The sequence below is a fragment of the Pezoporus flaviventris genome, unplaced genomic scaffold (assembly GCF_033815535.1).
Source record: "Pezoporus flaviventris isolate CSIRO_AGI_PZ_B2104156 unplaced genomic scaffold, CSIRO_AGI_Pfla_v1 ptg000143l, whole genome shotgun sequence".
Lineage (NCBI taxonomy): Eukaryota > Metazoa > Chordata > Aves > Psittaciformes > Psittacidae > Pezoporus > Pezoporus flaviventris.
In genome coordinates, this window is record NW_026892691.1 from 2,234,130 (window position 1) to 2,306,218 (window position 72,089).

Here is a 72,089-nt window from a genome sequence, read left to right on the forward strand (position 1 = left end):
TGTCCGTCTCCCCCCCCCCCTGCACCGGGGCTCTCCCCTTCCCCGCTCCCGGAGGAACGGGGAGGAGGATCGAGAGAGTGCAACTCCTACGGGTTGAGACAAGAACAGTCCAGCAACAAATCACCACCGCTACTATCAGCTAAAACAATGATAAGGGAAAATAACAAGGGAACAGAATACGATACCACCGGCCAAGAAAGCGAGTTCCACCTGGAAGCCCCTGTCCTTCCGGGTAACTCCCAGTTACCCCCCCACCCCGGGCATGACGTGCTGTGGTATGGAATACCTCCCCGGCTAGCCCGGGTCAGGCGCCCCGTCCCTGCTTCCTCACAGCTTCCCCTCCTCCCTGGCAGAGCATGAGCCTCACAGAGTCCTTGGTCAGGGTAAACATCACTTAGCAACAACCAAAAACATCGGCTTCACCAACACTGTTCTCAAGCTAGAAGTCAAAACACAGCACTGAACCAGTTAACACAAAGGAAAAACATGACTGCTACTGCTGAACCCAGGACATTAAGAGGCCAGCATTAAATTAGATATCTTAGCAAAGTATCCCTCTGGGAGTAATGATAACCCCAGGTATGTTTATATACAGCCTCCAATCTTGAAAAGACATCTGCATGCATTTTGGGAATAAGGTGCACAATTGTAGCTTCTGCATCTGGCCTCTGGCATGCAGTTGTGTTAAAATGCAAGTTTGTTAAGCAGCCTTGGAAGTTTTCCAGTGAGATTAACATTGAAATGAAGTCATTGGTCTCCACTGGAAAAACCCCAATAAGGTTCCCCATTAACTCAGTAGCTTGCGATCTGTCTGCATCCTCTGGATTTTTCCATACATATTCCTCAATGCTAAATGAAATGCATAAAATCTATAAATTTTACGTGAACAACAGACTGATCTGCTCAAAATTTGCACAGTTTGTTTGGTGACATTTAATTCCATAGAATTGGAAATGATTTGCAGTGCTGCTATTTTTGTATTTCAGTCCCCATTTATTTTTTGTCTTGTAGTATCTGTTTCTATACTTTCTTTGAGCTTGACTGAAAGCTGTTTTTCTTAATATTGCAACATTCAGTTGAAGCTAGAAATTGTTTCACAGTGTATGCTAAAGATATAAATAGGAAGTAAAAAATGCTTAAGTATGTGTTATTTGTATTTTAGATTCTGTTACACAGGGCATGTATAAACTGCCAACAGTGGTCAGGCAGCAGGCTCAATCACTGGATCCCTGATCATCCACACAGTTCCTTGTTTTACTTTGGATCATTCCAGTGATGGAATTGGAGTGCTTCCAAAAAACAGGATGATTCAAATCAGTGCATCAAATTTAGCTTCCTCTACCTACGCAGTCTTTTAAAAATCTACCTCAGAATGTTTAGTGCCCTCAAATGCACCCTCATGCCATGCTTAGGTCCTTCTTGTCACCTCAGTTGTGTGCCATAAAATCAATCTCTCTGGTTGGCTGCCAGGAAGCATTGCTGTATTACAGATTCTTTGAAGTTCTAAAAGTGTACAATAATGATCACATATGAAGGCAACAGAGGGCCATATGGGGATGGGAAGACAGTGAGATCCAAAGGCCAGGTAGCCTGGATCTGGACAATCTACCACAATCGAGGCTACCCTTAAGTAGCGTAGATAGTAATTGATCCGCTCTACTTGGTGTTGGAGTTGCTTAGGTATTTGAAATGGGTAGTGTCGAGCATGTGAGAAAAAACATTCAAGGTTGGGTTTCTGCTCTACCTCAATGATATTGCATGGGAGGAAGTAGTTTAAATTAGAAATTTTGGTTTGGTCTCATTCCTAGTTAAAAAGTTTTAATTTTTCTTAGAAAAAGAAGAAAAATGTAATAACCTAAAGCTCTTTGCAAGAAGGGGTTTTTGTATAAGAAAAAGTGTAGTAGGACCCACTCATGTCATCTTTGTACCAGGCCAATCAAATGAAAGGTAGTGTTGCAATAAGATAGCATGAATGTTTTTCTTTTCACGATTTAAAACGTATATGTGATGTGTCATTCCTGATGATATTAACTTTAAGAAAAATATGTAATTGCAGATTTTCAAGGGAAAAATAGAATATTTGTTGGCTTATCTCGATTTTATTTCTTCACTTCAAACAACACAAGAAGTCAAATGTAAAAGCTTAAATCAGTCCTTCTTGCACTGAGTTGGCAATGTCTCCTGAGCTGTAGAAGGTGATGTTGTTAAATTTTGTTGTTATTAAATTTTCACAGAATCTTGTTCTCTATGCAATTTTTACCTCTGAATGGATCTTGGCTTTGAGATGTTATAGTAGGGAATTATGGGCTCAGCAATGAGGTAACTGGTGGCTTGTAGGAAAAACATATTCATGCCAAATTAATGGGTATTTTTCATGGGTAAAATGAAATTCTTCAGAGGCTTGGCTGTAAACTCAAATGTCCTGATATATAGTGAAACAGTTTTCTTCTGTCATTTCTAGTAATATGTGACTAGTAATAGTAATATATATATATAAAAGTAATATATGATTATGAGAAATTCTAGTATCTTGCCTCTATCACTGATGCTGTATGTTGGATATATTGGAACCTATCTTCATTTCTGTACCCAACCTCAACTATCACTTCCATTCATACTAACTCTTGTGAACAGCAATCTTCCCATCAGACTCAAAGGAAGGGACCTCATCACCTTAAACAGCTGCTATGCTATTTAAGATGCTGTGGGCTTTAAATTGTAAAGGATATTAATAGAGAATACATGTCAATCAATCTGCAAAGACTGGATAATGAAAAAGATGGAAATAAACAGTAAGGTGGCATCAGCAGTGCTTGGCTCTACTACGTATGAATAATGTTTGAGGGAGAAAGCTTGAGAAGGAGCCAAATTTGAGGAACTTACTAGCACATCTGTAAAATTGTTTCCTTGGATGTTAGCCTGTCCTTGGTCTTCAGGTTTTAAGAACCTTCAATTTGTGAGTTCTACAGTAAAAAGTCATAATAACTTTTTTTTACAAAGCACAACAATGTAAGCTTTCCAGAAGACAAACTAGGACATTTTAGTCTGGCAAATAACGCAACACAACCTAGATTTTTCCTATTTACACTCAAGTAAAACGTATTTCCTTTCAAAATAAATTCAGTGAGTAAGCTGGAATCCTTACTCTAAGTCAAACAATTAGATGAATACAGTAGCCAAGGGGGCGGTGAAAGGTCTTGCAGCTCACACCTTTGTGCTGAGGCATGATCCATCAACCTTTATTTGTACAGTTGATGTTTAAATGTACTTAAAATCCACTATTTTTGTCACTGGGAAGCTTCTGTAGGGCCTCATGACGGGACCACAGTATTTATCCATTGTTTTGTCCTAGGATAATGTATGTGTTTCCAAGCAGAAGACTTAACTATCTTCATTATATAATGCCAACTATTCAGACAACAGAAGCTAAGCCTGTTGTCAAATTGCATTTCCAATTGACATTCTGTGAGACATTAGAAGTTACTACATATATCTTTAGTGCATGTGGGAGTCATGACATTAAAAATGACATAAAACTTATTATGCAGACAGAAAATAAACATTTTCTTCCCTTAAAGAATTTAAGATTGATAGATAATTACTTTGCTTGCCAAGAAGAGACTTCCATAATCAGTATAAATCATAAGGTCATTAAATTGGTAGGGCAATGAGAGATAAATCAATGCCCTGAAGATGACTTGTAATTGCTTGTTGGAGGATACATGGCTGAATGATATTTTGTAAAGACCATACTGCGCATCTATCTAATTGGGTTGGATGTGTTAGAGAGTCTATAACAGAGCTAACTGAATAAGTCAAAGACCACCCACATATGAACCAAATGACTTACGTGTCTGTGGGACACTCAGGAAAATCTGTACTTATTGCTCTGTCTCAACTCTATCAGGAAATTCCTGGGCTGTCTTAAAAAAGGATAGAAAAAGAAAAAAAGGTTGATGCAATTCATTTTGTATAATGCGTCTAAACCCAATGATATGGAGACAAAAGTGACATGCAGTCATAGCGACAGCGATGCTATTTTGGAATGTTCTGCATGTACATATTTCATAATTGGATTCAAATGACCAGAAAGTGACACTTCTCCCACAAACAGCCAGCTCTTCCTTGTAGGCAAATCTAATAAACAGTTCAGAATCAAAATTGCAAGAAATTAAGACTTTGCAGTTCATGACCTTTTTAGGACGGTGGGTTTCTAAATAATATATTCATCAAAAGCAACTTAATTAACATGTGCATCTGCAGAAAGGCAGTAAATAACTGTTCTGAAATTGAAGTAAACTGTGATAAAGGATTATCAGCGGGCTTCACATTCTAGGGAATTGCCTCAAGTCTGTCTTGCAGCCTGGGCAAAATAATTGTGCATATATAAACCCCATTTATTCCATTGTTTTCCCTGTGGATTCTGGACTACTTTGTTCTCAGTTAACATCTGTATCAGTCTGTTTGAACTCCACTAAAAATAATAGGATCATTCCAGATTTATATCAGTGTCATTTTGTTTTTACATGCCTGTTACTAGTGAAGGAAAAGGCAGGGATTTATTAAACATCGTTACTCATTCAACATGCCTGCTTACAAGCAAATGTGTTTGTTTAGTGTGGATGATAATGATAAAGTAGTTATATGAGATTAAGGTTTAATCAGTCTCTAATTCCTCATGTGCTGGGAGCTGTACAAATATAAAGATACCTTCCTTACCTCCAGACATCTTAAGATTACAATTGCAAATAAAAGGCTTGGCAACGTGATGCATTGTGCAAACGAATGGAAAAAGTTCAGTCAACGTAGTTTTGTTTATGTATCGTAGCTGGGTTGTAGGTTTTGTCTGTTTGGTTTTTATCTAGAAGACATAATGGAAAGAGGAGACAGTAGGAATAGCCAGATTAGTTATAGCAAAGTTATTGGAAAAGTTATTGAAAGGCATAAGATTCATGTTTAATCTGAATTCCTCAGTTTTATTGTTTGTTAACTGAGAATAGGCAGACACAAGTGTTAGAGACTCTTCAAAGTGCTTATTAAAGCACCTATTAAAGTGGTTCACCGCACAGTGCCATGGCTACTATCCAAGCATGTAATTCAAAGAGCAGTGAATGTCATAATTCAAAATTCCAAACATTATTCTAGATTTAAAATGTGTCTATTGTCCCAGTCTGTATAAGAAGCCAAAGCAAAAACTGCATCAGAGCTCCAAAGCATACAGGCTGATTCATCCTTCTGAATGTAGCTGGTCAATATCTTTCTAAAAACAAACTAGACAAGTAAAGTAAAATTTTATTTTACACTTTTCTAATGAAATCCATATTTAAAGTAAATTGTTTTTATATTTAATGTTAAAGCTTTGATGGCAAATTACTAAGACAGCAGCAATAGAGCTTCCAGTCTGTCAAGTTACAGATAAATCTATTCAGTACGTTTAGAATGAAGTATTCAGCTGCCTTGAGGATTTCATGGCTATCTCTACTTGCCTGAATTATCTTGAATTAGCCTTTAGAAGAAAATCCAAAAGCTTTGAATCAGGTGGTAACATGAGCAATTAGAAAATACATTACAGTGTTAACCATGATCAGTTTTAACATGGATACTTTGCTTCAGTAGTCACGGCCTTCTAGTAAAATGAGTTTGCCAAACATAAAGGGATAATGATATTCCTTTCATTGTTTGATTAAATTCTACTTTAACTTTCATCCTGCCTTAAAACTTTTCTGAATTGTGACAATTTATTTTTTCTGGTGAGAGTTAAACAGTTATCCTTTTCTTATGTTATTCATGAGTAACAATGAAATAAAAAGTTCATGCTTTCCTGACAGATTGTTGTTTCTGCCCTGTTTTCTTAGACATTGGGCCGTGCTTTCAAGTGCAGTAGTTGAGTCCTGTTCCATCCGATCTGATTCTTTTTATCTAACCAAACAGGCATTCAGGAGGACAGTGCATGGGAGAGGTAAACAGAGGAGACACTGAACCACAGGGCATTGAATTGCACAGGTTGCACTTGTACTTAATCATTATGATTGTGTGGTCTGTGCTTCACATGTTAGGTGGAAGCACTGGTCCTTGTGTTAGGCTTGTGAACTTGGATGCTTACATGTAAAGGGTGCAGAAGATGAGAAAACATTTTTGAGTCTCCATGACTAAATGTCTTTGAGGACAAATCAGACATTTAGGCAGGGAAATAGTCTAAAAGATCTTTTCTACCTCTGTTTTCCACAGGTCTGTGATAGCCCCATGCCATTGTTTTTCGCTTTCTATATACTTGCATACTGACCTCATAAAAGAATTGCAAACATGGCAGATGAAATTTCAATATTACCTGGAAAAGCAGATAGAAAGAGGGAAGCCAAAACCATTTCTTATTTTGGTGCTTAAAGTTGAGGATAAGAGGTGTTTTCCCTTGGCCAGGGGAAGGAAGGATATGCCAGCTGCTGTGTTACTCACGAAAGCAAGATCCCACTAATTCTATGTTCTCCACCTACATACAGAGAATAATCATCTCCTAAAAATATTTATACATCCATACTGATTTCAAATAGAACACGTTTCCAAAAATGTAATAAAGAGATGTTCCAATAATGAAGGTTATAAAATATTTAAATACTTCCTCCGCTTCTTTCAAGAGGAAATGCCAAATAGCAAAGAGGAAGGCGATTCCAACTTCTCTTGTTTTTAGTGTGAGGTTCTTATTCCCCTTTGCTTTATCACTCTCTTCTCCCAGAATAAAAACCTATTACTATTTTGTGATGCATATCCTGATCCAAACTTCATACATATGTATTGCCATATGTTTCACACATCATATGCTTTCCTTAGTTTCATTTCAGGTTCAACATCAACACGCTTTACCCATCACTCTTATATACACATACTTTGTTCATTTCACACATCTTCCTATGTTTGCAGAGTGAAACAGAGAAAGTTGAATTGTCTGTACATCTTATGGGGAAGAAAAGACTCCAGCCTATGTCTAGGCCCTTCTATGTCATCCTTACTCACTGCTTACTCTTGAAAAGAGTAACATGAGATATTCACTGACTATATGAATCCAATCTAAATTCCCTTGCTTGTGCAGGGATAGAATTTCAGTGAAATTAAGAAAAAAACAATTCTTTTATGTAAAGCATTAAGAGGAGATATCACAGTAAGATTTGGGTATCTCTAGGCAGCATTAAAAAATCAAATTTTAGATTCTCTGTCACTTAGTGGAATCCCTTGTTTCCGGTATGCCCAGGTTTTCCTGGGGACAGGAGTAGGGATTCTCAGAAGCCAACTGCCTTGCACACATAGAGCGTAGATGTAGCTCCTTGCCTGCAGGCTGCAGGGAGAGCCCTGCTGCAGCTCAGGATGCTCAAGAGACCCAGAGATATGTTGTAGACTCCAAAGGTGGTAGCCTGGCTGTCCAGACAATGAAGTCCCAGCAGTATAGAAGTAATCCTGCTTCTAATGAGTGAATGGCAAAGAAAATAGGACATAAAGGAATGGCTTGAGGTGGCTGTTCCCAGCCCTAAATCTCCTAAGGAACTGCTTATGGAGGACTTCTCACATTCAGAGCATTCTTTGAGGATATTGAAATAGATAGGTGAAGTGACTGCTACACAGGAGAGATGTGCCCCCCTGAAAATTTACATGTTGGTTTTTTTTTTACTGGAATTAATTATAACAAATTCTTCCCCTACCCCCAGTGGAAATGAGATGATACAGCAGTCCTTTTACTAAACTCTGCTTTCTTTTAAGACCATAATTATAACAGTCTGTTAATGTCTTTGAAACAGGTGTTGTAAAATAGCATTTCTTATCATGTTTAAATTTTACAGTCTGCACTTACAGTATATAAGAGAATTAGTACTTGGAATTGTAAAACTCAACACTTCCAGATTTATAATAGTGCTAGGCATTCCACCAATGTATTTAGTATCTTACATGGGAATACTGCACAGTATGCGTTTCTGTACAGGGATCCTTTTGATTTGTTTTCTAATTAGCATTTTAGTTATGGCTATGGATAGGAAGCATTTATGTTGTGCGTCCTTACAAATTAAGACTTCTTAACTAAGAGTTCTAAATTAAGAGTCCTTTTATGCTTTAGAGAAAGAGTTTGCTTGGTTTGCTGACCTGTTTACTGATGTGCTGGTTCCCAGGCTGAGAGATCTAGTGCTGTTTGGTGTTACTCATGGACAAACTGACTTTTGAACCTATTCAGATATCGAAGAACAAGTTTTCAGGTTGTTTTTTCTTGAGATCCTTATAGTTATCAATGTAGCAATTTTATACTACTCATAATGCAGTCAATATTCTTACATAAGGGGTGGCTAACCAAAAATTTACTTAGGTAGTAATTCTGTTCTGCTGATACCTGAGAAAAAGCAGATGGGTTTCACAAGTCATAGATTTTAAGGTTCTTAGTCTGAGGGGCATACAGAGTCTGGACATTTTCATTTATATCTCCACAGTCCCTATTTAAATATACTTAATTTTAAATTATGTTTTGTAGTTCTATATCAGCAAGTGTGAAAATGAGATATCATATAAATTAACTAATAGTTTAGTGACTTGAGTGCTCACCTGGAAAGTGGAATACCTGAGTTCATCTTCCTTCTCCAAATCATGTAACGTAGAAGCAGCATTTTGGGAAGAAGATAGGGATTTGGTGGTGTGCCAGTTAAGGGTACAGTTGCCTCAGAAGGATCCTGTTACAAAGTCACTAACTTGACCTGCTCAGAGGAACAAACCCCAGAGTACAGGTGTGAGTTATTGCTTTAGAATTCTGCAGTATCCCAGTTCATCATGTCCATTAACTTTTGTCAAGGGAGGCACTTCACTTGACCTTTACCCTTTTAGAACCCTAAATATCAGAGGAAACAACCATTTTATATTTGATATTTATACAGATAAAAATACAGCTTTATTCTCATTTGACATTTATATACAGTTACATTATGGTTTTTCAGATAAATGTCAAATGAAAGGTTTCCAAATCTGACATTTTTTAATAGTATGCCTAAAAATGTTGCGGTCAGATGAAGGGCTGTGATTCATGTGGCACTTAGAATGGTCTACCTGGCTTCTGCACGCAACTTGAAGGCTAATTCCAGCTAAACAGAGATCTGTATGGTAGCACCTGACCAAAAAGGAGGAGAGTTCTCTGTGGAATTAATCAAGTTGAAGTAAACCCCTTCTTCTTCAGTGACACTCTGAGTCTTACTGTCAAAGAGCTGAATGACCATTTTAATTCTGTCAGACTCTAATTCTCTCTAACCAGGTTCTTATAGATATTTCACACATGGAGTGTTTAATGTTTAATACCAGATTTATTCATTTGTAAATACTTGATATTATATAGGATTTTGATTCAGCAGAGTGATACCACAAGGTACTAAAATCACAACACATGTGCAAATGGCACTTCACAGAATACAGGAATTGCACTATACAGTAACCACAGTACAAGTGTGGGTTTTATTACTGTCTTTATAATATGCTCACTGTCAAGATTATGGGCATCCCCAGTTGCCAGGAAGGTATACATGGCTTGAAACTAGCTCAAGCCTATTGCTTTCTTCAGAGTTGATGCTGTTGTTTTTCCAGCTTTTATACTCTATTATTGGAGCCATATAACCACTCCCCTCATTTTTGTCTGCCTAGCTCGGGAAGACATTCATACTCAATTGATGAACTTACTTAGGCAGAAACATTTTCACAACCAGGTCATCCACTCAGCTGATCTACAGCCACCCTCTGGTCCCTTTTATGTTCAGCTAAACTCAGTTTCCTTTGTACAGCTATGGGCAGTCTCTCTCTCTATTCTTCCCTGAGTTTTATGAGCATATTACCCATCACCCCTATGCTGTGAATCTTCTCCCAGTGTAGAGGATTATTGATTGGCCACAAACTTGTAAGACAAGTCCAGTTCTTTCCAGAAACTGATAGGATGAGCATTACATCAGAAAAAAAGGATAATGGCAAATCAAAACCAGAGTGATTCTTAATATATGCAAGCCAACTGTCATCTTTCAGGGATTTTTATCTATCTGCCTAATACAGTAAATTAAATTTTCTCTTCCAAAAATATGCAAAGTTCACTTGTGATCAAAGAGAGTTGTTCTTGAGTTGGCCCAGCAAAGTAATATTCTATTCCATCGAGATTACTTCAGAACAGTTTACTAAAGGCACATGGGATTTCTTGCAGCATTTCTGCAATGCTGTTGACCTCAACTGTTGATACTATATTCTGTGTGTAAGACCTTGAAATGATGTGACTAAATACTGACAAGTTTTCAGATTTGTCAATAAGTGACTTTGCAATCTATTTTACAGTGGTAGAAGCCCTTTTGGAAAAAGTTTCAATTATACTCTTTTATTGCCTTACAGGATTTTATTTTGCTCTCCTACAGGAGAAAGGGACCGAGCCCCACAGCAGTTCATAAATGTACATTTATTGGCACACACAGAATTTATGGCCTAATGATTAATAGATCTTCTAGGAAGGCTCTGTTTTATAGACACAGTTACCTCTAGTATCACTAAAAGTTACTGGCCAACAAGATGTTACCACTGGCTTTTTGATTGGTATCAACCTCTAATAGCAACCATTAATAAAAAAATGTATTAATCATATATTAACAACTTATATTTTATGTATACGCTGCAGTGAATTATGCTCAAGAAAATCAGAGAGCTCTAGTACATTTTAGTCTCATACAGAAGAATGAAAGCGGCAATCTTGCCCTCTCGAAAGATACAATTGATATTGTGGGCTCTAGACCTATCTTTTCAACAGGAACATGCATTTCCTTGTGAGGTACTGGATCTCTGCTTTTTTCCTATATTTCTGTGAAATCAAGTATATGAACTTACTTCAGCTGTTCATGGAGCATGTTATTCAATAATACCACCTTATCCTAGCAGCATGCCAGAAGTATGATTCAGTGTCATTCATTACTGCTGTGGAACAAGACAGTGAAGAAAGTTCAGAGCGAGACAGTTTTCATTTTCACCCAGTCTTCAGGTTTTCTGGTTTGAAAATAAATTATTATGAATTATAAAAAGATATTTCTTTTCCTTTAAGTGATAAGTTTGATGATGAATCAGAGAATGTCTTGACATAAACAAAGATCCTATTACTGACATCCATATTTTGATCATGAAAAGGAGTTTCTCCCATCAAGAATCTATAATTATATTGGTTGACCACATCACCACTGCAGATGTGAGCAAGCATAATACTTAAAGGCAGAAAGAAAATCTGTATAGAGAGGACTCTTTTCAGCATTTTGGTGTATGCGCAGATAAGTAATGACAAGATAGAAGGGAGAGAACTAGAAAAATGCTGGAAAGTAGAATTATGAAACTGAGTAACGCCGTGTTTACGCACTGGTTATCTCCTGGATATTTTTTCTTGGACTCGGGGATGGTGAGGGAGGCAAAGAAACCTTTAACCCATTCTTTCATGTTATTGGCTTTGAAATACACGAAAATGTGTCTTACCATTGCAGACTGATCACCAGGAGACAGATCTGTAATTGCCATACAAAACATTCCCAGCATGGCACTGCAAAAAAGAAAACAAAACCAGGTACAGAGTCTTGGGTGACATGGTTTAGTGTGTGGTGTCCCTACCCATGGCAGGGGGGTTGGAACTTGACTATCTTAAGGACCCTAATTATTTTATGATTCTATGTCAAAATTCCATTTTTGTCATCTTCAGATAGAAAGCTCTGAACAAGATAGAAGGGTTTGTCTGAAGTTTGTTAGACATGGGAAGCCTATGGAAAAGATACAAAAGCAGATCCAGATCAGTCTGTTGCTTTTGATTTCCAGAGCATTCATAGGACATCGCTGAGGACATGATTATAAAATTGAAACCTCACTAAAAATATTAGGCCTGATTTTCTTAAAGGTGACTTTAACTGTCCAAGATGACACATATATGTTAAGGAACAAGAAATTTAACTCCTTGTCCTTAAATGCATGCAAGTTTTATGCCTCTTCTTTCATTCATGTCACAGGAAAAAAAAATAAAATTGCCCAGTTTTCTCTCCAGGTTTGAATTTTCTGTATCATCACTGTTGGCTAAAAGACCTATTATAGGGAATGGACATAGTCAAACTTTAAGAAAGCCATTTGAATTTTACCAAGAATAACAAATATAATAATTCTTTTTGTCATACGATTAAATAAACACCTGAATTAGAAATACTTGTTTGGTGCTAATCACACATGGTATCTGCTTTGCTATTCTTCCTTTAAGACAGCAAATACTCCCATGGAAGATGCTGCACGTGGATGACTTTACATTGCCCAAATCAGCAGCTAGATAGCCCTGGCCAATTTTTCAGGACTTCAGAGAGAGGTCTTTCAATTTCTGAACACCATAAAAGTAATTAAGCTTTTTTCTTCTCCACAAACTAATTGTAATGAAAATTTGCTTCACCAAAATGACACAGATGCCAAATATGAAATTGACAACTTTCATACATGATTTAGATTCAGATTTAGCATAGAATCATAGAATCCCAGACTGGTTTGGGTTGGAAGGGACCTTAAAGCTCATCCAGTTCCAGACCCCTGCCATGGGCAGGGACACCTTCCACTAGAGCAGGTTGCTCCAAGCCCCATCCAACCTGGCCTTGAACACTGCCAGGGATGTGGCAGATACAGCTTCTCTGGGAAACCTGTGCCACCGCCTCACCACCCTCACAGGGAAGAATTTCTTCCTAATGTCAAATCTAAATCTCTCCTTTGTCGGGTTAAAGCCATCCCCTCTTAGCCATAAAGAAGTAGTTTAGTGTTAGTGCAATTAAGATGACTAATGGGTTAAGTCTCTGTTTTTACTCTATCTTTTTATTCTTATCTAAACTGCTATCATAGATTAACACATAAAGTAACTTGGAAAACAGAAATAAAATATTGTTTATTCTATGTTCAGAAAAAAACATGACACAAAACAATGAGATATTGAAAATGAGTTCTACTTTACCTGAACTGTTCAAAGATTAAATTCCCATTTTTTGTCATATATCATCAACTAAAGTACTTCTTCTAAATTTTATTAATTACCTATCCCTATATAAAGAAGCATCTTAACACGGATTGAAACAAATTAGACTATGCTTCTTCAAAAATGTGTACTTTAAATTTAAAAGAGAATGTAAAAAACCCCAAAACACAATATGCCTTTTAAAAATCAGATGGACCAGTTAGAAAAGAATGGTCATTGCTACACTTAGAGTTGTGTTTCAGTGTCTGCGCCAGGTTTGCTTTTTCACCATAAAAAATTCACAGATCTAAATTTTTTTTAGTAATTTATAATCCCAACCACTGAAATTAGAAACAGATGCCACTTAAATGAAAAGGCAGTGTAGAAAAATTACACAATGTGTTTTCCATAAGATGGGGGAAGTGTAAGAAATAGGAGAAAAAGATTGTGTCAAGTCACACAGTCAGAGGAACAAGGACACTCCTTCCCCCCCCCCCCCCCCCCAATTATCATTAATATAAGATAGAATGTTTAGCATGATTTCATCCTTACATGTTAATATCTGAAAGAACTTGCACAGTCAACATCATCACTACTTATCTATCATTTATATCTATATCAGAGAACCTGAGGTAAGAAAGTTCATTACAGGTTTCTAGTCCGGTCTGGGTTTGAATTTGGGGTTTTGTTTTATTTTGGTTCCTCTCCCTCACCCCCCACTGAGAGATACGTTCTACTATACCAAACAATATTGTCAGCAAATAAGCAAACTATCAAACTAAAGAACATCTACAAAGAGAATTAAAAGGCAGACAGCACTAAAATTTTAGAATAGACAAACGGATGTACGAGAAGGGAGGACCAGATTTGACATGGTACAAGTGTAGCTGTTTGCACAGGAGTTACGGAATATTTTATTGGCTAGAATTTGTTGGCAGGAGGTTATTAAAATAATAACAATAAAAGAAAACATACATGAGATGACATCATTTAAAAAAGGCTGTATCAGCAATACAGTGTTTTCAGATAAAGTTCCTTACACTAATTAGGCTCCTAAAGGACAGGTTGGGTAGGAGACAGTCCATGTAGCATGTCATTCATTTTAAGGCTATGCTGGAACAATAAAACCTGATTTTTCTTGCTAGGAAAAAGCTGAGTTTATAGCCAGCATGTTAGGGGAAATGATCCTGTCAGAGCAGAGAAAACAACTAACAGAGCACTTGATAGCTAGTTTGCTTTCCAGTGCCTCCTTTGCATTCACAGAGCTTGAAAGTCACCATCTGTCAAATTGCTTCAAAACTACAGGAATAATTTTGTGAAATCCCAAAGTATGAACAAGATGTTTCATCTTTCCTTTCTCTCAAGGTTTTCTATTGAGATTATAGAATGCAAGACTTTAAATTTAGGGGTATAAGAGAAGTCACAACATAAAACTAAATATAAGAAAACAGATTTTAAAACCTTTGAAAAGTATAAGGTCATGAAATACTATTGCTTTTTAATTATGATGATGTACATCTTGAGAAAATGTGAGAATTAAAGTCATAGTTCTCTTTAATCTGAGAGAAATCAGAATCAAGTCATTTTTGACTTTGTCTCCCAAGCTCTTAAGGTTGCCTGATTTTATAAGAAAAAGTGATGAATTTACCACATTGAAACTGCATTTAGTGGAAATGGAGATTGACTCCTAATAATTGTCCTGTGAATACGAGAAATTAAAACAAAACTTCTTTTGCATACTTTAAATACTGTATTTATATATTACATTTATTACCATTAATTAAAAAAATCAGATGGAAGAAGACTATATTTGTTTTTTCATACTATTTTTAAATGGTATTATATTATTAATAAAAGTGAGAGTTCCTGATTTGTGTCCAAGAATGTTAAAATCCATACTGTTAGAACTAAATGAAGAAACAATTAAAATAGTATTACCAAAGAATCTCTTAGCTCAATTAATCTAAACTTGAAAGAATACTGAATTATCCTTTCTGTATGAACAGTTTTGAGTAGTTAAGAACTTTGCAGTCAAAAAAGTTTTAATACAATATTAATAAGTTTGAAATTAAACAGTGCTGATTTTAATTTTTAGCCAAACCAAGGAAAACTTTGGTTTCATCAGGCAAGTTGAAGGGACAAGGAACATGTTTTGCTTCAGACATTTTCTAACATTTCTTTTTTCCATTCCTACACAGAAATACAGAATTGCCAAATATTTTATTAGAAAATTATCAGAATGTTTAATTTTGCAACAAACCAAATTACAATTTTTTCTTAATTTCTTTTTTTCTCCTCTCTCATATTAGACTTTTGATGTTTTCACATGGTCCAAAACCTACAAATTCAGGCAGAGTCAAGTGCCTATAACTTTCATTTGCTAAATACTGGCAATGGGGTTTACTAATTTATTTATTGATATAATAGTGGTCAGGAGATTTTCTTGACAATGGGAATCTTAGATTTTTATCCTTGATTTCATATTTTGTCCAATGACTCTATAATGCAAAATACAAACATAGGAATACATGGTAGGGTCAAAGTTTGTCTCCTTTCAGGTTAGCTGTAAGTCCCAATACAATGGGCATCTCGTGATCTTTGATCCTTATGAGTTTAAGCACTTGCCAGGAGCTGATGTCAGCACATAGCTGTGGGTTCGGACTTAAGCATCTGAATTCTCATTTGCCCCCTAGACAGGTAAACCCTTTACCCAATTGTGCCCTAAATGCCTAAATTATATGTGTAAAGGTTAAATTCAACATGGCTAGGAGACAGGGAAAAGGAAAACATCTAGAAGCTGATTCTAGTGGTAGGGTCAGGAAGCATCAGAGCAGGGCAGACTATGTGCAGAGCTCTTTCCTAACGATACAAGAAAATGTTGCATTCAAACCAAAACACATGGTGGGAGGAAGAGGGGGAGCTGCTTGCCAAGTCAAATATAAAAAGGCACTGCCCTTGCAGTGCCCTGCAGTCCTGAATTTAAGGAGTGGCACTAGATGGGAGAAGAGCTGAAGTGAGTTTTTCTCTGATGATTTAAGAAATTGTTATTATAGGCCTTTCTCAGAGAGGAGCACTACTGGAAGATCATAGAATCGTTAGTGTTGGAAAGGACCTTAACATCACCTAGTTCCAACCCCCCTGCCATGGGCAGGGGCACCCCACACTAAACCATGTCACCCAAGGTTTGTCCAACCTCACCTTGAACACTGCCAGGGATGGAGCATTCACAACTTCCCTGGGCAACCCATTCCAGTGCCTCACCACCCTAACAGGAAAGAATTTCCTTCTTATATCCAACCTAAACTTCCCCTGTTTAAGTTTTAACCCGTTACCCCTTGTCCTATCACTACAGTCCCTAATGAAGAGTCCCTCTCCAGCATCCCTATAGGCCCCCTTCAGATACTGGAAGGCTGCTATGAGGTCTCCACGCAGCCTTCTCTTCTCCAGGCTGAACAGCCCCAACTTTCTCAGCCTGTCTTCATATGGGAGGTGCTCCAGTCCCCTGATCATCCTCGTGGCCCTCCTCTGCACTTGTTCCAACAGTTCCATGTCCTTTTTATGTTGAGGACACCAGAACTGCACACAATACTCCAAGTGAGGTCTCACAAGAGCAGAGTAGAGGGGCAGGATCACCTCCTTTAACCTGCTGGTCACGCTCCTTTTGATGCAGCCCAGGATACAGTTGGCTTTCTGGGCTGCAAGCGCACACTGAAGCCGGCTCATGTTAATTTTCTCATCGACCAGCACCCCCAAGTCCTTCTCCACAGGGCTGCTCTGAATCTCTTCTCTGCCCAACCTGTAGCTGTGCCTGGGATTGCTCCAACCCAGGTGTAGGACCTTGCACTTGGCATGGTTAAACTTCATGAGGTTGGCATCAGCCCACCTCACAAGTGTGTCAAGGTCCCTCTGGATGGCATTCCTTCCCTCCAGCATTCCTTCCCTCCAGCATATCATACTACTGATCTATTTCTTAGAATAATTACTTTTTTTTCCTCATTCTGCCCAGATCTTTGTTACATGTCAGCATAAAAGAAGGCATAGCTCATGTTTCAAGTAAGTAATTTTTCATTAACAGAGTCATGAATCTTGTGACAAGTAGCACTGATCTTCAGACTGCCCAAACCAGAGCTTCTATCACTTACTTATTCAAGATGATACTTTCTTAACTACAGTAGGTTCTGAAAACAAAACCATAACAGATGACTGAATTTGAATATAAGAGATCATAATCTTTTTTAGGGAATTTGGCCACACAACAGTGATACTATACTCTGAAATCTGCTTTCTCTTTCATTTTATTGTGCTTGGCCTTTTAGCATATGGATTTTGGTGAGATCTTAAGGAACACAATTACAGTATTTTTAGAAATACAGTGAGGTTACTTAAATGATAATCAGATATTCTGAAAAGTCTCCAAGGTTTTTACAAAATTTAGTATTTGTGGAAAGTACAAAAATGGAACATCTTTTACCTGAAATATCTTAATGATCTGCATATTGTGCTAAAAGTACCCTCTTTATGAATGAAAATTTAACATAGTTCTTCATTTCAGCACACCTCAATTAGAATGTTAAATGACCTGTGGGAGACTCCGACTTTTTTTAATTCATTGTCTGTTGTGATACCAATTGTGAAAGAATGTCAACTTTAGAGAAGCCACAAATCTTATTGAATTGGCCTACCACTTTACTTGCTGTTGCAGCGTCATAAACAGTTGTGCAGCACAAAAAATTGTGTCTCTCCAGTAAAGAACCTGATGCATTTTTAAGTCATTCTGGGGAAGTTTGTATTTCAGTTTACTGCCATTTACTGCCTAGACAGAATTAATTTTTTGTTAAACTTTTGCATTAATCTTGATTCAGTCTGTCTCCCCCTCTGTTCTGTTACTCTGTATTACTTTGTTTTTTCTTCCAGAAGAACTCTGGCAGTAAAATGAATGTTTCCAGTACCTGAAATATAATGCAATTACATGAATTTCCTGAGTTGAGCCCCTATTTGGTTACCTTTGGGGAAGGTCCACCAGTTGGGGTTGTGACAGGAGTCAGCAGAGTTCTCCATGAGCAGGGAGGGGGCAGAAATTTCAATGCTTTGGAAAGACTGTTTCCTGCAGTGGCCCTTCAGTACTCACCTTTTGTTTTCCCACTCCAGTGAACGCGTGATGGGAGTGTTCAGAGACAGCCCTCCAGTAGTGCAGACAGAGCACGGTGAGGGCAAAGAGCTGGGAGGCAGGAAGGGGAGTAAAGCAGTTGCACACTTCACTGTAGAGCGTAAGACAAGGCAAAAAACCCAAAGGTAAATATGTAAAATTTAACTAAGTGTATGCGTTTGGAGGAATTCTCAAGACTGGTTCTAATGAACAAGGTTTATATGCACAACGGGGAATAAAAGCCACAAGATAGTGATTTTTAAATCTGAAATTTTAGTGTAGTATGTGTTTGTTTTGTTTGGCTGAAGCATCTTTTTTATTTACTACATTGAACGTATGACTGAAATACATGTGTACTGTCTAATATACTGCTTCTCTCCCAACAGTAATTTAAGGTGAATCTCATTAAAAGCCCTCTTTCTGAACAGATAAATGAAGCAATAATTTATTTTTAATGAGGTAAGGTGATTTCTTGCTGTGCAAATGTGCCTAGACCCTGTAAAAACAGTGTTCCCTTTCTACAAAATGTGGATAATGATGAGTGTTTATCAATGCATCATTGTCCTATTTGCTGCTAAGACTGACCTAGTGAGCTACATATCAGAACTGGGGGCTACTCTGCTAATAAAAAGGTCAGTATTGTTGTTGTGAAAGGGCACTGTTTCATTGTTTGAATTATTATAATGTCATTGGCATAAACTTCCAGAACTTTGTTTGAATTCTTTGTTTTTCAGGGAAGTATGGAAAGGACTGAAAAGAGTGGGAAAGGTGTTCTCCAAGCACAACATGACAGTTGTTTTAGAAAACAGCCAGAAATAAGGCTGAAAGTATACCTGGAAAAAATACCAGCTTCTGAGATTTCTCCACCAGTGACCCACAAAAAAAATGACAGGAAACAAATTCCTCCAAAATAAAAGTAAATTGTACCCTGGATCCAAACCCACCTGAACCTCTTTTGGTCTACTTAACATAAAGCATTCTGGATAATTTGGGAATTTTTAGGTGTCATTATATATTGGACACTTCAGATTGTATTAGGATAAGGTGACCAAAATTGCATTTTGTGGATTTTTTACATTATGCCTAGGTTTGTTTTTTCTTTAGTGTTATCTAAATTGCTTTGTGACATTTTCATATTAGCATTACAATGTTTATTACTGGTTTACATTTGGCTTTTTTTTTGTTTTTTACATTTTACTCATGGTAACAGATAGAAATTCTAATCTCCATCACAGACCTAATCCTAATTTATTTCATAGTTCTCCTGTGGGGACTATATTGTATTTTACACTAAATAAATTCTATTTCTTACTGTCTTCCTAATTTTTAATTTATGATAGTCATGGGATTATTACTCATACCTACATGTAGCAAAGCCCTAAAGTACAGAGTTATCTAATTTGATATAAGGCATTGGAAAAGTTCAGATTTATGCAAATATCTCTGCTTTTAGATACAGGCATAATGTAAGCAGAAACTTTCAAAGAAAATGCATACTTTGGTCAATCAGCATTTGAATTAGTATCTAAAAGATTAATGTACATTGCATACAAAATGTTAGACCTGAGAAAATCTTGGAAACAATTTTCCTTTAATTTCGTATTTGCTGAAAAACTGCTTCCATAAAATAATGATTAATTCTAAATTGGACTCAAAGAGGGTTTTAACACTGCTGCATTTGCAAGGGTATTTTGTGAATTATTGGCACTTTGTTTTTTTCCAGTTGGAACTTCCTGTGGAAACATACATGTATTTTTTAATTTTTTTTTAATATGTACGGCCAACTCGTTAGCTAATCAGTAAAAAACCACTGAGCTCAACGTGCAGATTCTAGGCAAAGACAAGGAAAGTGTTTTCGGAGCTTTAAATTTCAGTGGCTGGACATTAGTTTTGAAGAAAACAGAGCACTGCCATCTTTTGTTGGAAGAGACTAACTGCAGCTATCAAATGTCAGCTGGAAAGGGTCTGATTTGGACACACTACTTTCTGTTGGAAGGGTTATTTACCACGTAGGCAGATGTTCTTTCTTATTAAACACACACAAAAAAAAAAAAATTTTTTTTTTTTATTTGGTGAATATTTTCTGAGGGAGAAGACTTCATACAGGTATGAATAAGACTCAGAACCTACCATTCTACTAGACTGCTTGTACCTGTATAAACAAAAACACTTCAGGCCAAATCCATAAGTCTAGATATGGTCTTTTCTTACAATAAAAACAATGCATTCAAGTTTGATTTGTTAATGCAGCTGAAGTTTTTAATGAAGAAAAAAAAAACCCAAGTACCTACCCGTAACCCACGCTGCTGCTGAATCACAGTTTATTTTCTGAGAAGAGAGATCCAAGTCTGGGGTGGTCAGAAAGGTCTTTGCTTTCTATTGTGTACCTCGGGAGGAAGGGGTGAAATATAAAATGGTAGTTAATGTACATGAAAAACTAGAAACCTTTACATCTCTGATTTTACTCACTTGTATTATGGCAAATAATAATTAACAAATACTGTTGCTTCATGAATGAAGGAGCTTGTAAGAAACAGTGACATTTCATAGTGCCACAGAACCGGGAGTTCTGTGGGTTTACAATAATTATTAATTCTTAATTTCCTTAAGTAGAAAGACATGTCAGATCCACATCTGCCATTTTGGTATGCATAATTTGCTCATTTTTACCTACTACTTCTTATTTGAGGGCTTTTTTTCTGACAGTTTTGTACTGTGGCAAATCAGGACTCTCAAATCTGCATTTGACTGCCGGTCTTTTTCTGCTGATGTACAGTAGATCACCTATGGGCATCTGTAGTTTGATGCCAGCACCTCAGTCGGAATTAAAAAAAAAAAAAAAAAAAAGAAAAAAGTTGTATGTTCCCATAATTTAATAAATAAGCATCTCCTGTTCTTCCTTCCTCCCACACAATAGATTTCCACCTGGAAGTTCAAGATGGTAGAAAATGCTTATGACAAAGGGAAAGGAGTGAATATGCCAGATGGTGGAAGGACCCTCATTAATGTGAGTGCTTGGCTTAAAGCATCTTTACCTGTATATCCCTACTGACAAATATTAGTCCTGAGTATGTAGAACTGCCACCAGCCATCATAAACTGCAGTGGGAATGTGAAAACTGAATTCTCCTCCACAACTGTGGCTGTAAAGATTTCTTTATATTCCCCATTCAGATGCTACCCAAGTTTGAACACTGGGCATATCTAAAGGGCAGCCACTATATTCTTGTTTATCCAAGCCCCAGATGACCTAACCTCAGTAGGAATTTTTTATTTTTTTTTTTTTTTTCTCTTTTCTGGGAATATCCAGATCTATACTATAAAGGTATCACTTTGCTTTACAACCAAAATTGTTTTCTAAACCACTCTCAATACTTTCATATAAAATGTCTTCTCCTTTGGTGTCTCTAAAATTAGTTTCCAGGTTACAGTGCTTGACCAGACATCAGGGAATCTGATTTATTTAGTTTCTAAGGTTTCAAATGGTCCATTTCCTTTAAAAAGTGTTGAATCAAAACATTATATGCTTTATTTATATTTTACATGTACAGGGAATTAATTGGCTTGTATAAAACAAGAACTGCCAGATCTTAGTCTTTGTATATGTCAAGAGCTCAAATTTAGCAATGTTCCAGTAGCTTTATGAAGGAGCTTTGGAAGTGCATTAATTGCCACACAGCTCATCTTATTGAAAAATCAAATGGGAGAGAAGTTCACTCAGTATTAATAAAACATATAACTCTCTCCTGCCAGTTACCAAAATCTTTATGTTTCAGTGTCATTAATGCTATTTGTGCCTTCCATAAGCCCAAGGCTAAACAGATCGGTGTCACCAATGGCTTCAGCAAGTCTCTGAGTAAGTAGACTAATTACATGACCTCATGCATGTATTTGGATGTCTGGGGCATGACTGCTGTAAGCCTGAAGTTATGAAAGAAGAGACCTGTAACATCTTGTTATTCATCTATGGAATGGCCTACAGATCTCTGCCTTGCCCTTAAGAGACTATCCTTAAATCTGAGATATAATATTTAGATAAAATAAATATTCTCGTAACCCTTAGAGTTATATAACTGTCACCTCTTTCCAAGTCTGAAATCCAATTTGTGGAATAAAAACTCTATATAATCCATTTTGATAAAAGATAATTAGACTCTTAATATATTAATATATATTTAATACATTAATATATTCAATCAATGCACTTACTTACCATGCAGTTTTTATTCTTAGTTTTCCCAACAGGCTATGGTAATGACTCTTTCACAGTCTCAAAAAAATGAACTGCAAAAAATCTCATTTGACTCTGAGTAAAATCTATTTGCTCAAACAGCAAAATGTTAATGAGCATACCCCTATTAATTTCTGTACCTTTTGTTGACACAACTTGTTAACAAGGCTTCACATAAAAATTATTGAGCAATTTCATTCTATAGTTTTTTTCTTGAATATGTAAGCACTGAATTTTGAAAGACATAGATGCCACTTACTTAAGTCTTCTTTAGGTAACCTCTCTTAGAGGTCTGGCCATGCCAATGCTTTTATGAATATTAGCACAACTGCACATTACAGAATGCCCAAATATTTTGTTTACTACAAGGATAGTTCAGTATATTTACTGGAGGTACCTTTTAATACACCCATTCTATCCAAGCAATTTTTGCATAAAATAAGGTACCTAAAAATATTAACACTTTTGAGTATTTGCTATAGGAAAGGAAAAGTGTTTATGCCCAAGTCAAAGCTACAGTCAGTTGTCAACCGATAAAACTAAAGCACTGAATTCACTCTTACCTGCTTTAACAGACTTACTTTTCTCTTCTGTAAAAGAGTAAAAGTTCTAGAAAAATAAATATGCATAGTAAAAGCAAGGCTCCTCAAAAGTAATACACACAGCTGGGGTAAAAATGAGAACAATGATGCTTTTCCTGGCTAGGAAGTGATCTTGGACTTCTACTAAGTGAGGGGCAGTGGGCAGTGCTCTGTTTGTTTGCACTGCTAGCTCTCAGTTCAGTTCTTCATGCAACAAAATTGACATTACAGTTTTTCCAGCTCTAGTGTGTTAAAAGCTTGTATAGTAAAATCCTAAACTAGGGGCATGATGTGGGGGATTTTATTATTTTTTGCCTTTTTATATAATAAGCATTATTTTTGTAAACTGAATATGATGAGATGGTTATGGGCAATGCAAAATCCTCATTATAATAATAAATATAGAAGAACTACAAATCACTCATTCAACAATCACAATGAATTTCCTTCCAAGTCTGGGATTTTCAAACTATTCCCCCCATGTCCTGCAGACCAGCAGCCACCTGTTGCTGGAAGTGAAACTACTAGATTGGAGAATTTGGGCGCATCCTGGATTGTTTCTAATTCATTCATGATCTTGTACTTACTAACTGCTACTTCCCAAGTAATTAGGTGGTATCTACTTGCATGTAGTAGAATAACCTCTGTCTCACGCATTCATGCCTCATTTCCTCATTTAATGCTCTTTTCAGTCTTGTTATTTATTTTCTTTAATATTACACTTCCAGCTCTATAGCCAGATGAGTCACACTCGTTGCCATCCACAGCAGCATTCTCCAGGGCCTGTGAAACAATAATTTATAAAAGCTTTTCCACTAAAGTTATATACAGTCAGAGAAGCTAACCTTTATTTTAGTGGCGCTTGAATTAGGATGAAATTCCATTCAGAAAAGATTATTCATAATAAAATGCAGAACATCACCATGTATTTTATATTATTTAAGAAAAAAAAGAAGCCACAACTCCGTAACTACACCACACAGCACAGTGCTGTGACAGGCAGTGCCTGACACAGATTATTTTTTTTCATTCAGAAATATAAAACCCTAAGAACAGGCTGAAAATTTCAGAGGACTTCCCTTCTTTGCCATAAAAAAAGGGAGAACTGAGTTCTCAGAAATTCTACATTAAATACGGAATGACTGATTTATTTTCCTCACAACAGAAGAGTAATTTATCACGTCAAAAGGTTGTTTCCTTCAAGTTGCACACGGTTCCCTGTTCAGCTGTCATTATCCATCTACGATCATTACAGTGTACAATTAGAATTTGGGATTAGAGAGTAATTGTTACCTTCCTGAAGGTGACACTGACAGAGAGACAAGTAAAATGACTGTGAGATAAAACAGAGGTAATCCCTTCTAACATGCATACAGAAAAAAATCTTGCTAGCCAAGAATAAAGGTATCCAGATGCCAAACACGGGAGAATCTATTACGTGTAACAGAGGGGGAACTCCTGTACTTTTTCCATGGAGGAAACTACTGTTGTTTCAATGACATCAGTAGAAACTGACCTGTGAAAGTATAGTACATTCCTTTGTCATTTTAACCACAAATTTCAGTTTATTCACTGAATGAGATGAAAGAATTGTTACTATTACTGTCTTACTTTTCCTCAAGCTAACTCTCTCCGTGGACTTCCCGTGGAATTAGGATCGGTACATCGAAATGCATGCTATGTTCTGTAAAATTCAAGGAAGCTTCAAGATGCTGGCCTGCTAAGACACTTTATAAAATAACCCAGTGAAAACATTTAGTCAGATGCGCAGTGAACTACAAGTCAGAACACAGCACTGCTGCTTGCAGTGTGACAAGCATCATGATCTGCCATGTTTATTTCTCCAAATCCCTAAAGAATAAGATGGCTTGTCGCATTTGCAGTTGTTGAAGGGAGAAAGGCACAAATACTTAACAGCATTTCCATATCAAGAAAGATACCTGTTCACTTGCTGGGAAAAGAAAAATCATGTAACAAGGTATGGATGCAGAATAATTCAGTCTAATGTTTTGTTGCTCTTGAATTCTGTTATCTTGGGTTCCAGGGGACAAATAACAACATTGAACAGACAAATATTACTGAAATGGAGAAAATTTAGGGATTTGTTGAGTTTGTTTGTTTTTATAAATAAATAAATTTACGATTACATGGTAATGTATAATGTACAATTACATGGAAATGAAATGAAAGACTGATTCCTACACTTGTAATTTGAAGTTCAGAACATATCTAAAATGAAAGTATTTTGCCAGAGCAAAAAGAAAACTAGTCAACCAACACAAAACCACCAACAGAATTACAAATTGGCATTGTGGCACTGTGAAGAGTATTCCCTTCCCATTTAAGAAATATCTATATACTTCAAGAAATATCTATATACTACAAGTGTAACCTGACACATTCAAATATTGTAAGTTTTCACTAGTTTAAGAAAAAAAAACAACATGCCAAACATTAAAAATAAATATCACTTTAATATCATTGCAATGCTATTAAAAATCAGAGTATAAAATTTCATGCTCAGATCATTGAATGATTTGGGTTGGAAGGGATCTTAAAGCTCACCCAGTTCCAGCCCCCTGCCATGTTGAACTTCTGTTTAACAATACCCTAAGTCCTTTTCCCCAGGGCTGCTCCTAGCTCATTCTCCTCTCAGCCTGCGTTTGTGCTTGCAGATGATGAACAGGAACATATGTTTTATACCACCTTAAAAATCTACTTGTTTCTTCTTATAAATTGTGCCATTTTTCATACCTGCATACTTGTGAAGACCATGGTGTGTTAGAGGTCTGTGTAAATGTCACATACACAATTTTCAATCTTCTGGTATAGAAAATGTCGGATTTCTGTAATATTCTCTAAGAAACACAAGTGTCTTTGACTGCACACTGACATTGTTAGCAAAGTCCTTTACGACAATAGAGTACATGCTGTAATTTTCCCTAGAGCTGAAAACTCTTTCAAATGAACGTGAGTCAGACAGTACTTTCGGGAATAATGTTGCAAAGTTGTAAATGCTACTTACCATCCCCATGAATGCTGCCTTTTGGAGGCAGTACATCAAGTGTCAGGCACAATGTGAACTCTAGATTGTTGGAGTACCTGTTAACATAGTGATATTTTCAAAGTTGTCTTGCTAAGTTTGAAGAGAAACAGCTATTTAGGTTGGCAAATGAAACAAAGGTTGCACAAACCAAACACATGACATTGTCTGTGACTTGCTTAATGATGTAAATATGGGTCTAGATTCAAAGCTCATTGGCACTTTTTGATCCAGGATAATTTTATATGAAATACTGGTTATTCACAATCTAACACCAGCCTGTTTATTGGAGAAGCACTAACACTAACTAGCTTAGTTTTCAGCACTCTGGCGATAGTTCTGAGAGATCTTTCAAAGACACATGCTCAGCTTTTCTACCTCCTACTAGGAGCCTGCCCCACTAGAATTGTGCCCTCTGGAAGTCTAGCCATGTGGTAGAGGTGATTACGATTACTTTAGTAATTACTTATAAGAAGCAGGAGAAACCACAAGGTAGCACAAAAAGAATTAAATCTGAATTCAACATGAATCATTTACTTCCTTCTGCAAACCTTTTCAGGAGAAGCTTTCTCCTTACTGATGATGATATCGCTGTTGTTTATTTCATGCAGGCTTCACAAAGGTGTGTCTTCTAGGGGTAGGTGCTGTCTTAGATTGCTGACGGTCTTCCTAGTTTTTTGTCAATATTGAACTTTTTAAAAAAAAAAGTTGTACATTAATATTTTCAAAATTGTCATGTTTCAAATGAATATTCAGAGTATTTCACTGTGTGACCAGATTAATAGTTCATAGAAACAAAGTTGGTGAAGCAGCCCTCTATTTTCATAGGCTGGGTGAATATATAGAGTTGATTTACAACAAGTATTCTAAGTAACTTTTTTTAAAGGGCTTGAAACAAAGCTGGGATTTCCAAAGCTGCATATGGCTAAAGTATTCAAAATCTCTTGTCCTGTATGTCCTTATGCCTTACATAGTAGTTCAGGCCTGTGCTTAATGAATGATGCATGAAGGGCTGTTAGGAAGTTGTGCTGCAGGGAAAGACTTTATTCTGAGTCATGAGCAGTGTTGAACTGTAGCCTCATTAATTTGATTAAAGGCATGGCTCATTATAGCCCAGCTGGTTATGCAATTTTTAAATAATACATAGTTTTCCTGAGATCTCATTAATTGAAGTTATTATGCATTTTATATATTTTTGTGACTCTTTGATCTAAACTGTTGCATTATTCTGCTGTTTACATCATGAAATTTGCCACTGGCCATACATGTGCAACACCTGAATGTTTGCAACATAATCCTGCTGATGCTTACCAGATATGTAGTTGAGTTTTCAGCTTTTTGGTATGGTTTGGCATTATGAATCACTAGAAAGATGAATAGATTGCATCCCTTTTGAAAAATAATTATATAACCAGAAAGTACTGCTAATAAAGAAGTTTATAACAGAATTTTAAGAATGTTTTGAAAGAAACTTCTTTTGCCTTTTTTAAAAAGTAAATGCTAATAAGATACAGTCAACAAAATGATCTACTGAAAAATTAGTTTGATAATTGCTTTCATTCATGTACTTCTTTTCCCTGGTGGTCAAAGTTATTAAGGTCACAGTGATAAAATTATGCTTTCTATGAATTGCTCAGTATTTCATACCATGAGGCAATCAGCACTAAATCTAGCACAAACACTATTCTGAATCACCTCAAGAGATGCCAAGTCAGTAGGTAGCAAATAGGCAGTAAGTTTAAAAAAATAATTCATAATAAAGACTGAAAAAAACAATATTGAAAGAAATTCTACAGCAAAAGGAAAAATGTCAGCACTGCAAAGACAACTCACTTGAAACCTTTGGTTCATATTGTCCTTAGGTGAACTATCAATGCCATTTTTAGGAGGAATACATGATGATTTGAGTCATCCAATCTACTGTCTCTAGTGAATACAGAAAGTTGACCTATGTCATAAAAGATGCAGGAAACATCCTGGAATTTGACTCTAGGTGGAGAGAACAGTAATGAAAAATCTCCTTCAAGACATAAGATTTCTTATTTGTGAAGCCCTGGCTGACAGGCTGATGTTTGACATGTCTGGAAGTCTTGTGATTGTCTAGCTCTCATATGATGTGCTCCGATTCTGCAAAGAACTGCTTCATAACTCAATTATAGTTCACTGGGAATATAACACTTTCTAGTAAGGAACTGTGAATGACAGACAGATTCTTAGAACTCCTTGGGGGGGACTGGACTGTAGACCTTCTTATCAAAATCACATGTTCTTCTCCCTCATTGACAAACACTGGTTTTAGAGCTGGCAAATGCTGTTTCCAAGCTTGCCACTTTTGCCAGGCACTGCAAAGATGCATCCTGAAGGTCAAGCAGGACATAAATTACTGAGATTTTCACTTCCTATATGTAATTTTCAAAAATTCTAAGCCTTTACATATACAAAACTTCTAGTGTTGAATAAGAACATGTAAACTAAACCCCATCATCTCCCCCATATTAACTAAATCCAGAGGAGCTGTTAAGGTTTTCTTTCTGAATATTGAACTTAATTCAATGGATTAATCTAAAATATACCTGATGGGACTTAACCAAAGGAAACTTGGTTTTCTGGGAAGTGATTATTATGCTAGCTGAGAAGCTATGAGAACCATGATCAGAACTGTTGACCCAGGCTTTCTTATGAAACATGCTCAACTCCTTTCATAAAATCTGGGCCATTCATACCCTATTTGAGGTGCTCAGGGTTAATGCATCTTTGTGGGATTTCAGCATTTCAGGCTTTCTAGTTCAAACACACGTTCTTCTACTTGATCAGTGTTCAACTTACGCAAAGAACAAGAGAAAGTCTCATTAAACAATATATGAGAAATTTGGCAAATGCCTTATTAATCTTACTGAGATGCATCTGAAAAACAAAGTACAGTCATATAAGTGATACAGCCATCTAAACCATAGAGCTGAAAACCACTGTGAATGTAAGATGGCATACAAATTACCTAGTATAATTCAACACTGTGCTATTACTCTTCTATCTCACAACATGCTGTTGAACTTTCATCCAAATTAACTCGCACCTGTCTTTGACACTGTCATGGTCCTTTCATCTACAACCAGTTTATCTGTATTTTAACAAGATACAATCTTGTCTTTAAATAAGCAAGAGATAAGCAGGCAAAGTTTGAAATCCACATACATGTGGATCTTTGAGCTAAGAAGCATGCAAAGTCATGCATCAAAAGTAATTGGTATTTGAAAATGTTAAAGTTTCCAAAATGTTTTATAATGGGTTTCAATATACAATGATAAAATATTTTGACTCGGGATTTTTTTAACAAACAGGAAAAATAAAAATAAAAACCTCATGAAAGAAAAAATTATATTCTTTTTGGTTTTCCCCTTTAATACACATGGTAATTAAGTGGTAATCTTTCCATTATTTAGTGCTTCTATTTTAAACCTTGTCTACAGAATCATGAATTGTAATTCCATGGCCTATGGAAGCACTCCTGTGATAGACCCCTCTCTTCTATGGTCATCGTGATTTTACATCTGTAAAGAATCGTGAGTTATGTAAATATACTTCTTCTTATTAACTGATCAGAGTTTACATGTAGTTGCAGATTTGCTCTAGAGGGCTCAGCTGGTACACAAACAGAGTTTTCTTGACATTAGTTGTGCTGGGTTTGAATATGGGTTTTTATCAATAGGCAGATTTTAATGATTTTTCCCTACTGTTACTACATTCATAAGGAATCATAGTCAATTTCTTTCAAAAAAACCCTAGAGATTTACCTATTCACCACTGCCAGCAGTTGGACTAGATGACTGTTGAAGGCCCCTTCCAACTGGAGCTATTCCACTCTATTCTATTTAAATGAGCTATGGAGTTGTAGTAAATAACTGACATGTCCTTCTCTAGAAAGAGACCAATTTTATTTTGGCCAGTTTCACTGACAATTCAACTGCAGTGTTGAAAACAGAAGTTTTCCTTACATCAAGTCTTACCTTGCAGTAGTACATGAAGTTCTCAGCTCCAAGTCCAACATCCACTCTTCATACTCAACCCCTAAAGACTTCCCAAGCATGAAAATGTAAATCGCCTGTTGGAACAAGTTGGGTTTTCTGAAAGAACGAAACCAAAGTGACTGAAGAGCCTGGGTTAACTTTACAAGACATCTATAGGATGAATTCCTTTTAAATCCCAGTCCAGTTATTATGCATTTTACCCACCACTCAAATAGACACAGGATTTACCCCAGGGAAAAAAAAACAGAAATATGATTTCACAATTTATACAAAATAACAGGTAAATGAACAGTTTAGATAATAAAGAACTAGTCCTTTCAAAACAAATTTCTAGAAGACATGGTTGTGCAGCCAAAAGCTAGTGTAGAGTTAGTGAACCACAACTAATCACTTTTCACTGTCTCTTTGGCTGTCCTGACTGTTTCTCAACAGAAGCTTGGATGCATTTTTTTTTTTCTGAAAACAATGAAAATGTAAAGTAGCCATTAGAGCACAGAAGTTTGGGTCTTTTGTCTTTTTCTAAAGCAAAACTTCAAAGTGTTGGGGGGGGGGGGGGGCAGGAAGGGGAATTAAAAAACCTGAACTTACTTTTTAGCAAAGCTAGCATATCAAGAGGAAAAAAACTGTCCTCAGCTGCTGCTTGGAAAATGGACCATCCAAGCAAAACACATCCCAGGAACAGAATTGTGGAAGACAGTTAGCTATTTCTGAGATGAAATATTTTGTTGAATTGAAGAGGACTGAACTTACTTAGGTGGAAAGACTTAAAGAAGGAAAACTGTCTGGGATCAAAGAACCATGGTTCAGTATTATCATTTATTTAATTTTTTTAGAATGAGCAGATTTGGGCAGGTTGCTTGTTAGCACAGTTACATTCTTCTGGGCAAATTGCTATACAAAATAGAACTCTGAACAGACACACCAGTTTTTTGGCAAGAGATAGATGAGCAGGCACAAGCATCCATCTTCACTGTGTGTCTTATCCTCCCAGGTGATGGCATAATTTGCTTCATGGTCTCTAAGCATAATTCTACCAATAATGATTTTTTTTTTTTTATAGGAGACATTTACTCAGGAACATTCAGAAGCATAAGAAATGGTTCTGCTTTCTAAAAAAGACAACATAGCTAATGTCCATGCTCTAAGAAACTTTTGGGAGCAGTATATGCATCAGACAGCTTGTTTATATAAAGCATAAGCTAAACTGTAAGATCACAAAAAGATCTAAATAATACAGATGTTTCTTATCTGTATAGCATGTTTCCTTCCAGTGCATCTCTGATCTTTTCAGTATTATCAGACTTGACTTTTGGGCAAAAGAAGCAGCTTGTAACCAAAAACACCAGAGAATTCTTACTTTCTGGGTACATGCAGAGCCTCTATTTAAAGTCTCATACAAAAGGTTTCTATAGAAACCTGGAGGACTCAGCCAACCAGTACTAAAATGCTGAACCCTGAGGCCTATACAATATCCACAAACATATTTATTCCTCCTAACAGCTCCTTAAGTCACTGATCTCTATCATGCTGAAGCATAACTACCTTCTTAATATATAGTGTTATACCTTACACTAGCATACTCTATCTTTGAAAATAAAACAATCTGGTAACTGTTAAAACCATGTTTTTAACTCAGGTCCTTAACTGATCCCATAGCTAGTGAATTGGAAATTAACTCTGATCTCCTTTCTGGCATATACTATCTCCTAAGACTTTTTTAAAGGAGATGTTTGTCCTATATATAGTTATGTTTCAAATTGTTACTCACTAAAAGAGCAAGTATTTTTGGTTCCTTCTGAAAGTCATATTTCCATAGTGATGCCGAGCTGACAAAAATATGCAATACATCATGATAACTGAAAATTAACTCACTATCACAGATACTGCTCCCAGATGCCATTTTAAACTTCCTCTGGAATATTATACTGGTACAAAATTCAGGTTTTCCTGAACCTGATTTTAATATATGTTCAGTATGAAGTATCCTCTCCTCTTAATTTTCAGCTTGTTCCTCGTTTCTCTTTTGGGTTGTTTGAGTTAGTTATCCTAGGCTAAAGCAGAGATAAGGACTCGTTTCAGGGTCCGCTCCTGAACAGCAGCTTGGATGGGACTGTGCTAGGTTTGGCTTCCTCCTCCCTGTACAGTGAAACACTCTCCTCATAAGCACTGCACAGTCCTCCAGCAGGTTTCCCAGCAGACTTCCATTCCTCATCTCCACAGCATCTCTTTCCCCTGTGCTCATTTTCACATTATAGAACCACCAGGGTCATCATTATTTCTCCATGTTTGTCCCCTGGAATGTCCATAAATGCTTATGTTCTGCTGGCTTTTAGGGCTACACAGAACTCCAGAGAGAGATACACATTGGTTCACCAATGCTGAAAACTCACACTGAGCAGAGGGTATATAGCACAAGACAGATGGAAGTCAGCTCAACTCTCTCAGTTAATTTGGGCAGTGCTTTCAATGTGCCTGAAAGGACAGACCATGTATTTCTCACACCTGTTTAGTGGGAGGTTTTTCCTTGTGCAGAATCTTTCTGCTTTCTTGACAGTAGTCTTAGAAATGCAGATCCCTTCATTTTCCTACTTCTGACATTCCACTATGGTTGAATCTCTGTTAAAATAACATTTCAAATATAATTTAAGTCCATAAATATAGTAATATTTCCTTTCTGTTAAACCAAGAATCACCTGCAGGAATGACGGAACTCCAAAGTTCAACAGCACACCAATATTTCACAAAGAAATGGCTCTCCAAGACAAATTGGGCATTCATCTCTCTCTTGAGCTTGCAGAACTATGATACTAGGACATACCACAGACACCAATTCCAAGGATAATTATTCATACCATCTATGAACAACTCGCCCAAATGTTGTGGAGTTTGGGGCAAGTTTATCTTTATAAAGAATTCATGACATACCTCCTTTCAATCATCTCACATCCACCCACACTGACATTTCACAAACCAAACTTATCCGTAATACCTCTCAACGCAAGGCATTTTCTACACATTTGTTCAGGTCAGCGTGCAAATGTTCTCACTTTCCAGCCTTAAAAAAAGAGAAGGAAAATAAAAGGAAAAAAAAACACATACTCCCACATTCTTGTACAAAAGACTACTCAAGGTCAGGATCAAGAAAAAAGCCTTTTGTCCTCCCCTTTTGTCCTCCTCTTAGCTTGTGCAGTACCTTCTTTCACAGAGTGCGCAATAAATTTCCAATCAGAATTTCGCATCTCTCTCAAGCTCTTTCTCCTAGGGGAAGCAAGATCAGACAGAATCAAACAGACAAATGTTACAATCTTTGTCCAAATGCCATTGCAAAAAAAACCCAAAAAGAAACACCACCACCCCCCCCCCAAAAAAAAACCACCCAAATATAAAAAAAAAAAAAAAAGACCCTCTGAAAAAACAAAAACCTCAATCTTTATTTCTAAGTAAAATCCTCACTGTAGCTTATTTATGCCATGGTTGTTGGAAATACCTTTTGAAGCACTTTACAGCAGATTTGCTGCCTGTGTCTTAATTGCCTGCTAAGTTCTCTAGACCATCTTTGATTTTTACCATTTTTTGATTTTTACTGTCTTTTTACATCTTTGATTTTTTCAAAGATGTAAAAACTGCTGAACAGCCCTTTTTCCAATTCTAAGGCAACAGCTCTGCTTTTCTCTTGGACAGACCTCAATGACATACTTCACATTAAAAAAAAATGACAAGAAAAACAACGAGAGGGTTCTTTTTATGGCAAAGCAATAGCTGTCTCAGCTGAAGACAAGCTTCTGTGCATGACAGTTATTACCATCATATTGGATGAATTGCATTACAAGTTGGAATACTACTTGTAGGAAGTAATGTGGTATTTATGTAAAGGAATAAACATGAAAAAATATATCTACACTCTGTATGACTTAAAATGATGTAAAGGCAGAAAATGCTAACTCGCATTTGCTGGTTCATCAAGACAATTGTTCTACAGAATTAATTAAGTAGTAAACATTATTATTCTCCGATTTCCAGATTTTTGTTGTGGAAGTGAAGTCACTCACTCACAGCCTGCTAGTGTGTCACGACACTGGCTCTATGAAAATGAATCTGACCCCAAAAAGCACAAATGAAGGATCAGGCCTGCGTGAACTAAGGATCCATTCCTGCAGTTTTAGAGAAGAGTCCTCACTAGCTTCTCAATTTTCTTGCTGTACCACTGAAGCACCATGCAGACTCATTCAAGGAAACAGCTTTCAGCAACCCATGTCAAAGGATGCTGAGCAGACTTTTCAGAGGCTTTTAATTCATTTTTAATCTTTGTTCCTAAATGTGGGGCTGATGCAAATAGAACGGCCAGAACAACTTTATTTTAGGAAAAAAGAGTCAGTTTTATGCCAGCATTGCTCTCAGGTAGGGCTGAAATGTTTCATCTTAAACTCCCCCAAAATGTCAGCTTCAGGCAACTCATCTCAAGTTAAAAATATCAGCTTTAGGACTGAACTACAATAAAGCAAATGAAAAGGGCCTGGCAACTGGAAGTGTTGGTAAAGCTTAACTATGGATGACACTGTCAGTTCCCTGTGCAGCACCAGGAACTACACTGTCTGTGTGGTAAATGGTGGGTTTTGTGATCTGGATGTACTTCCTAATGATCTGCACCACTTCCTAAATGTCAGACATGTGATGTGAATTTCTATTCATGTTACCACTTCAGTCTATAATCCTGAATAATCACTATAATCTGTTCTTAGCAACTGTGGTCATGGTAAGGGATGTACATCCACATCCATCAGAAATCATTGCCAGTTCTCACAGAAAACTTCAGGAGAAAAAAAGACTGAAACAAACGAAAACCCTTCATTCAAGATTCTACAATGCCAGTATGACTTGTGCCCTCTTCGCGTCAAGCCCTTGAACACATGTATAATTAAGAACTTAATTAATTCCACTGAAGGAAATAAAGCTGCTTTATACACATCACTGTTTTGAAGGAGTGCAGTATTGTTCTCGCAGCAGTAATATTTCATGGAATGCTGTTGAAAATTAAGTAGTATAATTTTTTAATTACATGGAATAAAAACCAATCCCCCCTCAATAAAACCCCCAAACCCAATATTGAAACTTAGGCGAACAGACATGCATTAATGTATTTCAAGATGTAAATTAATGGACCACATTTAGATCTCTGTCAGAGAAACTAGTTAGATTTAGTTAGAGAATTTAGTATTAGAGTCTACTTAGAGGACAGGCGCTTTTATGCGTTCAGAGGAAATACTGCTCCTATCTCTTTGCTAAATACCAGCACCAGTACTACAGAATGACTGCTGCTGCTGAAAAAAAGATCCCCAAAAGCGATCATAAAGGCATTAGGCACCAGATCTGATTTAAGCACAAAATCACCTAAAAAAAACATGCCTGCATACAATGTAGCTGTAAGACAAAAGTAGCAGACTAGTCTAACCAATACAAATTGAGGTACTCAAAAAGGAATACTAGTAAACACATATTTGACATGCAAGAAAAAAACAAAGAAAAGTAACAAATGCCACCAGTATTGTAGACTTTGTGTCTGAATATTCTACTAGAGCTAGTAGTATTTGTTACTTTGCCTTATAAAGGAATGATTGATTGATGACATTATTTCCTTAATTAATACATTTTAGCTGTATTACTTTTAGAATTTATTTGCTGAGCACAGGTTAGCCTGAAGTTAAAATCCTCTTAATGGTTCATAGCAAACAAAATAACTGAATGAAATTGAAACTGGATCAACTTAACACATCACATCACCTTACCATAATAACTAATACAGGCTTTAAAGTTCCATAAAATTGAATATTCTGACAATGTTCTGATCTGTCTAATGTTCAAAAGAAGGCTTCCAGGGAAGGCTGAAGTAGACTAGAACTACTATTTCCACCATGACTATCTTGGTAAAGTAGCTTGGCAGAACCAGTTTTTCAAGAAGGAATAAAACTCCAACAGAGAAGGATTTCTACAGAGTCTTGATGGAAAAAACTTTATCATTCCAGACAGAGGAGCAGCAGAGAGAAGTCTGTGACTAAGGACAACAGATTTTAGATGTGAAAAATTAATCTTGTCATTTTCTAATAGTTCTCTAGCAAGACATCAAGTAACATTTGAAAGCACCACTGATACAACTGTTTTAAGAGAGATTTTAGGGAGGTAGTACTATAGATGAGAATTAATGAAGGTAGAGACTGCAGAAGAAAGCAAAACACTTCATAACACATCTGGCTTCTGATACAATAATGTAGATATTGAAAAGTGCTCATTTACATATCAATGTATTCTAATGAGCAAGGACAAAACAAATCATAAAAGGAAGGAAGAAGCTGAGCTTTTTTTGTTCAAAGCTGAGCATCACACAAACACACAGAGTAAGGCAGGCCCTGGTGTTCGCTCCAGTTTCTAGGAGTAAAAGAATCTTGTCTCATCTTAGGCTATGTCAAAGAAAAAAAACAACCCAACCCTCACTTGAAGACAACTTCAGCAGTAACAACATTCCTTTCCTCAAGTGGCGGATCCAGCCCAACAAGGTGTTCTGTCTTCCTGTAATGTGCCACAACCAAATCCCATTTTATGTGTAACAGACAAGACAGGGAGCAGACTGTGGCCTGTGAGCATCGCTGACACAGAACCCTTTCCTAAACTTTTTGCTGACCCTTCAATTTAGTAGAAGCAAAATTAACCATTTACTCAGCACACACCCTGCAAAGCATCTAAACTTTCACTAAGTCCTGTTTTTCAAAGTTAGTATCTTCAAAAAAAATGTAGTATCACACGTACACCAGAATAACCATTTCCAAACAGAATATTAACATTCCACATGTGGACTTCTGGATATTAAAGAAAGATTAGTATTCAAGTAAAGGAAATAAGGAAGGTCTGGGTTACTTTGTTCTTTCATTCCTGGGAAAGGAACCTCATGCTTGGCTATCACAGAGCTTTTGCTCCTGTTTATTTGAAGAACCAAAGTGTCAGACTGTGCTCCTGCGGGCTGATATGTCTTTTTCACTGATCAGCTAAATTTCTCTTTCCCTGATTTTTTGTTTTGTGGTAAATATTTCAGACATGAAAAATTAATCTTATAATTTGTGAACTATCCTATAAAAAGAGATCAAGTAACAGTTGAAATCAAGTGTTAATGAGACTGCCTCGGGACGCAGATTTAAGGAGGGAAGCACTCAACTCATTCCTGCTCAGTATCGTGCAGGGTGTTGGCCTGTAAGAAGTTATAACAAAACCTGTTAAAACTTCAGACTCAGAAGAACATACCCTCAGAGTATATTCCCTCTCTTTGCCTTTCTGATAAACAGTTGCATTATCTCCTTTGCCAGCCATCTGATGTGTTACAGTCACGCTGCTCTGCCTGAACAATGAATCCTCTCGTAACGCAGATACAAAGTTAGTTGACTAGGTAAATTTACTTCCCACTATGATGGAACAAAGTAGCTGTGCTACACCTGTTCTTTGGGGGCTGATATAATTTTCATAGGTCTAACTTGTACTGAACAAGGACTGGTAGGAAACCAAACTTATTCCAATATATATCTAAAAACACACAATGAACTGCATGTCCTAAAACCAACCAGGGAAAGCAGAAACAGACCACAAAGGCAGAAACAGAGTGCAGCTTTCCACTTTTCCTCATGTGACTTCACCCCATTACATGGGTAAAAACCTGTAAGTGCTATCAGATAAAATTTGGATTAGAATTTTAAGATTTTTATTTTTAGGATGGGACAACATGGAAGGCACTATGATAAGAAGTCTGAAGGTGAACAGGATGGTATGTTAAGCCACCAAAATAGAATTTTATGATGGAAAATAACATGGTCCCCAGATACTCCTTTAACGTAGGGATGGCAACATCTTCTAAAAGCAGTTGAGTATTGCAAATTAATTAAAATAAAATTAATAATGTATGCAATTAATATCTTACATTGCAAGAAAATCTAAATAGTTTGTCAGTGCATAATACATACTGCATACAGAAATACATAAATGAAACAAAAATGAATCACTTGACTTTGATGCTATACTAGCAATTAATTTTCTGCCTAATTCTTCGAAATTTCCTTACATAAATATTGCATTCTCTTGATGTTTGCTAAACAGAATGCTCACCAGTGAAAACTGTTGTCCTTATGCTCCTCTGAGAAACTGCATTCACTGTATGTGTGCACCAATCTGTTCTTCGTGATTATCTGCAGTTGACAGATCATATCCTCCAACAGCATTACAAAAGGTTGAACCAGCAGAGGCTTGCTAACCTATCCAAGCTGAGGTGCTAGTCTTTCCCTTTGCTAGAATACATTATAAGTAGATAAACATGAAAATATTAATTCATTTGCATATGAATTAAATCCATATTTGTGAAAAGTGAGTTACCAAACTAAGACGTATTTGACTAGGTTTTGAGTAAGCTCTTGAAAGAGCTATTGATCCAAAAAAACATCAAAGGCTTAACAGAAAAGCTTGCCTTCTAAAGAAGGCTTGCCTTCTAAGTCAGCAATGCTCTTCAAGGAGATAATAAATAAGGCATGCAGAGGCCTTAAATTTCATTCCAGATAAAAATATTCTTCCTTAGCTAGTAAGTCTCAGTAAATGACGTAGGTGCATAAACTTCAGTCAGGCTTTTCTAGTTTTTGTGAGCATCTGCTACAATGCAACTACTGCCCTTGGTTCATGCGGTATATAAGTATTACTGACTGCTGTATTACAACACCAGTAGTCAAAAATGCCTCAGAGAAAAGGAAACAATCAGCATATCTAGACAGAGCAGGTAAAATTCACAGACAAAATATTGTTTTCCAATGAAGTCTTGTACAAGATGCTGTGTGCTGCCATGTCCAATTGGCATATTAGGCAAAGAGACAGCATTTGAGTTTCCAAGGACGTAATTATTTGACTCTTAAATCATTTCCAGGAGCAGCTTTGGTTTCCAAACTGTTCTGCATCAGGTTTGCCTCAGGAAAGATAAAAGACTAGCTTAACTCCCAATGTGTGACTGGCACTGCTCCCTTCACATTTTTTAACTTTATCTACATTTGATAAAGCTACTTTCTCTAAGTCCAACACCTCCTTTTTACCATTCCATTTGTCAGTCTACTTTGGGAGTTCTCCTGGCACTGGTATCTAGAAAGGAAGAAGAGTAATAATTAAAACCAGGAATCAAATCCCTTTTTGAACAGATTGAATTGCCCACTGTCAAACCATTAAATTTTGCCCTTTTTATATGTCATGAGTTAACTCATTCTAAGCTTTTCATAGATCAGACTCATCAGCCTCTTTTAGGCCATTCTGCTTTAACAGTTACATAGGGTTCTGGTTAGAGTTTTATATATATATATATATACAGATATTACATTGAGAAATTCCATCATTCATCTAACTAGTATGAGATTCTCTCTTCTTTTATAAAATCCTTCTTGAGATAGACACTAACCAACAGACAATATCTGTGAGGCAAGCAAAATAACAGGGACCTGACCTATATATTCAAAATATATATTTTGAAGCTATACTGTTATGCCCATAAAACAATTAGGAGAAAAATACAACATGTTATTCAAATTCCAGCTTACATACCATTAAGACTGTGTTATCAGCTGATATACCTGGATTGACTCTCCTCTCAAGCTACTTCAAAACAGAATTGGAAGCATTTTATGCACGGTTTTTGAGAGAAATCCAGATCCATCATTTCAGGCTAGAAAGCATTAATAGCTGTTTATATTGCTTATATACAGCTTGCTGAAGATGGCCAATACCAGAATCAAGAACATTCCAAGCAAAGACTTAAAAATATGCCTTGTTTTAGGGAGTGAAAATTATTTTGACTGACAGCAAAGGATACCTTTATGTATGACAATTTAAGCATCAGTGTTTGCAAAAGCAGACCTTTTATTTGCTAAATATCCACTGATGTTTGGTTTAATCTCTCTGAAAATAAGGAGAAAATCAATTCCATATCATACTGGCTGAATTTTAAAACATGAGATTCTCAAAAGATTAAGCTTTATCTGGAATACTCCATGCATTTGTCATCACTAATAAGTACAACTTTACTGGAGCAAGGAAACAGAAGAGCTAGAATAATTAAGAGAAAGATGAGACCAAAATGCTCTTGGCTTAGTATTCTCAAAAGAATTAAAACTTTTGGAGGAGAGAGAAGGATAGAATAAAGATAAATTTGTTTCCTAGAAACATAGCAGAGAACAGAATGCAGTCAGGGAAAAGGCTATGTGAAAGTTCAACATGTTGACACCACAAGTACACATGAGTTGTCCATAAATAAGTTTAAAAGAAGCATCTATGTATCAAAGGAGTGAGGGTCTGGAAAAGATCCTCAGAGAGAGCATATTCATTTATTTTAAGATGGAGCCAGATGCATCTAGTAAGAAGGATTAAGATTTGATGGCCCAGATTTTTCATAAGACTGTGTTTCAGTTCTGGCCTTGGATTCCCAGTTCCGCCCCTTTTTCCATGTCATGCAGGTTTCCCTTTGTTTAGGGAAGCTAAAGATATTTTATTACAACACAGATATGGCATCATAGTTTGGATTTAAATAACCAAAAGTCAAGCAGTGACATATGGGACTCAGGAAACAATTACCTTCACCAGTTTCAGACTGACAGCAGGATGTAGGGCTTCAATATTTCCAGCAATTTGGGAGATGAAAGTGGGAAGAATGAATAGATGGTGAAGCTTCTTTTTTTTGCTTGCTTTCTTTTAGCTATATTTTCACCTCCCATCAGGAATGAGCAGAATACCAAAGATCCCTGGGCATCAGTTCCCTGAGTTATGTAATCTGACTTTCATTTCTTTTGGGATCCTCTATTTCCAAGTATAGGATGGAGATTACTTGAATCTCTGGAAATGTCAATATGAGATCACAATGCCAACATTTCTTACGTAAGGTACACCATACTTCTATGTACACAGGATAAATTCAAGCAATTTATTCTCTACAATGTCATCTAAGCTTATTTTGAAAACATTAATGTGATAGGGAAGTAAGCAAACCATGCAAAGCACATCCAAACCTACCAGAATGAAATATTTCCAGAGGCAGCCAAAAAATTAATCCTTTGATATATGATAGAAATAGAAGGCTAAGAAAGACACCTGTACCATGCATTATGCATAAAACAATGGATTTTCTTGGCTGTCCCAGCATTTCTTCTTTAGTTCCATTCAGCTTACTGCCTGACCCCCAAGACAAGTCTTCTGGCTACAATGACTACGGCAAATATTAGGGCAGAAAGCTGAAGCTGTGGTAGGGCTGGTTCACTTCATGCAGAATCCTTTCAGCTTACCCAGTCCACCAGAACTGCTCATCGCAGAGCATACCTCCCTGCTTACCCAAGACCAGCCATCATCTGTTTGCACAAGCTCATGATTCAGTTGTTGAAAAGAGCAACACCCTTTTTCACACAGCAAGATTCACTCTCGATGCAAAGAGCAATCTGTACTGTGAAGTACTGACAGAACAAGAGGAAAAAGTGTAATTCTTCTACAGCTCTGATGATGTGAACTCAGTTGTTTCAGGGTTTGGGGTGTGGGTTTTTTTTGGTGATATTGAGAGTTGTATAAGGGGAAACTGGTTCTTATCTGTAAAATCCAGTTTATGCCCTTACTATGGAATTACTGGGACAAAATAACTAAAATTAGTGTAAAACTGCTTAAGACATTTATAATACTGACTCATGAACATGATGAGATTTAAAAGATGGATGTAGCTGGAAGGAGGAGGGAGAGGGGAAAGAGAGGCGTTTTGGTTAGAATTGATAAATTATTCAGACCCTAAACAAACTGTTCAACAGATTTGAACAGAATAATAGAATATTTAGGCACCGGCCTCTCCCCCACCTCCCCAGGCAAATATTTTGCTTCACATCAAAGTTTAGGAAAATGCTATGGACTGAAAATAGAAGAAGGCTTTTCTGCATTATTTCTAGGCCTTATTTTAGATTTGGAGAATTTTAATAACTTGGGTAAATCTTATTTGTCTTAATAGAAGACAACAATTCTCCCATTTATCACCAAATGGTAAGGATATTTCCCAGAGGATCTAGAGCCCCAAAAGATAAAATTCAAATCTGCATTTCCATAACAAATAACTACTTAATTAAATTCTTTCTATTTTTAAAGATATGAGTGCAGTACGAATATGTACAAGTGCAGGTAGCTTACTTTGGTTTTGGGATACACAACTGAACTTTGTAATATGAGAAAAAAAAAACACAATTAAATTTCACCTTTATTACAAGTGCTTCTATACATAAGGAGAACACGGGGTTAACCAGTTAATATTTTTCATACATTTATGTTTTAAATGCACCGTTTTATGCTTTTAAATTTTCCTTTATTATGATGGAATTGACTTAAAATGAAGAGGGAGGCGTAAAAAAAAAAAAAAAATCTACCCTACCCAGTGTCAAAAAGAATATCAAATTATTGATCTGCAGACAGGAGGAAATTAAATATGGGATCCCCTTCTCATTTAAAAGAAAATAATTGGAATTGCTCCTTAAAAGTTCACAGAACAAATAGATTAAAAATGTAGTCATAAAATCAACTACTGTCTTGAATGTGTCTTCTGCAGAAGTTTTATTTACAGAACACCACAAATATCAGGGTTTATCAGAAGAGTAAGGATTTAACTTTCTTTGCTGACCTTAACTCTTCTGAGTATATAGCCAGAGACTTTCCTAGCTGTGATAGCCAAAATTATTACTTCACCTCTGAAACCCATTGTTTTCAGTGACATCATCTTCATATATTTTGCTTCAGCAAGCTTTTTCTTCTTGGATTTCTTGAAAATATCTCTATATTTTATCAGAAGTCAGTCTAACAGATGGACAAAAAACAATCAATACTTTTTCCATGGAGAGCTACAAAATCATTTTTGCAGCTCTGAGGCCTGAGTTGCACTAATCTGGCACACTTTATTTCCATTAAATAATCACGGAGGGTCAATCCAAATTTGTAACTTAACTGTAAACTGTTTATATCTGTGTTATTGTATTTTTACCTGCATTTAGTGTCATTCCACATATAGCTTGGTCTCTAAAGAAAACAAAGAATGAGATAAAAGAGACCAGTGCCTTACAGGTGTCCAAGTATCAGGAAATTCAGAGACAGAGACTTAAGCTAAAGCTAGTCTTTATGATTACATATTAACAGTCTAACCAGTACTCTCCATGTGCCAGTCTCTGCCAGAAAGCAGAATGCTTTCTTTCCTTTCCCTAACAGTAGGTGGAACCGGAGATGACCATACTTCAGATAAGTTTTCCTTTCTAAATATTTACATCCCTGTACAATTCAGGCAAGTAGCACCAGTACCATGGACACTGATCCCCATGCTCTCAGAACACAGGCTCAGGTATTCAGCTATAGCCTCTAAGACCTATCTAAAATTCTATTTCCATAGATAACAGTAATTTCCATTCTGTTTTTCATTCTTGTGCATACACACTGTAAGTGGTGTAATTCATGATAATTTGAGAGAAAAGAAAGAGTCTTAAAAGGATTGTGGATATTCAGGCAACAAAAGCTTGAACACAGGATCTTAAAAGCATGGAATAACCCTGTTTAGAAGGGATCTTGGTAGTTCATCTAGCCCAAACCTCTGCTGAGAGCAGGGTCAGCCCAGTGATTAGGCACAGCTGATCCATACTTGAACCCAGTCAGGTCTTGATAAAACTCTAATGATGGAGATTTACAATTCCTCTGGACAACCTGTTCCACTATTCCAATGGTGAATAATGGTCCTAGGGTGAAAAAGGCTTTCTTTGAATCACAGTTGGAACTTCTCATGCTTCAACTTCTTTCTGTTGTCTCTTGCTCTCATGCACAGGGCACACATGGCTTCCTTCATGCTCGACTATGTAAAAATGTGAGTAGGATACCGTTTTCCAGCACTGATACAATAGTTGTACTGAGGTTAAATACTTCGAGTACAGAAAATACAGTTTGAAGTTGCAGATTATTACAAGTAGCTTTATTAGTTTACTTAATAAAAATAATAGAAAAATTAAAAACCAGCTTGCTCTCTGTTCACTGTTTGAATTCCCACCTTTCATCTATGCTTTTCCAGCCTTACAGCCCTCTGACAGAAAAACTAGGGAAAAAATGGAAAGAGAAGAAAATCTAGAAATAAAAATAAATCAAAACCTCTCATAAGTTTAGAACTTCCATTTGAAACATTGAAATACAACTTCAGATCATTTTTGCTATCTTCAATATTTTTCAATTCCAATATAGCTCAAACTTTTCATTCCTACTAAAATTATCAAGAAGAAAAAGTTTTAAGCTCCCCTCTGAAGTATTTACTAACCCTACCCAAGAAATTTCTTGCATCTGTGGAATTGTTTGGAACTCTTCAAACCCTGGCTCATTCATTTGATCAGTAGCACTGGGAAAAAAGCTTTTGTACAGTTCTCCTAACCCACCTTGATTACATGCAAAGAAATCTCAAAACACAAAGAATTCGCAAACTATAAGAAATAATTTGACTACATGACCCTGCATAAATGTGGGTGCTGTTAACTATGACAGATATTTGGACAGAATATTTTGTTAGTTGAACAGATTTATCATGGAATTATTTCTAGGCAAAGGCTAACACTTTCAAATGTCAGTACCCAAAAATCAATCTCCAGGCACACAGTGAAACAATCATTTTCAGCTGTGCATCTGTGTAATTTTAATTTTCTCATGAAAATCTCATGAATCCCAACAAGATTGTATTGTGTGTATATGTAATGCCAACGTCTGAGAGGCTTCAGGTTTTGAGGGGAAGGTTTTCAAGAGGACCCTCCCTTCTCCCTGCCTGACCATAGATATTAAGTAACTCTCAACTAGCTTTGTACCAGTTTACATCCTATTATCCTTCAACAAGGGAGAAGAAATTAAATGGTCGAGAATTGCTGAGAAATAGACATATTAAAGAGATTATCAGAAAGTTAGGTTTTATGAATGGCTGCTCACATATTAGGGAAGGTAGGCTTAGCACACATGAAAAAACCTCATTTGTTCCAAGCTGTCTTTTCCTGTGCAAGTGTGCTTCCTTACGTCTACAGAAAAGAGAGGTTGTTTTTCTATTTTGTTTCCATCCACACAGACCAGATAGTATCAGAAATACCATCCAGACAGTTGGAAGTGATGGTCTTGATTTTTATATTAAACTGGTTTACTTACATACAATAATGTTTGGGATGACAATGTTAGAACACGTTTTAACAGACATGTGCAAGTCCCCAGTTTACATAAGGGAAAGGGGGGTATTAAATGCACATCACAAATTTAGAAGTAAGCAGCTGGCTGACAAATCTTTCCTCTGCTGGTTCTTGTCTTGTTAGCTTTTCTGTAAGTCTCCCAAGAGTTTCTTCAGCTGCACCATGTGATATGTCACTACTGCTATTTTCCACCCTTAACAGCAAAACCTACTATTTCATCGTAAACAGTGTTAACACTTGTGATGCTTAATGTTTTGTCAGTTTGCTCAGCAAGTGTGAAGAAAATGCAAACACTTCCAAGCCTTTTTTCATGCTGTCAGACTTCACAAAGTCGAGATCTCCCAAATAGATGGTCTTGTATGCTGCATTTAGATCATTTGCTGAAAAATTAAGAGCTGAAACTCATGTGATTCTTAAAACAGTCAACACCTGGTTAGTAAAACCTCTATTTTCCACCTGGAAGAAGTAAACATTTTTCTTCACAAGAAGCATTGAAGCTACGGACATATTTCTTAGCTACAACAGGCTTGATTCCCAGAATGGCCTGTCTTCCTTTCATTTCTGTGAATAGCATCCTAGATATTCCTATGTATAATTTCCTATACACATGCTTTATTTTATTTTTTTATATAAAAATCTGTACATTATCTACCCACGTAGATATGTTTTTCCAAACCTAAATTTTTCATCTCTATTTAGATCTTTCACCACTTCATGTAATTAGTCCTTTTTGGGGAGGGAGGGGTAAGAAGAATAAAAAAATTTATCACAGTGAACTGTTTTGCAAAATACGGATTTTTTTTTTTCTTTTCTTCTTCCACTGGTTTTGTTCAAACGTCACTTACAGAAAAGCTAGCTGGGTCGGATAACAGATACATTAACCAGTTGCAATAACTTACATCAATTCTACCAAATACGGGTAACCTTAGGAAAAGTTGATACACACCATTCCCACTCTGCAGACTGATACAATTTTAGGGGTTTATATAAAGTACTCAAACACGTAATCCTGAAACTTATTGTCCCTTCGATTTCAAAAGGTGCTTGAGATGCATTAAAACTTTGAAATGTAAAGTTCAATGCATTTATCAGGTATCTAGTGCTTTTGAAAAGGCTTATGATATTCATACTTACCTCTGGCTGCTAATCCAGAAAGTTACAGGTTTCCACAGATGAGAATCTGCTAGCCCCACACAGCTGGTGTAGTCCAGTCTAAAGTATTGTAGGTATGACCAGAATTGTAATTAGAAATAACACATACACAATCCTCTTCCAAAATTTTCACTGAAAGCCTCCATAAACCATGTAATCTTACTTTGGATGTAAGAGGGACATGACTAGAAAATTAAGAAAGGAGCTTTTCTTAGGAACTGCCTAATCCTGGATGCGGGTTTCATTACCTACGTTACCACATTACATGTGCAACACACATTATTTTGACAAAACAAAACAAATCAGTATCTCCTTTGCCATTTCAAACCAGATCTTATCACATTTACTCATTAATCTAATAAACAGAAATTAAGAACATCTGGAATTGTAACTCACGCTTCAGCGCATCACCCAGGAATCCCCTTTTGAGAAACAAGACCAGCTCTAACAGATACACTCTGTTTAGCTCAGCTTTGACACTCTTAGAATGGAGCAAAACAAATTTAAGAAAAAACTGACCTGTGAGGTTTAAAGAAAACTCTCATCCTAGATACTTTATTTCTAAAACATTTCCATAATCACTGTGAATGTTTTATATGTAACTGTATTTTATATACCAATTTATTCCTGGTTAAATAATTACACTATTGGCATCATGAGAAATCAATTTCACCAGACAACAAACATGGCCTCTGCAGGACAGGAAGAGAAACGAAAACATATACAAGAGAAGTAACAAATCAATGTTAGCTAAAACACTGGACAAAATCAGGCAATTGCAGCAGGTTCTAGGGAGAAGAAAAAAAAAAAGCAAATTATCACTAACTGATTAAAAAAATTACTTAGAGGCAAACAGAGCTTTCTTACTTGAACTATGTAATAAACTGCCCATAGCAACCTCTTTGACTTGAAAGAGACTGACCCAACAGTATAAAAAAAACAGCAAATAAGGAAAGGTATCAAAATCGAGCCTCCAAATTGCATAGTATCTGAGGTAAGTAGTGACTCAAGCTTGATTGAGGTCTCAGAACGCTACTGTTACTTAGGGATTAATTTGTTCCCCTGAAAGGCCTAATTCCAAAGCCAAGAGCACACTGCCATTCCTACAGCTCATATGAACCCCTTCAAGCACAATACTAGAATAACCTGTTGGGGAGAGGAAAATAAAAATCTATCTGTAGCAACCTACTTCCAGGCTATTTACCCACGTTGATGGCAACAAAACTGGAAGCAGACTAGTAGCACCTGCAGGATTTAGTTCAGAGAGCACTCAGCAGACTCTGATGTCAATGAATGTTTCCAAATGTCTATCTAAACTTATTAATGGATACAAAACACTGCGTAAGGGGAAAAAAAAGTTAAAAAGGGCAATTATACTCCATTATTGTTATTAAAATACTGCCTTTCCTATTTAGAATAAATTGCTACAACAGGAGTTGCCCAGTGGTGCGAGACATCTGATTATGTACAATATTTTTAAAATCAAGACTAAAAGTTTTTACAAGAGAAACGACAACAAAATTAATGCACAGGCAAAGTTCATTTCTTGCTTCCTGCTGGACCCTTGGTTTGTATGTTTTTGTTCTGCTTAAAAATGATTTTTAAACAGACTTGGACACCCCTTTACATAACACTGTCAGTTTGAACCAGGTTTATTTGTCCAATAAAGTATGTTTTATCAGAACATTCATTACCCTTTTTGAACATGGTGGAGTCAAGGATCAGAAAGCAATTTTCCTTCTTTCCTGTTCTCAAAAGTACAATTTTTTTTTAGTGAGGTTAAGCAGTGCTTTTTCAAATTCCCTGTGCTTGATGTGTCATCTGTGGATGAGTCAAGCCTGTTATGCTGGAACTCTGAATACAAGAACAGTCCCTCGCTTTGCAAACTTTGAAAAGGAATCCTTTATTGTCTCTATAAGGGACTCTGAAATATGCTCTCCTTTTATTTGTAGATGTCATGGCCATACCCACTGATACAAGGTGTTGACTTCGTACACAGCCTCTTCAAATATTCATACATCCACCATGACTGCATTGACTAACTAGTTCTGTTTTGAAAGACTAAAGCTACTATATCGACATGAACAGACTAGAATTTCTTCACATTTTTAGGAACATCTGCTCTACATGTCACTACATAATATATCCATATATTTACTGTAAAAGAAATTAAGGTGTTAATTTGCTGCCAAAAACTTAAGCATGTACAGGACATTACTATTTTTGATATGCCACAGATGGAGTGCTTTAAAAAGGACAAGTTTAGCCTTTGAAGCCACAGGTAATGGATGCATATCCATCCTCCAGATAAAAACAACTCTAGGAAGTAAATGTTTAGTCTGCCTTTCTGCTTTTCACTGAATTTTACTTCTAACAGCTGCTTTCTAGTTCAGGTAAAAACAGTACTGATATTTGAGGGAAGAGCTATGCATCTAAAACTTGATGCATGATTTTCTTACTGATCAGCTTAGCCCCTTCCTTAAATTAAGCGAATTTGAACTCAGAGGTCCAAACTCCCAGGAAAATATTCCAATCACACAATGATAGGCTGCACAGGGGTACCCTTTATGACTCTTGATATGAAAACGTGCCATTATGTGAAGAAGCATATAATATCCACTGTGGGGGGGGGGAGAAAAAAGCAAAAGTATGAGACCTTTCACAGTGGTTACAATTTTTAGCTACAACATCTGTAGTTTCTAAAAGCTCTTACATCCCTTACCTTGCTTAAAGCATAAAGGAACAGCAAAGAAACTTAGAAAGCCTATAGAAAACGCTCAAGCATTGGCATGCATTAGGAGATTTCAGGGCCATAGACAATCAGGAGCGGAGGATGTGTCAGTCTCCCAAGATACCCACTTCATTGCTACAGCTGAGGCAATGGTGCAAAATGAGGTAATTTTTTGCCCGATCCATCTTTTAATTTCTCAAACTCTGCCTCTTCTCACTGAACAGTCTTTGCTGGACATTTTTGTTCTTGGGATACTTTAACTGCAAAAGGAAACACTGGTTCCATTTAAAACTAAATTGTCCTTTAGAGAATACATCTTATTTTGTATCACCCAAAAAGTTGAATTGATTCAGGAGATAATCCACAATATCTAAAAAAAAAAAAAAAAATAATCTTAATCTCAAAGTTTCCTAACATATAAAGTAGCCACCCCCAGCAAGTAGATCAACATCTTTATGACAGTTATCTGGAGGGGAATTTGTAAAAAGGAAGGGGCAATATCTGAGCATGAAGAGTCTCCTGTGTTCTTTTACCTTCATAGTTACATGTAAGAGCCAAAGATTAAGCCAGTTTTAAACATTCTTTTTCTGCAATGTTCAGTTTCATGTAGTGTTTGATATGTAGAAAGTGAAGGTCTATTAATGTTTCAGTATAGGTTAGAAAAATCCTACTGAGGCGAGCCTCTGAGCATTCCCTTTGACTGTGCTTGACCAGGAGTTGGATTCTGCCTACAGGACACTGCAGGAGCTCCCTTACCACACTCCAGCTACAGAGGGGCAGGCAGAACGCCTGTGGACTATATTAGAGCTAGGCTGAAGGAAAACCACTCCAACAGAGGCAGAGTGGGGATGTCCGGTCCTCAGCACCAGCTGGTTTCTCCTGCAGATCCATTCCTATTTACCCACCTGCTAACACAGAAGTAGCTCAGCTGCCTGCCAACTGTATGTTAAGAACCATGACTAGCATTTCTTGCATATGCTCATTCTTTTTGTGTCTCTCTTACAAAATCAGGCTGAGAGATTGATGCTAAACAGCACAAGACATTCTCTCTCTTCAGTGCCTGAGCAATCTGTCTCTGTGGTCTTCCCAGCCTTTATGAACCCAAGGATTTGGAAAATAAAACTATCAACTAAACTTAACTAAATCGTATTGTACAGAACAAAGCAGAGACAGAACTCTGGCTGGCCCTCACCATTCAGGAAAACAGTACTGTGCTTAGATCACTGATATGTGGAAAAATAAATGCTTCTCTCAACTGACAATTTTTCAATTTAATTTTTTCTTTCAATAAATAATAATGAGTTAGTAGAGATGCTTTTTAAGATGGAGAAGAATGAAGCAAAATTAAGTGGCATTGAACATCAAAATATCACTTCAGCTAAGCAGCAGGATGAAGCTTGTCTGAACTACTGGAAGCTCCTTGACACTGCAAAATCATGCAATACATTTTAAAGCAGGTCAAATATTAGGCCCTTCCACTGCCAGGAATTTCCCAGCAGCAAAAAGAGAGGATGGGGAGGAAAAACACTCTTCCGTCATTTCAGAACCTAGGAAAGGCTGGTACCACAGTCAGGTGACAGGGGTATTGGATGTTGTTTTATCTAGATTTTCCTTCTACCACATTTGATCATACATCATTAATGTTTTTTAACTAGGTTACAGTTCTTTTTAAGAGTACTTCTGTTCAGATTCAGAAGTGTTCTGAAAATGCAATTTTATGCAGGCTTATGAAAATCATCATGGACAAATATGTGCATAAAATATTTAATTGCATGTATGCATGTAGATAATTTCCACCATTTGCATTTACACATCCCTAAGTGTTGGCAAAAACAATCATAATATTTGGACATAATTTATTAGCTGGACAATTACACAAATTACGTATTTGTATTTCAAATGAGTCCCTTATTTTTTCTACATTTTGTGTAATATTTGATTAACTCATTAAGAAACATAAAAGTTAAAATTCAGGAGTGGATGGATGCATGCCTGTTACACTTAATGTCTGCTGAAAGAAAGATCTGAGAATTATCATACTGTATGAGACAAAGATCTATGCAGCAGTAAAAATATTCTGCGCAAGGTTTTAATCTGGTTCTTTGGTAAGTTTAAACAGGTGAAATAAAATGCAGTATTTTGCATTATGTCAGGACTTCATTTTAGAGTTTTATTTACAAATGCTACAAGTCATTTAAAGAAAGGAAACCTAGTAGGAAGGTGTAGTAATACAGGCTTCAGTATATATTAAATATGTATGCCACACATTAAGAAATTGACAGAGCAGCAGAAGATTAAAATGCAACACTTCTGGTATAAAGATTTCAGATACAATACAGGGCATGAAAGCAAAGTAACGGAGTAAATGTGAAACTCCTTCTAAGATGCTGAAAATGTTCAAAGGGTTAAGGATGGCAAATCACATTTTGTTGCTATGTGCAGCAAGGATAAAAATTTGCTGGAACCCCCTTTAATAGGTGAAAGGTGGTCTGAGCCAAAACGCACATACTGACGTCCAACCCTTCCCCAGAGAATCAATGATGTTTTTTTGTGTGTGATCAATGTAATATTCCACAGCTAAATTTAGGGACTCTGCATCCTATGAAAATGGCACCTCTCTATGACTAATTAACAATAAAAAATTGTGGTTATCTACAGGTTTAATTATTTGATCTCCAAGCTTTTATTAACTTAAATCTTTTTAGTAAGGACAAAGAAGTATATGGAAAAAAAAAATGCCTTTCTAATGTTGTTTATTCAGAAGGGATTCTGTAATTTTCCCTAGTCAGCTTGTAAGGTTACACCTTCTTTGCTGTTAAATCCCCTAACCCAAGCAACGTACACTGCGAGACAGACTGCTAATAAACCTGTGTCACTGTGCTTGTGTATTATTTGGCTAAATCATAAGCTATACCTACCTTTTATTTATGTAGGCATTATGTATTTATTTTAACAAATAACTTTTATTTTGGAATGGTAAAGACAGTAATATAGAGACCATAAGATTCAGTGTTGGATTATGAGGTGTTAGAAGAAAGCTGAAAAGTTAAAGGCAAATGTCTTTAGCCACAGTGATGCTAACTGGTTTCAGGCATATTTTATAAAGCAAATAAATCTTTACATACAAGTCCACTCTCTTTGGTACTGGCACTGCATCTGCATGTTTATAAGTCATGGGGTGATACGTATTGGCCCACCAAAGTCAGAGGGAACATTGTTTGACATCACTGGGGCCAGATTTCACTTTTAATAATTCATCTGGCACACACACTGAGGTATTTGAAGTGACAGAGCAGGTGGGTATTGTGCAAAGAATGAAATAGGAAAGAGACATTTTCACCATAGAAACTCTTCCAGGAGTTCCAACACCACTGTAAGTCCCGTTTTCTCCACGTACTCTGAAGATTCCTGCTTATATCTTATTGCTCTGCCCCAAAGTGCATAATAATTATTTTAATGAAGATTTAAAGGAAGAAAAAAGACCTGAAACTCAGGGAATAAGAGTTCAGTTCTCAGCTCTGACACCAGCTTGCTCTAAAACCATAAGCAAACCCATATGGCTCAATTTAGAAACATTAATAAGAGAAATTAGCATGTGAGGGGATTTGAATCATATCACAGTGAGAAAAAAAACAAGAAAGTCTGCTTTTGGAAATATAATCTGGTCTCTTCCTGCTTTTTTTCCCGTAATATTACACCCCATAAATGAAGGCACACTATAAAAATGAGTATTTTAATATCAATTATTGTTCTTAGAACTTTCAATATTTAATTTATTTCTGTAGAACTTGCCTTACCAAGCATAAATTCATTAGGGATAACTTCATATGATGTAGGCATTATTCTGAAATAGTGTTTATGTTAAGCTTACATTCAAATGCATTTTTACAAGAAGAAGCCTGTGCTAGCAAATGGAACACATTTTCAAGAACCAGTTAACCTACATGCACCAACAACAAAAAAAAAAAAAAAGGCACTTTGTCCAAATACCTGCAGAAAAGTTCTATTTGGATGATTGCAGGGTGCAGATGTGATCTTCCCAGACAGAGTTGTTGGTTTGATGATAACACTAAGCAAGAAAGGAAAATATATTGATCAAGAAAAGTCAGGCTCAGTTTTTGCTATTGGCAAGTAAGCAACACATGGACAACCCAGTTAGAAAGTTTTATACTTTATATTACTTGTTCTAAATCAATGCAAAACTTTGACCTACAATTAGAGCAGCCTACACATGCATTCCCAGACTCACAGTATCACAGCTCTCCACTGGTATTTTTATAGTTCAGTGCTAACAATACTTTCTTGCTCATGTACAAGTTCTGATACCATCATCCTACAACATAATTGATACATACCGACCTCTACTGCTGTTACATGTGTTCCTTTACCCATTGTGTTTTGTATTCAATACAGGGTTTGTGCAAATATTTATATTATCACAAAAATATGGCTCTTGTCATCTTAGTGGGTAAGTGTAAAGAAAAAACAACATTCAAAACATTTATTTCTTCCTATTGCAATAGCCATGTAAACAAACAAATCAGATGTTGTCTTGGATCATTCAGCTCTGCCTTGCCTTGAAAAGGCAAGGGCCATATCTGTCAGGATGACTGCAGTCCTATCTAATCTCTGCTGAAAAGCGTGAGGACTTGTTTTCACTAGCTTTATCCACAGTCTCCCTTCACAGACGGACTCCAGATGCTAACATTTCTCTAGAAATAAAGTTTCATGGTCATTTTACAACCACATGGCCTTCTGGGAGGGCGGGGAAGAGCCATTCACATATTCCCCCTCATACAGATTAAATAAATAAATAAATAAATAACAGAATTCAGATTTATTCCATAGAGAAAAAATATTCACAGAACTCAGCTCAGCCTTCCTCTCTGCAGAGTATTTTGTATTAAACATTAAAGTAAACTGAAGTCACTGAAAGACATGGAAGCCTCAGTGATTTAGGAGGAGAAAACACTTCTGAATTCGTAATGACCCCCCTGCTGGAAGCAGTGGCACTCTTGTCTGTCACATAGTAAAATAAGGAAGCCATTGCTATTTCACTTGGATATGTGTTGTCTTGCTTGCTAGGCCCATTATAATCCCAGGTCACAAGCTAGGGAAGTTAGGCGCTTCTCTAACAGAGTTAATATGATAGAAAGAACAAAGACCCAAAAGACAGATGAAAAACTCGTTTGGGAGATATTCAAACATTTGGGGAACTAAGTAGCAGATTCAGGTCCATTCCAACAAAGCAAGGATGTGCGTGGTAGACCTACCAGAACATCAACAGCTGAGGCACTGGAAGACCGCGCATTCATTTAATAATTTGCTGGAAGTTCTAGCTGTCAGGATTTCTAGCTGTACTTCATCTGATCTCAACTTGGTTCTTGCTATATATAGTGATAAAGGCTGATACAATGAAAACAAATTTACATAAGCTACAAATTATGTTTGTAGGTTTTTTCAGTTGTTCGCTTAGTGAATGCCCCTGCAGCCCCAAATGCTATCTGATTATTCCCAATGGTGCTCCATTTCAAATCAGTGACACAAAGAAAGGTTGCTTGAATTACCCAGAACCTGGCTTTGAAGCAAATTATTCTTCCATATGTTCAATATTTCTGGAAGAAAATAGTCCAGGCAGCCCTATCTATATTTAACATTTCTGAAACAATTTTGAATCCAGCTGAAGTAACAGGTGACTGAAGAAAAAACCCAAACACCTATATGTGATCATAAACTGTTTTTCAGATGACAGTCATGTTCCTGACAAAGAATAGGAAGCTTTCACGGTATGTATTATGTTGTCCATTGGAATCCTGCTTTATTTGAAGCAAAAAGGAAATATGTGTGCTGAAATGGAAGAAATTGTGGAACAGTAGAAAGCTGAAGGACAGCAGGCTTAGGTAACTTTCAAGGTCACATACAACAAGGTACTACAAGGCATAAGCAGAAGATTCTTTTTGGTCTCTTCTTTCAATAGCTGAACAATGGGCAGTATGAAGAAAAATCTGTCCATGTAGTATGACGAAATACTTGTTTTGAGCTTACAGCCCAGCTTTTTGCCTGTGAAGTGCTGTGTGCTTGCTGCTCTACCCTGGGCTTCCACACTGGTAATGGGAAAAATCAGTCATGAAACCAGCCCAGCTGTTGGAATAAACCTGATAACACTTCCGGTCTTTTTACAGGTGATACAATCCACTCTTCCCTTTCTCAGATCAGTTTCTCTAAATGCATTCCTTTTCCATTTAATACGTGCAATGGAAAACTACATGACTTTTGCATAAACAACACTTCTAAACACTCACAGACATGTCACATTTATTTTCCCTCAAGACAAATACTTTCCCCTGCATAAGGTTTCTAGAAGATGGACTTCTGGCTTGCTTTTAGGATCTCTGTAAAAAGGTGAAAGGACACTCCTGAGCATCAGGGATGTTTAGTCACATGATTAGAAGTAGCCAGGAAAATTTCAAGATACAAACCCTTTCCTGGCTCGGAGCTGAAATGAATGTGTCCATGGAAGGTGAGAGTACAACATCACACCCAGAAAATAACACAGGCTCTGCAGTTCTCAGGAGTACCCTTACCCAGTGTGATTTAGAGCAGCCACCAGGCAGCTGAGATTTGGGACACTGTACAGCACAACACAGCACCGATGGGAATGCATGATGCATTCTTTAATATTTTGAGAATCCCTCTTGTACCCTATGTCAACATTTCCTTCCCTGAAAGACTTCTGTCGAGAAAGAATTCTGTGAAATTTTTTCCCAGAAAGAATACCGTGAAACATTTTTGGCTGTGGGGTCACAATGAATCTGACCCTGTACCATGTTGTGGTGCTAACACAAAAAACACTGACCAAACATCATCTGTGGCTCACAGTCTGTAAGCGCAATTTCATGTTAGAGATACACAATTACTTGCTCCTGGCTTCATTATCTGCTAACAATATATAGGTTGGCCAGCGTAGCACAGTTCTGTGCTTGAAGAGGATCCATGGCTGTCCTGTAAATAAGTTAAGTGAAATGCGAATAAAAGAAAAACCTAAACCAGTTTGTGAAAGGCTGCTTGTAAGTGTTATATTAGTACCTTTGTCACCACAGGCAACCAGAGTGTGAAGCTGGTAAGAAGTAAAGCAAGGTCTTGACGTCAGTTTTTCCTCATTTGGAACAATTTTGAACAATCCATGACTTATGTTCATGTGCTGATTACTGATTAAGCCACAGGGATGTTTCCTCTGGTGTTTCTTTGCCTTTATTACTATAAACAATGTAGTACTTTTCCAAACCACTTAGTTTCAGACTCTGTGCATGGTCTATTAATAAGTGAACCCTTATAGTCTTTGTTTTTCATTAATACCTAGAAGGCAGCTGATTTTCTGACAAGCTCTGGATCTCTGAAACAGACATTATTATCAGTACCAAGTTATGTTTATTTCTTAGTTGCATGCAAACCTTAGAATTTATGCACAAAGAAGAAATCATTCCTCTAACAGCATGATCAGTTTTTGTATTTCTCCGTGTAGTTACACATTAGTCACTTGGCATTTTCAGTTAAATGAATATGTTCACTTAAAATAAATAGTAGGGAAAAAACAATAGCACATGAAGACATCATAGGCAAGCAACAGCAGTAACTAAGGGACTTCTGATGTTTTAAGAAGCCTCTCATGCCTGCCTTCGTTCACACAGCACAGATTTTAGAGAGAATTAATTTCTTTGAGTATGTTTTATTAAAACCAAATGAAAGCTCCAGTGCACAGATTAATAATCTGTGAGTTATTATTTCAGCTATGTTCAGTGAATATTGCATGTGCATTTCATGTTTCTTCATAGCATGGAACCCAGTAATATGGACTCCATGTGTCTTTTCAGCCTTTTTCCATATCATTCTCAAAAGCCATTGCTATTTCTTACTACCACCCCATTAAAAGCCTTAAATTGTCTCCTGGCCATTGTTTTTCAAGGCAGAGTCACTGAAATAGGCGCTGCAGCTCAATAGATGAAGTCTGAGAGCCTTTTTAGAGGCGGTGTGGACACTGCAACTACTAAACATAAGAAAGCCTGGTAGGTCAGCTATGACTTGTACATGGGATGTCTTGTACTGTGTGCTGAAGCTAAACTTGCAGCTGTCAGCTCAGCGAAGATGGGAATCCAATACCACAGCTAATAGGAAAGAACAACACGCCAACAATTGCTGTGAACAGGAAAACTGTTCCTTTCCTTCCTATCTCTGGTTACAGTCAGGAATGGCTCATCCTTCAGGCTTGCGCTGCTCTAGACCATAGCAGAGCAGAGATGCCTGGCCTGTGAAGGAAGATGGGAAAAGGGAGTATTCCCAATGCAGGAGGTGGAAGGGAGCAGTCTGAAGTAGCGGGTATGCAGAAGTACAGAGAAAGGGTTTGCCCCTCTGCTTGCAAGTTGCTAGACTCTATTGACCTCAGTCTTCTGATTTCCAAAGTATTACTTATCTTCACAGAAAGCATGTAAGACTTTTTTCTGGCCGATTATAAATTCAATGCATCTTTAGCTGAGAATGACCCAGCAGAATAAGCCAATTATGAAAATCTTCAGATCAAATGCCTGGCTCTGCAGCAGTTTCCATCCCTAGGAAAACCATTGGAAACCTCTCTTTTAGGAGTATGTGGAATAATATTCAGCTACTAATTCATGAGCTGAATGCACAGAAGCACCAATTAAGAGTGGTACAATGCAGAGCAGTACGAGCTGGCAGACTAGTAGTTACACATTTCTGTCATCAGGTCATACAGTACCATGATCAGCCTACTACCAGCTAGACTTAACCCTTTCAATAGGATGGTGAAACAGAACAATGTACATATATTCAGTCATTTTCTGGGATTGTTTTTTGTTTCTCCCAGACATGCTCTAAACTGTGACAAGAGGGAAATCCCTTAAGCTTCTTCACACATCCTTTTCTCTCTAAAAGGTGTTGAAGCATGAATTAAGTGCTACTAGGATAGTTCAGGATAAGTCTTTTTGTGTACATTATGACCTTAATTATTGCTGGTGCTGAATGTTACATTCACGCTACTACAGTTTTTCCTCCACTGGAAATACTTGGATGATTTAAATGATCATTGTCTTGGATTTGCATAGCAATATTTTGGTAGCAGGGGAGCTACAAGTGTGGCTTCTGTGAGAAGATGTCACAAGCTTCCCCAGTGTCTGGTGGAGCTCCAAGATGAACCCACCACTGGCCAAGGCCAAGCCCATAAGCAACAGTGGTAGTACCTCTGGGATTACATGTTTAGGGGAAAAATACCCTGCACAACAGCAGCTAGAGAGAGGAATGAGAACATGCAAAAGAAACAGCTCTACCGGCAGTTGCTGGAACAGATATCCATCTGCAACCCATGAAGGTTCTCAATGGAGCAGATATCCACCTGCAGACCAGGAGGACCCCATGCCAAAGCTGGGGGATGTCCAAAGGAAGCTGTGACCCTGTGGGAAGCCTGCGCAGGAGCAGGCTCCTAGCAGGACCTGTGGCTGTGCGGGAACAGATTTGCTGGCAGAAGCTGTGACCTCACAGGGGACCTAGGCTGGAGCAGCCTGTTCCTGAAGGACTGCACCCTGTAGAAGGGGACCACACAGGAACAGTTTGTAAAGAACTGCAGCCTGTGGGAGGGACCTACATTGGAGAAATTAATGGAGGACACTCCAATGGCAGGGACCTCACGCTGGAGGGTATGAGGAGGAAAGAGTGGCAGAGACAATGCATAATGGTAAGTTCATAATAATGAACTGATCTCAACCCTGCATCACTCATGGGGAGGAGGTAGAGAAGTCCAGAGTGAAGTTAAGCCCAGGAACAATGGAGGGTTTGGGGGAAGATGTTTTAAGATTTCTTCTTATTTCTCATTATCCTATCCTGATTTTATTGGTATAGGCTCATTTCCTCCAGTGGAGTCCGGTTTGCCTGTGTTAGTAATTGCCAAGTGATTTCCCTGTTCTTATTTCAATCCACAAGCTTTTTGTCATATTTTCTCCTCCCTGTCCTGTTGAGGAGGGATAGAGATAGAACAGCTTGGAGGGCACCTGGCCACTAGCCAAGGTCAATCTGGGCTATCATTTAACTATCAAGGTATCACTAACTACAGCTTTGAAGTAAATTCCACTCTCACTGATACTAGTAAGAGTTTTGCATTTTTTCCAAAGATTCTAAGTGTATGCCAGTCATACAACAATGGTATCCTGCTATTAAGTTGAAAAGAAACACATATTCAAAGTGCATACTCAATGATACTAGAGGTAATAAAAGCTTTCCTTTTGAATGTTTATGTCAAATTCACCACCATTTAAGGACAAAACAAACTCCAAAAGCAACAAAAAAGGCCTAAATCTGCAAGAATTAAAACTTAACTACAAAGGATTTCCAGTGGAAAAACTAACATTTCTAATCACTTCTTTGAGGAAACCCGCTTCTCTCAACTCTTACTGCATTATTCCCAAGTAAGGCCCTTAAGGATGTTCCACTTGGGCTTGTTCAAATCATCATTCCTGCTGTAGGAAGGAGAGCAGAATTATTTCTGGAAAATAAAAGGCCATGGACAAGGAATGGAAATAGACCTAGAAAGGAAATATCTCTGCTGAGATCCCCACCATTGGAGATGAAGCTCACTCTACAGAGAGCAGTGAGACATCTTCCTTCCTCACTGCTCCCCCTTTCTGTTCCTCACCTCCAGATACGTATTCAAAATACTCCTCTCTGAATGTGCTGAGTTTTGGCCTGTGATATATGGCATGCAAATTCCAGCGTACCAAATAAAACCAGGATCAAACTCTATTAAGCCAACACATTTTTTGGGGGTGGGGGGGAGGGGGGTGTCTGACAGATTTTCTTTTTTAGTTCAGTGGACCTACAAAGCATGAAGGGCTAGCAGTTATGTTTCTGACACGCATGTTGGAGTAGTAGCAGGTGGTTTTCAACAAACTCTAAGACTACAGTCTCTTCAACACCGCGTAAATCCAAGAGTGTCACAGTGTTGGATGTGTGGGTACCTGAAGGCTTTCCTCTCCCCAACCTTGCAGACCAATGCAGTCTCAAAAAAATACTGCTGTGTGTACAGCTAAGCAAACACTCAGACTGAACTCACTGAAGGCAGCCACAGAGGTTTAAAGAGACATACTATTAACACAAAGTGCTACACGAACAGCTGGTAAACCCTCAGAAAAGCATAAACAAACTAATTAGACACAGAAAAATCTTCAGTGTAATGATGTCCATCCACGCATTGCGCCACCATCTCTGATTAGCAAGGGCAAAAAGGAAGCAACACACTTTCAGTTGCAGGCATATGACCTATCCACTACTGACCTTTAAATAGCAGGGTATCTCACATACAGCTATGTGCCAATGTACACAAGCATGCCTGGCTACCCCATTAACTGCATATAAAATCCATCAATGCCTCTGCACAGCCTTTCAACCCCATTCCCTCCCCCCTTTTTTTCTTGACATTTTAAGAGCTGCACAGTCTAAAAATTCCTGAAGGAATGTGTGGGAGCACATGTTACCTGTGTGATATTACTCTGATTGTGAAATTTTCAATACCTATAATGGAATACTGAAGACAAGTCATTGTACAAAGCAAAAGCATCTATTAACATTTAGTTAGAGTTCCTACTGTTGTTTCCAAAAACCTGCAATGTTTAGGTTTTCTAGCACACAAGCAAGACTACTATCCACCTTTTAACTAGAAGAGTAAAAATTCTTCATAACAATTTAACAATTAATGCATCAGACTGGGGAGAAGCTGAAAAGGGAAGAGTTCTACAAGAGCTTAGAGATGACTACTGAGAGATGTTCCACTTTGACAGCAACCATGCATATGGATGGTTGAGTGTCTGTCTACTTTCTGATTAACAGATCTAATTCTGTTCAGAAGGAGGTTCACATCAGCTTCTTCCTTTTCCATTTCAATGATAATACCACAACATAGGCATGGACCAAAGTCGGGTGCTTCATGAGATTTGTGCTTTACATAAGACTTTTCACTGCATTATTTTATTCCTCTCTAAATAGCATATTTATTTGCTTTTCAACTCAAAGGTACTGTCCTAGGTTCAGCAGTAGCAGTTGTTTTTCTCCTTCTTAGTAGCTGGTGGGTGCAGTGCTGTGGTTTTGACTTTCAGCCTGGGAACAGCACTGATAACACTGATGTTTTTAGTTGTTGCTCAGTAATGTTTACACTGACCAAGGACTTTGTGAGCCTCATGCTCTGACAGGGAGGAGGGGAAGCCGGGAGGAAGCAGAGACAGGACACCTGACCCAAACTAACCAAAGACGTATTCCATACCACAACACATCATGCCCACTATACGAGCTGGGGGCAGTTACCCAGAAAGGCTAGATCACTGCTCGATCGGGCTGGGTATTGGTGAGTGGTGAGCAGTTGTATTCTCTTCCCTTGTTATTTCCCTTATCATTATTATTATTGGTGGTAGCAGCAGTGATTTGTGTTATATCTCAGTTACTGGACTGTTTGTATCTCAACCTATGGGAGTTACATTCTTTCGATTCTCCTTCCCATCCCTCTGGGAGCCGGGGCGGGGGGGGAGGAAGAGGTGGTAGTGAGAGAGCAACTACATGATTCTGAGTTACTGACTGGACTTAAACCATGACAGGTACCTGCAAGAATCTCCATATCTACACAAGATTTGGTTTTCAAAATAAGACACCATACCAAAGCACCCAGTATGCACAGCTGCTGGCTCTAGTCAAAGCAGAATCAGAACATAAATGCTGCAGATTAGATCCTGTGCTGTTACACAGTGGTGCAGTTTAGTTTAATCACCTGATTAGTGGTGGGTTTAGTTTAGGTCAGGATGTCCTCTGACACAGATTTTAATGACAAATTAGAGGTACAGACAATAATATCACAGTTTTCCAAATTTTGCAAAAGTGAAGTGAGTGAAAATCTAAAGCAAACAAAAAATAGGTTTGGAGTGAATTTAATGCTGATGAAATAACTAAGATTTTCTCCCAGCTATAGGTTTCCTAAACTCAGAGATCTGTGAAGTCATACTTCTATGTTCTTCTTGGTAATGTGAAATATTCTATACATTGAGTTATATGTAAAAACTACTACTACTACTAACTACCTGCGACTTTTCCACTGACTGTAGGGCACTGCCATTCTGGCTACTTCAGGTGTTTTGCAAAGTCACTTACTGTGCACTGAAATTAAAACAAACAGAAGATTTTAAATTTCACAATACTTCAAGCCGGCAGTATTTTGAAACAGAGACAAGTGAAAACCTTGGATCACAAAGAAGAATACAGGCAGAGGCTCTGTTCCATATGCACCATTAATGATTACACAGCTGAGGAGGGAAATGAAGTATGCTAGCACTGGTAATCTACCTTCTAATGGCAGAAATCAGCATAAATTTCCCTACAGCAGAGGAAAAGCACTGATTTACATCAAACACTGGACCACTTTCTGTGGCCTACGGTGGACCACTCACTCACTCTCAAGGGGTGAGCCTAGGGTATGTATTCTACCATTCACTGGCAGCAGTTGGAACATTCCCTTCATCTTAAAAAGAGAAAATCTTAAGCACCCACTACTGTAATTTTTACATTTATAGTAACCTGCCAGCTTCTGCTTTTATTTAAAGTAAGTTCTAATTGCACATGGGATTTTAGATCTCAGTTTATATTTGTAATAAGAAACGGTATTCTCCTACAGATTTTTTGAGGAAAGCTGAGAAAACACCATTTTTTTTAAGAATGCAAGTGACAAGGTAGGAAATCCCTTTTTCTTAAGTGCTGGAACAATAATTTAAAACAGAGAGAATGAGAAGCAGTACATGACATGTATTTTCATTCATATACTTGCTATTGTATTTCCACTAGAGTCAGAATTCTAAAATTTGCCCTACGAGTTTCATTATTTCATTTTTAACCTTCAACACTTTATTTTCATATAAAAGATTTTCACAAATACATAATTCCTGTGGGAATATTACCAGTTTATTTGTAAAAGACTTTTTTTTTCCTTCCTCCCTTTGAGTTTTCCATTCTAACTAGGAAATGATGCTGCTAGTATTTGGATGAACTCCAGGAAAAGGAGTAGGCTAATAGCATATGTGCTGGATGAGAAAGGATTACAGACAATGGAATACACTGTATGTGTATGCTTAGTTCAAAAAAGAGATCCTGCTCTTGAAATACTTGAAGTTTTACTGCTGCTCCCTACTGCTTACTCTAATGAAGACGTTATCATCTTCACATTTATAGATCCTGAATTATAAAAGAATCAGTCTGCAGGGAAAATATTAATTGCAGCAACCATGCCATACTAGCAGCAGGATTTACCCATACCCTCACTTGTTGGCTCAGTGATTTAGCATACCAGCGAATGTGTAGATTTAACTCACTGCAGTTTTCTTGTAAAAGAGAACACTAGATGTTTTCCTCATTCCAGTAGGCTGCACCTGTCCTGCTCATGTGAGAACCTTGTAAACAATGCACAGTACTCTAATAGTATGTCTATGGAGATCCCATAAAAAAAAAATAACTAAGAAAGTAATCCAGAGTATGACATTTGCTGAATTACCCCAGTTTGAGGTTTTCTCTCCTCCTTCCATTTCTCATTCTTTAACAAAATTACTCACTTGCAGTGCCTGGTATTTGCACTCTTCCACCTGGCTATGGAGCAGGAGGTCTGGTAGTTGGAACCCAACTCATAGTCAGGATGGAAGGGGAAGTATTTAATATCCTAAGAAGTGGAAACTCATAGGTTGGGGTAAAGGAAAGTGGGCTCCACAGACTGGGCAAAAAGCCCCCAGCCAATCTCCTAATGTTCTGTGGGGAGCAGGGGCCCAGAAAATAGCACACTCCATTATTGCCACAAGGTTTTCACCTTTTCAGATACACATCTCATATTTGACTGTGATCATCTGACCAGTAGAATACATCAGGACAACAACAGAAGAAATTACAATTGTTAACTTTGGAGTGTATTGCCTCGGAACATAACCCCACGGTCTACAAAATCCACAAGGCAAACAGTCACTCTTCCAAGCAATGGGCAAGTAAACACTCACATGTACTGCACTGTATGGCTCATATTTTCAGTCAAATTTTGCTCAAGACTTGATGATTATCAAATACCACATAGCATTGTGGGTTTCTATGCATAATACTTCTTTGCTTGTCCAGCAAAATGAATGTATCATGTAAATTTTTGCCACTCTTTATCCTCATAGACCTAAATAAATTCTATATATCCACTTCCGGCATAATTTTTCCAAGTCACTTCAGTGAAATATACTAAAAACCCCACAATGTAGTACCCGAAACTGAAGATGCTAAATCTCAACTTCAGGAACATGAAAAGACACGAAAGAAAGGCTGGGTAAAGTTTAAGCCAATGGAAGTATGAGTCATTATTATATAACAAGCAAGTTGGGCATGTTCTGATATTTTAAGCTGAAGAAGAGAGAGGTTGAGAGGGGAAGAGAGCATAGAAGTGGGAGTCAACAGGGGAACTGAGGTAAAGTAAGTGGGTATGTAAAAGTTTAGGAGCACTAATAGGAACTTCTATGCTCTCTTAATTCTTGTTTCCCTACTTCTTTTTTTTTCTTTTTTTTTAAACTAAGGTAGACCTCTATAAAAAAGTTAAATCTATTTTCTTCCCAAGGGATGAAGTATCCATGTAAACCATACCAATGTAATTAATTTTCACTAGGTAGTGATTAGGCAACTTCTAGGTAACTTTGACAAACTTATTCTGTTCATAGAAGACACAGCTGGGTAGAAATTAGTCTCTAAAAATACTTTCACACAACCTGCTTGTTTTCTAGTCACTGTCTTCTTATGTTATGCTCATTCCATCTGTCAATAGATATGAGTCACACATTCGACCTTTCAGTTTCACTTGCGCACATAAATTTCTTCCAATTTCCTGTGAAACAAACACTTTTAACTCTTTAGGGGCACAATTTGCACATTTGGCATGATAGAATGGTTAAGGTAGAAGCAAGCTCTTGGGCTGATATTATTAGCTTTCCAGTCTGCACTACCTTTCAAAAGCAGACAGTCTCTTCAATTTGGTGACCACACTTCTGCCCACATCACCATTTTCAGTGAAAAACTAGCAAATATGTTGAGCTCCAGTTTAGAAACAACAGTCTAACCATATTGTCCTGGGTTCAGCAGCAGCACGACACATTTTCAGAGTAAGCTAAACAGCAGAGAAGCAAATACAAGTCACTCCTGACATTACCAGCCATGATCAGCAGATTCACTGATGGAAAGCTGTAATTTTACCATTTTTACATCTGAATCAGGCAACATTTGGTCCAAAGCTAACTTAAAAATAAAGACTCATGCTTGCCCAAATGCTTCCCACTGACATAAATCATGATGCCTTTACCAACAGATCCTATTTTTCTCTCCCTAAACACAATAAACACCTCCAGTATTAACAAAGAAGGAACACAGCCACAAAGAACACTGCAAAACATGAAAGCTAGAGCAGTATTCTGGAATTTGGGAGTAGATTGTGTTACTCTTTCTTTCAGGAATAGCACACTTAATTTTTCAGGGAGCTTTCAAGAAAAAGGGGAGAAAATAATCAGTTTTAATAAGAACCACAAAGCTGGACTACTGAACAAAAGACCAAATTCAGCACGTAGATCTGGTAAAAGAAAGAGCAAGACCTGAAATGTACAATTTATTGGCAGACCTCATTTGTGAGCTGCTCACTCATTATTATTGAAACAGCAGTTTACAGGCGAGATGCTTTAAACAGACTAGTAGACTCATAGTCTGTTTCAATTAAGCATTACAATGGCATACAAATGTCTGTGGTTTGGCCTTATAGGTCTTTTTTAAAATACACCAGACTCAGACCAACTGCAATACCGTCCCATGAAAACTACTTTAACCATCTAAGCAAACTTACTTTTCCACTAATGACTGAGATTTCTCCACCTATAGTAATAAGAGGATACTTTTAATGGAGACAATAGGATGTCAGGCCTGAAGTTCAAAGCCCACAGTTGCTGGAAAGGACGAGTGGATGAGGTATGGCTGAGATGACACTGGAACTGCTCAAGCTCCTGTGCCTGTACACCAATGTGACAACAGTGTGATCAGTGACACTTCAGGGATCAGTGACACTTCAGCACTGTCATACAAGGGAAGTGCTTTAGACAACACTGTAAAATGTGCAAGTACCCAGATGTAGTATGAAGACTGATTTTTTTTGACCTTCAGGATGTCAACATTGAAATAACAGAATGATGACCTGTTGATACAATGGACATGTCTCCCAATAACTTAAGTCTAGTCAAATTATTGAACCCAAGATGACACTGTAGATGCACATATGTGGTCTTTGTGTTAAAAACCTATTCCTTCCTTGCAGGCAACACACACTCCAAGGATTAATTTTGGTGACTTACCCTCATTGTCAACTTAAGGAAACCAATTTTTTTTTTTTTCATCCTAAAATTAGCAACAAGCCCTATTAGCCACTGGGGCTATTGGTTTGTTTCATTAGGTGGGGGTAGGATGAACTGTGGGGTTTTTGGTTGGCTGGTTGCTTGCTTTTTAGTGTCATGAACTATGCAAGTTGCATTTGTATACTGATATTTTGGTCATTATGTGTCTTTAGGCTAAACTTACATTATCATTCTTCAGGCTTTTCATATTCATTAGTTCAGATAAACGCTTGCCATTGGCACACTGTTAGCTGATAGTAACACCTACTGTGTAAAAAAAAAAAAAAAAAGGAGCAAAATCTGTTACATGATGGCTCCAACAGGCAGCTTTTCTGTGACAAACAGTCTTTCAAAAATGTTATGATCCATTTACAAATCTATACACTGCCTACTGTTGCTTTCTTAAGGCTTCAAATCAGCATATTTTCCTCAGCTTCCAAAAGCATATAGAACCATAGAATAGTTAGGATTAGAAAGGACCTTAAGATCATGAAGTTCCAAGCCCCCTGCCGTGGCCAGGGACACCTCACAGTAAACCATGCCACCCAAGGCTCTGTCCAACCTGGCCTTGAACACTGCCAGGTTGAACAATGCCAGGCAACCCATTCCAGTGCCTCACCATCCTTACCATAAAGAATTTCTTCCTTTTATCTAACCTGAACTTCCCCTATTTAAGTTTTAATCCTTTACCCCTTGTCCTACCGCTATAGTCCCTAATGAAAAGTCCCTCCCCAGCATCCTTATAGGGTTCCTTCAGACACTGGAAGGCTACTATGAGGTCTCCACACAACCTTCTTTTCTCCAGACTGAACAGCCCCAATATATGTCTACTGTTGCCTAAACATCTCACTGAAGTCAGTTGGATTTAGAAGGTGACTTTCATAACTTGGTGTGACAACACAGTAACCTAGCCAGACTGTTCCAAAGTCAGCGCATATTTACTTCTCCATAACACACCAATCTTATTTTTTGGCAAGACCAGATTCTTATTTCGCAAATCAGGCAGAGAAAAGATAAGTTATATACATTCATAGTATAGATTAACAAAGAGAAATTAATATGAAGATCTCAAATGTTTCACAGGAAACTATCACAAAAATTTATTGTCAGCTGTGAAATTATGACCTAAAATACAGATGCTGACTCAAGGATAATTTAAAATACATTAGGTATTTTTACATATTTTAAACTGATGTATTTTTTTTTTTACATACTTTACATATTTTAACCTGATGCTACTTTACATATTTTAACCTGATGCCAAATTAGTTTAAGTCAGTGGGATTTATATTAAAGTCAATCAGGAGAAAGAAAAAAAAAGCATTTCAAAAGCCCAACTTCATTTTCTTTAGTTATTAGAAAAACTCAAGATGACCAGTACAAGCAGAATGAAAGAATCAAAGATAGTCTGCACTTCTCTTAAAGGGTCCTTCACAGAAAAGCAGCAAGTGATCCATACCTTGCTAGCAGTGATATTAAGGATGAAAAATCTGTATTTATGGATTCTTTACCAGATATGCATTTGCATCAGGTCACTCATCACATGATATAGATTTTTCCACAAATCTGCAGAGGTCTGGTGACTACAGTCATCTTTTATTTGCGCTGGATAGTTCCCAAAGGGAAGGCAAAATTTGCAGCAGTCTTCAGTCTTTTGGACTGAAATTCATTACCGTCATTTTCCATGAAGTTTCTAAAAAGGCTGAAGTTTTAAAAAAAAAACCAAACAAAACCAACCAACCAACTCCCCAAAAACAAACAAACAACAAAAAAAAAAACAAACCCACAAAACAAAAACCATAGGACTCTGTGTTCATTCCTTCCAGATAGTTACTTATCAAATAGGACCGTTCCAAAACAATCAAGAATTGACCAGGTGTTATTGTCAGCAATATTTTCCAGCCACAGTTACTAGAACATTTACTAAGTGATTGCAAACAAACAAGGAATAACCCGATCGAAGTATCCAGACGGGAACAAATTTCACATGTTTTTCACTTTCTGCAGGTTGTTGCGGAACCTTAACTTTAACCAAATGATATGAAATGGGAATAGGCAGCTTATGATTTAGCACACCAATATGCCCAGACACCTTCATCTGTATGCTGGCAGAGTTTTACAGCTAGAAGCTGCATTAAAATTGATGAAAGACAACATAACTTCTTGTTGGATGATTCTGTGCATCTTTGAGTTGACAAAATAATGCAGCATTCCTAATTTTTCTTCACAGGAAAGGCACCCAATATTTTCCTTGGTTTATTTAATAAATGCCTTTGCTCTAGATACCTTGACTTCCTGTTTTGATGCAGTTTCACTGTTTCCACTTTTAGTTCTTTGCATACTGCAACCATAAACCCAGTGATTAAGCCCTGTTAATAGCAAGTTAGTGACACAAAATTATTTGCTAGAATTCAAGGGCATGGGAGACATTTAAAATCCTTCAAGTTCTGTCATTGCAGAAGTCCCAGAATCACTGAGGGTTTTAAAAATCATGCACTAAACTGAATAAGTACCTTAGTGATTAATTATTACATATACAAGACCATGTTAGACTTGTGTGCTTGATATGTGTACAAGTGCACTGCAGAGTAGGAGGGTAATATGCATGTTTGCATGGCAGAAAGGATTTGTTTTGAGTTGGGGAGGGGTTGCAACTGCTCTGGATTGCTTCATTACACAGCAAAGTCAGTTGTTCTGTTAGTGCTAATTAAGCCTTGGGGAACCATTTGTTGAGGTAGCAGGAGAAAATTTGGATGAGAGCAAAAAAAGGAATTTTAATGCCTTAATCCCAAACAGAAGCAGAAGCTTTCAAGATCTAAACTTCTGGGATTGCAGCATAGGAGCTCAATGACTGATACTGCAAAGAGTGAGAACCCACAGCTTTCACAGAAGCTTACAGACGTTTACACCATGTTGCACGATTGAGCCTTTTAATGGAGGTCCATTAGTACATTAAAATAACTTTAATTATCTGCATCATTTTATATAGTTGTACTATTACAGAAGACTCTTCTGTTTGCCAGGGTCACATTCAGGATTTTATGGTTGTATAGGGAAGTACCACAGGTAGTGGGTTTGCATTGCTAAAGATTTTTCCTTTAAATTTTTTCAAAGGCTTGTTACCAAATGAAGGAACCATCACTCTTCCAGCGAAGTAGTTCCTACAGCAACTATTTAATTTCAGTAAAAATCACGCTCACAACATCTCAAGAAACAATGCTAATCCAATAGGTAGTTCTGCTAGACTACTGAGCTAACATACAAAGACTTCTCTAAAAAGAGAACATCCTCACTGTGGGAGCAGTCTCACTACCCTCACAGTAAAGAACTTCTTTATATCTAACCTAAATCTCCCCTATTTAAGTTTGAACCCATTACCCCTTGTCCTATCTCCACAATCCCAGATGAAGAGTCCCTCTCCACCATCCTTGTAGGCCCCCTTCTGATACCAGAAGGCTGCTAATTAGCTAAAAAGTAATTCTAGCTGGAGCAGCATGACCACTAGCAAAAGAAACCCATCAAACCCAAGTGAAGAGACTGAGCCTTTGTACCTGATAAGCATGAGAAGCGAGGGGGACCTTTAACCAATAAGGGGTGGAATACTAATTAACGAACAAACTGTGTAACTCTCAACCAATGGACACTGATCTCTTTGACAAAATGTAACTAATAGCTTAAAGTTACAATCATTGGGGTGCTTGATTTGTGGAGACTTCCACCAAGCACCCTAAACAGAATAGACTGTTTCCTTTCTAAACTAGACTGTCTCTTTGATTAGGAAGCCCCAAATTGGCAATAGCCCTCAGAGCAACAGCACTGAAGCCTGCATCCCCAGGCTGTCATATTAGCTTGGATCAAAGATGGACTGCTAGCACAGGAAACACCTCATCTTTCACCTAAATGTGAATTGGGGGGATGGCCGTTTTTTCTTCTAGGTCATAACTTAGAGAACTGAGAACAGATAAAAGGCAAACAAGATAAAAGACTGCTTGCCTCTTTGCTGGCACAAAAAGTGGCAAATTGGAAGGCTGTCTAGGGATGAAGGAAAAAAAAAAAAAAGAGCAAGAGTTCCCTGCCAGGGGAGGCAGAGGTGAATGAAAGGAAGAGAGAAGGTCCTTCCCAGATTGGCTATCTGCTTAAGAGCAGAGAGAAACAGAACAAGCAGCTGTGACATACAAACACTACCTACTTTGTTATGGACTTGCAAGGGGTAAAACCAGAGGAGAAGCTTATGGAATCATCTGCAGGCAGGCAAGAGAGATGCAAGTATACAAAGATTTGTGTATTTTGGGGAAGCGTTTTGCTCATATAATGTTTTAAATCACCGGAGATGAAAAGTATCCCTTCTTTTAAATTCCCAAGAGTCTCAATACTTTATAAACCAGAGAAAGACATACATCAGAAAAATAAAACTGGATTCTCTGCTGGGAAACATCACAGCAGCAGGTAAAAATAAAAATTCTGATTTTTAAACACAGATGTCCCTGCCCAGTTTGACTTCTCAGAAGCCTTTAGTTGCAGAAGAACAGTTCAACACAAATACGTGTGTTTTACCAAACCCCATTCTTCCATTAAATATCCTCTCCCAAGATTCCATGAGTTTTCCACCATTTAGAGTTTTGCAGTCTTCCCACAAATCTCCATTTCTCTTCATTACTCTTTCTGACATCCCCTATCTTTCTTCAGTCCCATCCAACCAACTCCTCTGCATCTATTTCTCTCTGCAATTCTGTCATTCCTTGAGTTTGCTCATAGTCACTGTTGTTCTTTCCTCTCAATTTGCATTCCTACATGCACCTCTTGCACATTAACCTTCTCCCCTCAACTTCCTCCTGCTGCCTCAAATTGTAGCCATCCTTCCTTGAACCAGCTTCTCTGCTCCTTCAGGGAACAAAGCAGGAAAGTGACCATCTTGTCTAAATTCAAGCAAAGTTTTGCTTCTCAGAGGATGAAGGGCGATAGTAATCATTTAACAGCATGTTGGAAAAGTAGTCAAGTTTACTAGCGAAATAACACTTTTCTGTTCTAAGCCAGAGTGTATATATTTGGAATTAAGAAGAAATCATTAAATGATGGATGTGCACATTTAAATAACGTTTTATTTTTTCTGAGGAGAAATAAACCAAAACCCAAACACACACATACACACAAAATAATCATAAACCACCAAACTAAAAAACTCAAACCCAATCTTAAATAAGGTATGTTCAACACAGACACCCTCAGGAGTTTAGTGGCTGCTCAATAGATTTCTCTATGCAATACAAAACCACCCAAACAGATTTCCTTTAATGTGTCTGAGAAACCCTCAAATACATTTGGGGATTCTGCTGTTAGCAGAACCTATAGGCCACAATCTGCCCAGGCAGAACAAAACAGCAGCCTTTGTTTCAGCAAACAAGAGGCTGTTAAGCTAATGGGCATAGCTAAAGTCAAGAGTTTTAGCAAAAACAACTGACCCC

The 72,089-nt window shown here is 37.3% G+C and overlaps 2 long non-coding RNA genes across 2 annotated transcripts; both read right to left on the reverse strand.

Annotated features, from left to right (window-relative positions):
• Nucleotides 1–8,578: 8,578 nt before the first annotated feature.
• LOC133282840 (uncharacterized) lies at nucleotides 8,579–20,899 on the reverse strand. Its single transcript, XR_009747721.1, has 4 exons — nucleotides 20,426–20,899; nucleotides 17,992–18,206; nucleotides 10,902–10,953; nucleotides 8,579–8,723 (listed from the first exon to the last, which is right to left on the reverse strand). It is a non-coding gene; the product is annotated as an uncharacterized LOC133282840 (long non-coding RNA).
• A 2,604-nt stretch (nucleotides 20,900–23,503) lies between these two features.
• LOC133282836 (uncharacterized) lies at nucleotides 23,504–33,063 on the reverse strand. Its single transcript, XR_009747719.1, has 3 exons — nucleotides 32,939–33,063; nucleotides 26,540–26,679; nucleotides 23,504–23,728 (listed from the first exon to the last, which is right to left on the reverse strand). It is a non-coding gene; the product is annotated as an uncharacterized LOC133282836 (long non-coding RNA).
• Between the last annotated feature and the right edge of the window lie 39,026 nt (nucleotides 33,064–72,089).